Genomic DNA, 61,223 nt, shown 5'->3' with positions numbered 1-61,223 from the left:
CAAAGTAACGGGACCCCCAAGTAAATGGACCCCCAGAGTGAACTGGAACCCCCAAAATAAACCAGGACCCCCTGAGTAAATCAGGACCCCCAAAATAAACAGGACCACCCAAATAAACTGAGACCCCCAAACTAAATGGGGACCTTCAGAGCAAACCGGGACCCCCAAAGAGAACCAGGAGCCCAAGATAAACTGGGACCCTCAGAGTAAACTGGGACCCCAAAGAGAACCAGGACCCCAAAGTAAACAGGGACCCCCAAGTAAACTGGGACCTCCAAAGTAAACTGGGACCTCCAAAGTAAACTGGGACGCCCAAGTAAATAGACCCCCAAAGTGAACTGGGGCCCCCAAAGTAAACTGGAACCACCAAGTAAATAGACCCTCAAAGTGAACCAGGGCCCCCAAATGAACTGGCACCCCCAGAACAAACCATGCCCCACCTAACCCAGGACCCCCCCGTTGCGCCGCGCCCCCCAGGCGCCCCCCATTCCCCCCCCCGCTCACCGGTGCCGGGCTGGGGGGGCCCGAAGGCGAGCGCGTAGCGCAGCAAGAAGTGGTTGTTCCACACGTAGAGCTGGTTGTCGCGCGGGTTGTAGCCCACCGAGGCCACGTACTGGTAGGGGTTGGGGAAGGGCATGGCCAGCGCCTGCCCGCGGCTCAGCCGCGTGTCGAAGGCGTACACCACGGCGTTGCCGGCGCGCTCGCTGTCGTCCTCCAGGTAGACGCTGCGCAGCACGTAGAGCACCCCGCACGCCATGAACGCGTTGGAGGCCGCCCGCTTGTCGTAGCCCGTCTCCCACGTGCCCTCGAAGCGCAGCGTGTAGGGGTTGAGCTGGCTCACCACCAGCCGCCCGCCGTTGGCCTCGGTGGCGTAGATCACCCACAACCCGTCCTCATCCACCGCCAGGTCGATGTCGGTTTTGCCCCCCCAGCGATAGGGCGACGTGTCGTGGTAGTTGGCGGCGCCCACCACGGTCTCGCCGCTCTTGATGCGGGTGCGCAGGTCGTACTTGACCACGTTGCGCGTCCGCTCCTTGTTGTAGAAGACGGCGCCGTCGTAGACCACGAAGCCGGTGCCGTCGACGCGGTGGGGCAGGCGGTAGGTCGTGGTGTGGCGGCCGCTCTGGAAGTCGGGCCAGGAGGCGTACTCGGTGAGGGTGTCGGTGCGGTACGGCAGCCAGGGCAGCACGTAGAGCCGCTCCCCCGCCTGCAGCGGGTCCCGGCACCAAGCCCCGGCCTGATGCGCCGACTCGTGGCTGGAGGTGGCGGCGCCGATGCGCTGCAGCGTGCCCGGGCACACGAAGACTGCGGGGGGGGGGGAGAGGGGGAGAGAGCGGGGGAATGGGGGGGTAAAGGGGGGTGGAGGGGGGGGACGTGGGGTGGACATGGGGGTGGAGGAGGGGACGCGGGGATGGACGCGGGCATGGATATAGGGGTGGACGGGGGGACACAGAGATGGACAGAGGGATGGACATGGGGATGGACGCAGGGATGGATACAGGGTACAGTCAGGGAGACACAGAGAGACACGGGGATGAGGGAAACAGGGGTGGGCATAGGGATGGACACAGGGATGGACACAGGGATGGATGCAGGGATGGATGCAGGGATGGGTATAGGGTACAGTCAGGGAGACACAGGGAGACACGGGTATGAGGGACACAGGGATGGGCATAGGGATGGACACAGGGATGGATGCAGGGATGGGTATAGGGACAGGCAGGGGGACACAGGGATGAGGGACACAGGGATGGGCATAGGGATGGACACAGGGATGGACACAGGGATGGACACGGGCATGGATATAGGAGTGGACAGGGGGACACAGAGATGGACATGGGGATGGACATGGGGATGGACGCAGGGATGGATATAGGGTACAGTCAGGGAGACACAGAGATGGATATAGGGACGGGCAGGGGGACACAGGTATGAGGGACACAGGGATGGGCATAGGGATGGACACGGGGATGGACACAGGGATGGATACAGGGATGGGTATAGGGACAGGCAGGGGGACACAGGGATGAGGGACATAGGGATGGGCATAGGGATGGACACGGGGATGGACACAGGGATGGACACAGGCATGGACAGGAGGACACAGAGATGGACACAGGGATGGACACAGGGATGGACATAGGAATGGAGGTGGGACATGGGGACGGATATAGGGATGGAGAAGGGCGACAGAGTGATGGACATAGAGATGGGTGGAAGGACATGGGGATGAGGGACACGGGGATGGACACGGGGATGGGCGGGGGGACACAGAGATGGGCATAGGGAGGGGGTGGGACACGGGGGTGGGCACAGGGATGGGTGGGGGTCATAGGGACAGATATGGGGGACGGGACATGGGGATGAGTGGGGGAACAGGGAGACAGAGGGGACAGGGATGGACACGGGGACAGGGATGGACACAGGGGACAGGGATGGACACGGGGGTCAGGGATGGACACGGGGACAGGGATGGACACGGGAACAGGGATGGACACGGGGTCAGGGATGGACACGGGGGACAGGGATGGACACGGGGGTCAGGGATGGACACGGGAACAGGGATGGACACGGGGACAGGGATGGACACAGGGGACAGGGATGGACACGGGGGACAGGGATGGACACGGGGACAGGGATGGACACGGGGGTCAGGGATGGACACGGGAACAGGGATGGACACGGGGGTCAGGGATGGACACGGGGGTCAGGGATGGACACGGGCCGGCATGGGGACACGGGGACAGGGGGAGGGACATGGAGGGGACACGGGGGGGACACCGGGGGGGGACAGCGAGAAGCAGGAGAGAAAAGAGAAGCGGTTCATGAGCGGCCGGGGGGACCCAACCCTTGGGGGGGACATTGGGGACCCCGGGGGCGGGGAGGGAGACACGGGGGGGGGTCCCTTGTCCGGGGAGGGGGGACAGAGCGGGGGAGTCAAAGGGGGGGGGAACAGGGGAGATGGGGGGGGTCACCCCATCTGTGCCCCCCCGTGAACCCCCCTTTATTGGGAGCACCCTGCGGGGGGGGGCAGCTCTCCCTGGGGGGGGACCCTAAACTGGGGGGGCCCCAACCCCCCCCCAGGCCCACAGCCAGGGTTGGTCGAACGCAACAGAGACACGGGGGGGGGGGGGGAATGGGGGAGCCCCCCCTGGGGCTGGGGGGGGTTGGGGGGACCCCCCCAGTTTGGGGGTGCAGGGGGGGTCCCGCTGTCCGGCGCCGGCTGCAGAGAGGCTGGGGGAGAGAAACGGGGGGGTTAGAGCTGCGGGGAGAGAACGGGGGGACGGGGACGGGGGGGGACACACACGGGGACCCCCCCAGGGCAGAGACACCCCAAAACCAACCCCCCCCAATGGGGCGTCTCTGCGTGGGGGGGGGGACACGGCGGCCGGGCCAGGCTGGGCCCCCACTGACCTCAGTGGCCCCCCCAGTGCCCCCCCCATGGGTGTCCCCCCCCCACCTTGGGCTCCAGCCTGGCCCGGCCCCCCCCGCCCGGGGCGTGCGTTGCACACGCGTGTGCGAGGGGCCGGGAGAGCCCGAGCGTCGCACACGCGTGTGCGGGGAGGAGGGGAGGGGGAGCTGCGGGTGCACACGCGTGTGCGCGTTGGGGGGCTGCACACGGGAGCACGTGGGCACACGGGAGCTCGGGGCGTGCACACGCGTGTGCATGTGGCTGCGCGCGTCCGGGCGCGGGTAGGTTCGGGCCATGCCCGTGTGTTTGCACACACGTGTGTCCATGCATGGGCACACGTGTCGTCTGTGTGTGCACACGTGTTGCGGGCGCGTATTTGCCTGGTTGGGCGCTTGTGCATGAGTCGCATTTGCACGTACACGTGTGATTGTGCACACCTGTGGACGCGTGTTCCTGCGGTGCCAACGTGCTTATGCGTGTGCACGAGCCCACGCACCCCTGTGCTCCCGTGTGCACGTGTGCTGCTGGCGCGTGCACGCTCACATGTGGGGCTTCGCCTCCCACATGCGTGTCCTTGCACGGGTGCGTGTGCGCACACACGCGTGTGCTGCTGCACACATGTGGCCTCTGCGCATCCCCGTGTGCTCGCCCACGTGTGCCCCGTCGCACACGCGTGTGCACGGCGCAGCGGCGGCTGCGGGTACACGGGGGCCGCCCATGTGACACGCGTGTGCACGAGGGCCCTGCACACACGGGGAACACACGAGGACCCACGTGAACACGGGGACCCCCACGTGCATTCACCAGGGCTCCGAATGCAGCGGGCTCGCACGAGGACTCGTGCGTGCACGAGGGCACACGCGTGTGCACGAGGGCCGGAACACATGGGGAGCCGCGCGTGCACCGGGACACGCGTGCACCGGGACACGCGTGCACGAGCCCTCGTGAGCGCGCGAGCCCCCGCTCGCGGCAGCCCCCGTCCCGCCGCGGGGGGGTGTTCAGGGGGGTCCCGGGGGGGTGGGGGTCCCGGGGGGGGGCACTCACAGGCTCGGGGGGGCCCCGCGGGGGGGGGGCGGCGGGAGCTGCGGGAGGAGGAGGAGGAGAGAGACGAAGGTCGCGGCTCCGGCACCTGTGGGAAGAAGCCGCGGCCCCGCAGCGCCCCCAGCGCCCCCCGCGCCACCCGCAGGGAGCGCCGCTGAGCGCCCCCCCCCCGCAGCGCCCCGCAGCGGCCCGAGAGGGAACTACAGTGACCCCCGGCCCCGCGCCCAGCCCCACGGACCCCGGGTGACCCCGGCCCCACAGCTGACCCACAGCTGACCCCAACTGACCCACAAGTGACCCCAACTGACCCACAGCTGACCCACAGCTGACACCAACTGACCCATAGCTGACCCACAAGTGACCCACAGCTGACCCACAGCTGACCCACAGCTGACACCAACTGACCCATAGCTGACCCACAAGTGACCCACAGCTGACCCACAGCTGACCCACAGCTGACCCCAACTGACCCACAAGTGACCCCGACTGACCCACAGCTGACCCACAGCTGACCCCAACTGACCCACAAGTGACCCCGACTGACCCACAGCTGACCCACAAGTGACCCCAAGCGACCCACAGCTGACCCACAGCTGACCCATAGCTGACCCCAACTGACCCACAAGTGACCCCAACTGACCCACAGCTGACCCCAACTGACCCACAAGTGACCCCAACTGACCCACAGCTGACCCACAGCTGACCCCAACTGACCCACAAGTGACCTCAATTGACCCACAGCTGACCCCAACTGACCCACAAGTGACTCCAACTGACCCACAGCTGACCCACAGCTGACCCCAACTGACCCACAAGTGACTCCAACTGACCCACAGCTGACCCACAGCTGACCCCAACTGACCCACAAGTGAGCCCAATTGACCCCAACTGACCCCCAACTGACCCCCAACTGACCCACAGCTGCGCCCATCTGAGCCCAACTGACCCACAACTGAGCCTCAGCCCCACAACTGAGCCCAACTGGCCCCAATTGACCCCAACTGATCCCAATTGACCCAAATTGACCCCAACTGACCTCAACGGACCTCCTGCCCCCCAACTGCCCCCCAAGTGCCCCCCAAGTGCCATTGCTGACCCCCAAGCGCTCCAAGCTGCCCCCCCTCAAACAGCCCCGCCCCCCCAAAACTGCCCCAGGGCCCCCCCAGAGCTGCCCCTGGGCTCGGCCGGGGGGTTCAATGGGGGGGGATGGATTTTGGGGTGTTTCTGGGGGTCTCTATGGCTGGGGGGGGCTGTGACCCACCCCCTGTACTACAGCATTGGGGGGGCGGGGGGGGGTACTGGGGGGCCCCCATGGGTCCCTCCAGAGGACTTGGGGGTCCCATGGGGGGGGGGTTGAGGCACTTGGGGGGTCCTTGGGGACACTTTGGGGTCCCCCAAGGGAGCCTGAGGGGGGGTTGGGGGGGTCCCTGAGGGGAACATGGGGGTACCCGGGGGGGGCACCTTGGGGTGTCCATGGGGGGGGTCCCTCATGGGGGTCCCGGGGGGGTGGGGCTGGGGGTACCTGGGGGGGTCCCTGAGGGTCCTGGGGACCCCCAATGAGACACTTCGGGGGGGGGGCCCTGATCTAATTAGAACTAATGGGGGGGGGCAAGGAGGGGTTCGGGGGGGGGGAAGGGGGGGATGGGGGTCGTGGGGGTTGGGGGAGGTAGGACCATGGGGGGGGCACAGGGAGGCGGGGGGGGGTCAGGAGGGGTTGGGGGGTGCGGGGGGGGTTTGGGGGGGTTCTGAGGGGGGGGTTTAAGGGTTTGGGGGAGTCCAGGGAGGGTTGGGCGGTTCTGGGGTCATTTTTGGGGTGTTTTGGGTTGTTTTGGGGTGTTTTTTGGGGGTTTTGGGGGCGTTTTGGGGTGTTTTTGGGGGTTTTGGGGGTGTTTTGGGGTGTTTTGGGGTGTTTTTTGGGGGGTTTTTGGGGGTTTTGGGCTCCCAGCGAAGGGTCTCGTTACCTTTTTGTTCCACTTCTACTTTTAGCACCGGAGGAAAAGGCGGGAGAGAGCGGGGGGGGGGGCACGGGGGGGCACGGGGGGGTGGGGGGGTCGGGGGGTCACAGGGGTCACGGGGAGTCAGGGGGGTGGGGGGGTGGGGTCAATGGGGTGTCAAGGGGGGGTCACGGGGGGGTCACGGGGGGGTCACGGGGGGGGGGAGAGAGGAGACAAAGAGAAAAGAGATTAAACGGCTTCAGCCCGACCCCGCCTCGGGGGGGCCCCCCCGGGCCAATGGGGAGCCCCTGAGCCCCACAGGGGACATGGGGGGACATGGGGGGACACGGGGAAATGGGGGTGATGGGGGACATGGGGACATGGGGACATGGGGACACATGGGGGGACATGGGGGGACATGGGGGGACATGGGGTGATGGGGGGACACGTGTGGGGTGCGGGGATGGGCAGCCGGGGAAGGCGATTTGGGGGGCACACAATGGGGCGGAGCCATGGGCAGACGGACGGGGGGGGGCGGGGGGGACACACAGACACGGGGGGACACGTGGGGACATGGGGGGACCCCGCCCCCCCCCCCCCCCCGGAGGAAGAAGCGCAGAACACGGCGGGGGGGGCTCGGCCCCACGGCGCAGACCTGCAAAGGAAAGTGGTGCCCAACCCCCCCCAGCACAGCTGGGCATGTGCTTGGCGTGTGCCTGGTGTGTGCTTGGCATGTCCTTAGCATGTGTTTGGTGTGTGCTTGGCGTGTGCCTGGTGTGTGCTTGGCATGTCCTTAGCATGTGCTTGGTGTGTGCTTGGTGTGTGCCTGGTGTGTGCTTGGCGTGTCCTTAGCATGTGTTTGGTGTGTGCTTGGTGTATGCCTGGTGTGTGTTTTGCATGTGCTTGGCGTGTCCTTAGCATGTGCTTGGTGTGTGCCTGGTATGTGCTTGGTGTGTGCCAGATGTGTGCTTGACATGTCCTTAGCATGTGCTTGGAGTGTGCTTGGTGTGTGCTTGGCATGTCCTTAGCATGTGCTTGGTGTGTGCTTGGTGTATGCCTGGTGTGTTCTTAGAATGTGCTTGGCATGTACCTGATGTGTGCTTTTCATATCCTTAGCATGTGCTTGGTGTGTGCTTGGCATGTGCTTAGCATGTCCTTAGCATGTACAAACGCGTGCTTTGCATGTGCTGGCATGTGCTTAGCGAGGCCGGGCAGCGCAGGCAGGCCCCGGGCCGGGCCGAGCAGCGGCTCAGGGCGGCCTCGGGAGCGGGGCTGGGGGCGCTGGGTGAGGAGCAGCCCCCCAGGACCCGGCTGCAGCGAGAGCTGGAGCCCGGAACCCCCCGTGAGACCCCCCCGTGAGACCCCCCCTGTGGGACCCCCCTGTGAGACCCCCCTGTGAGACCACCCCGCGGGACCCCCCTGTGGGACCCCCCTGTGAGACCCCCCCGCAGCCCCCGCTGGGGTCCTCAATAAGGGGACATGGAGCTGCTGGAGCAGGAGGGGGCCGAGCAGGGGCTGGAGCCAGGCTGAGAGAGCCGGGGGGGGCACCTGGAGAAGAGAAGGCTCCTGAAGGAGAGACCTTAGAGCAGCTCCAGTGCCTAAAGGGGCTCCAGGAAAGCTGGAGAGCGGCTTTGGACAAGGGCCTGTAGGGACAGGCCAAGGGGAATGGCTTTAACCTGCCAGAGGGGAGACTGAGATGAGCTCTGAGGCAGAAGCTCTTCCCTGTGAGGGTGCCGAGGCGCTGGCACAGGGTGCCCGGAGCAGCTGTGGCTGCCCCATCCCTGCAGTGCTCACGGCCAGGCTGGACTCGGGGCTCGGGGCACCCGCTCTGAGGAGGGGTCCCTGCGCGGGGCCGGGGCCGGGGCCGGGGAGCTCCGAGGCCCCTCGGGGCGGTTCCGTGCTCACCGCGCGCCACCTGCGGGTGCTGAGGCCCATCCTTAGCGTGTCGTGGCACACCAGGCACGTGTTTGGCATGTACCAATGCACTGCAGACGTGTGCTTAGCGTGTGCAGACATGTGCTCAGCATGTCCAAGGCATGTGTATGCACTTAGCATGTACTTAACATGTCCTAATGCCCGTTGAAGCGCTCCCCAGGCATTTGTGTAGCGTGTGCTGTGTGCTTAGCATGTGCTGGCTTGCACCAGGAGTGTGCTTAGCATGTTCTTAGCATGTGCACAGCTGTGCATACCTTGTACCAGGTATGTGTTTAGCATGTGGAGAGTTGAAGAAGCTCACGCCAGCTTGGCCAAGGTGTGTATTTAGCATGTATGGTGTGTTTAGTATGCGCTTAGTGCACATAATGCACGCCAGGCATGTCCTTAGCATGTACAGGGTGTGCTTAGTGTGTGCTTTGAGGCTCGCTTGGCGCACCCCGCCTCACACCAGGCGTGTGTCTGGCATGTTGGGCTGTGCTTAGCGTGTGCTTAGCATGTGGGAGCGTGCCCAGCATGTGCTTAGCGTGTGCCGGGGGCTCCATCCTCCCCCCTCCGGCGACTCCTGCAAAGCAAAGGGGGGGTCAGGGGGGTCCCGCGACGGCGCCTGGGGAGAGACAAGGGGGGGCCTGGGGGGACCCCCCAAACTGAGGGGACACGGGGGGGCTGCACACGGGGGGCTGCGGCACCCCGGGGGGGGCACTAGGACCCTGCACCCCCCGCCCAGGGGGGTCTGTGGCTGCCCCCAAGGGATGAATGTGCCCCCCCCATCACACCCCACAACCCGCGAGAGGGGGCCCAGGGGTGGGTGCTGTGGGTCCTATGGGTGCTGTGGGTCCTATGGGTGCTATGGGTGCTGTGGGGCAGGACGCCGTGGGGCAGCACTCTCTATAGGGCACGCAGTCATACTGCACCTCCAGGTACTTGAGGTGCTATGGGTGCTATGGGTGCTGTGGGTGCTATGGGTGCTATGGGTGCTGTGGGTGCTATGGGTCCTGTGGGTGCTGTGGGGCAGGATGCAGTGAGGCAGCACTCACTATAGGGCACGCAGTTGTACTGCACCTCCGGGTACTTGAGGTGCTATGGGTGCTGTGGGTTCTGTGGGTGCTATGGGTGCTGTGGGTGCTGTGAGCGCTGTGGGTGCTGTGGGTGCTATGGGGCAGGACGCCATGGGGCAGCACTCACTATAGGGAACACAGTTGTACTGCATCTCCAGGTACTTGAGGTGCTATGGGTGCTGTGGCTGCTGTGGGTGCTGCGGGTGCTGTGGCTGCTGTGGGTGCTATGGGTGCTGCGGGTGCTGTGGGTGCTGTGGGTGCTGTGGGGCAGGACGCCGTGGGGCAGCACTCACTATAGGGCACGCAGTCGTACTGCACCTCCAGGTACTTGTAGGTCCCGGGACAGGGATCGGGAAACGCGTCGGAGCCGGCGACAACCACACATTGGGTCCGGTTGTTGCACCTGCAGGGACACGGGACGGGACACGGGACGTGAGACATCGGACACGGGACATGGGACATGGGACATGGGACACGGGACATGAGACACGGGACATGGGCCATGGGCCATGGGCCATGGGGCCACCCTGCGCAGCCGGGATGCGTGGACATGGGGATGTCCCTGCACTGTCCTCGTGTCTTTCTCATGCCCACATCCCCCCCCCCCCGTGTCCCCAGAGCCCCCCCATGGCCCCACGTCCTGTGTGTCCCCATCCCCATGTCCCCGTGCGCCCACGTGGGTGTCTCCATCCCTCTCCTTGTCCCTATGTCCCAAGTCCTCCTGCATGTCCCTGTCCCCTCACAGGTCAGTGTCCTCGTGTACCCAACCTCTTACACGTCCCCGTGCCCCGTGTCCCATGTCCTGTGTCCCATGTCCTGAGTCCCATATCCCATATCCCATGTCCCATGTCCCATATCCCCATGTCCCATATTCCATATCTCCATGTCCCATGTCCTGTGTCCCCATGTCCCACATCCCATGTCCCCATGTCCCATATCACCATGTCCCATGTCCCCATATCCCATGTCCCATATCCCCATATCCCATGTTCCATGTCCCAGGTCCCATGTCCTGTGCCCCATGCCCCCATATCCCATATCCCATGTCCCATGTCCCATATCCCATGTCTCATGTTCCATATCCCAAATCCTATATCCCATATCCCATGTCCCATACCTCATGTCCCCATGTCCCATGTCCCGTGTCCCCATATCCCATGTTCCATATCCTCATACTCCATGTTCCATGTCCCGTATCCCATGTCCCATGTCCCATATCCCATATCCCATATCCCCATATCCCATATCCCATATCCCAAATCCTATATCCCATATCCCATGTCCGATGTCCCATATCCCCACATCCCATATCCCATGTCCCATGTCCCTATGTCCCATGTCCCATGTCCCTATGTCCCATATCCCATGTCCCATGTCCCATATCCCATGTCCCATGTCCCCATATCCCATGTCCCATGTCCCCATATCCCATATCCCATGTCCCATGTCCCATATCCCATGTCACCATATCCCACATCCCATATCCCACGTCCCATGTCCCATATCCCATGTCCCCATATCCCATATCCCATGTCCCATATCCCACGTCCCCATATCCCATATCCCATGTCCCCATATCCCACGTCCCCATATCCCATATCCCATGCCCCCATATCCCATGTCCCATGTCCCCATATCCCATATCCCATGTCCCCATATCCCATGTCCCATGTCCCATGTCCCCATATCCCATATCCCATGTCCCATATCCCATATCCCATATCCCCATGTCCCATATCCCATGTCCCATGTCCCCATATCCCATATCCCATGTCCCCATATCCCATGTCCCATGTCCCCATATCCCATATCCCAAATCCTATATCCCATGTCCCATGTCCCATATCCCATGTCCCAAATCCCATGTCCCATGTCCCATATCCCATGTCCCCATGTCCCATATCCCATGTCCCATGTCCCCATATCCCATATCCCATATCCCAAATCCCATATCCCATATCCCACGTCCCATGTCCCATATCCCATATCCCAAATCCCACATCCCACATCCCATGTCCCACATCCCGCGCCGGCGGCACCTGAGGGCCATGATGTGCGTGGCCTCGCGCAGGTAGCACTGCACGTTCTCCATCTGGAAGGGGTCGGCGTCGCAGATCTTGTCGTCGGTGCGGCCGTAGTTGGCGCTGTCCACCAGCACCACGTCGCTGCCGGGGCAGCGCAGCTCCAGCGGGTACCCCTCGCACGCCAGCTCCCGGCGCGCCAGCCCGAACGGCAGCCCGGCCCGCGCCAGCCCTGCAACGGCACAGCGGGAGCGCCTGAGCGGGAATGCTGCTCCTGCCATGGGAGTGCAGCTCCTGCGGTGGGAACACTGCTCCTGCCATGGGAACGCGGCTCCTGCCATGGGAGTGCGGCTCCTGCAATGGGAATGTGGCTCCTGCGATGGGAATGAGGCTCCTGCAATGGGACAATGTGGGAATGCAGCTCCTGCAATGGGAATGAGGCTCCTGCAATGGGAATGTGGCTCCTGCGATGGGAATGTGGCTCCTGCCATGGGAGTGCGGCTCCTGCGGTGGGAACACTGCTCCTGTAATGGGAATGAGGCTCCTGCAATGGGAATGTGGCTCCTGCCATGGGAGTGCGGCTCCTGCGGTGGGAACACTGCTCCTGCAATGGGAATGAGGCTCCTGCAATGGGAATGTGGCTCCTGCGATGGGAATGAGGCTCCTGCCATGGGAGTGCGGCTCCTGCGGTGGGAACACTGCTCCTGCCATGGGAATGAGGCTCCTGCCATGGGAGTGCGGCTCCTGTGGTGGGAACACTGCTCCTGCCATGGGAGTGTGGCTCCTGCCATGGGAGTGTGGCTCCTGCAATGGGAATGAGGCTCCTGCCATGGGAGTGCAGCTCCTGTGGTGGGAACACTGCTCCTGCCATGGGAGTGCGGCTCCTGCAATGGGAATGTGGCTCCTGCGATGGGAATGAGGCTCCTGCCATGGGAGTGCGGCTCCTGCGGCGGGAACACTGCTCCTGCAATGGGAACACGGCTCCTGCCATGGGAGTGTGGCTCCTGCAATGGGAATGTGGCTCCTGCGATGGGAATGAGGCTCCTGCCATGGGAGTGCGGCTCCTGCGGTGGGAACACTGCTCCTGCCATGGGAATGAGGCTCCTGCAATGGGACAATGTGGGAATGCTGCTCCTGCAATGGGAGCGCGGCTCCTGCAATGGGACAACATGGGAATGCGGCTCCTGCGATGGGAATGCGGCTCCTGCAATGGGACAACGTGGGAATGCTGCTCCTGCGATGGGAATGCGGCTCCTGCAACGGGAATGTGGCTCCTGCAATGGGAATGAGGCTCCTGCAATGGGACAATGTGGGAATGCTGCTCCTGCGATGGGAATGCGGCTCCTGCAATGGGAACACTGCTCTGCAATGGGAATGTGGGTCCTGCAATGGGAATGAGGCTCCTGCAATGGGAACACTGCTCTGCAATGGGAATGTGGGTCCTGCAATGGGAATGAGGCTCCTGCAATGGGAACACTGCTCTGCAATGGGAATGTGGCTCCTGCAATGGGAATGAGGCTCCTGCAATGGGAACACTGCTCTGCAATGGGAGTGCAGCTCTTGAACGGGACAATGTGGAAATGCTGCTCCCGCAACAGGAATGCAGCTCCTGAATGGGAGAACATGGGAATGCTGCTCCTGCTACAGGAGAACATGGGAATGCGGCTCCTGAATGGGAGAACATGGGAATGCTGCTCCTGCAATGGGACAATGTGGGAATGCAGCTCCTGAACAGGACAACACGGGAATGCGGCTCCTGCAATGGGACAACATGGGAATGCTGCTCCTGAACGGGAACGCTGCTCCTGCAATGGGAGAAGATGGGAATGCTGCTCCCACAACTGGAATGCTGCTCCTGCAATGGGACAACATGGGAATGCAGCTCTCACAATGGGACAACATGGGAATACAGCTCCCGCAACAGGAGAACATGGGAATGCTGCTCCTGCAACAGAAATGTTGCTCCTGCAATAGAAGAACATGGGAATGCTGGTCCTGCAATGGGATCATGGGATAACATGGGAATGCTGGTCCTGCAATGGGATCATGGGATAACATGGGAACATGGGTCCTGCAATGGGATAACATGGGAATACTGGTCCTGAGATGGGATAAAAGGATAATGGGGGGGAGAGCTGAGCACACACAAGCCCTGGAATGGGGATGAGAACCCTGGAATGGGATAACGTGGGGTGAGAGCTCTGGAATGGGATAACGTGGGAGTGAGAGCCCTGGAACGGGATAACGTGGGGTGAGAGCCCTTCAATGGCATAACATGGGATAAGAGCCCTTCAATGGGATAACGCGGGGTGAGAGCCCTGGAATGGGATAACGTGGGTGTGAGAGCTCTGGAATGGGATAACGTGGGGTGAGAGCTCTGGAACGGGATAACGCGGGGTGAGAGCCCTTCAATGGGATAACGTGGGGTGAGAGCCCTGGAATGGGATAATGTGGGGTGAGAGCCCTGGAACGGGATAACGTGGGATGAGAGCTCTGGAATGGGATAACGTGGGGTGAGAGCCCTGGAATGGGATAACGTGGGATGAGAGCCCTGGAATGGGATAACGTGGGGATGAGAGCTCTGGAATGGGATAACGTGGGGTGAGAGCCCTGGAATGGGATAACGTGGGGTGAGAGCTCTGGAATGGGATAACGTGGGATGAGAGCCCTGGAACGGGATAACGTGGGATGAGAGCCCTGGAATGGGATAACGTGGGGATGAGAGCTCTGGAATGGGATAACGTGGGGTGAGAGCCCTGGAATGGGATAACGTGGGGTGAGAGCTCTGGAATGGGACAACGTGGGGTGAGAGCCCTGGAATGGGATAACGCGGGGTGAGAGCCCTGGAACGGGACAACGTGGGGTGAGACCCCTTCAATGGGATAACGCGGGGTGAGAGCCCTGGAACGGGATAACGTGGGATGAGAGCCCTGGAATGGGATAACGTGGGGATGAGAGCTCTGGAATGGGATAACGCGGGGTGAGAGCCCTGGAATGGGATAACGTGGGGTGAGAGCTCTGGAATGGGATAACGTGGGGTGAGAGCCCTGGGAGCAGGCACAGGGACCCCCAGTCCCTTCACCCCCCTCACACGAGCACCAGAGCCCCTTTGCACCAGCCCCTTTTCACGAGCCCCTTGCACCAGCCCCGCACGAGCCTCGTGCCTCCTCCCAGCCCCTCACCCGGGCCTCGCACCCCCCTGCTCCCCCCTCGCACCCACGTGCGCCCCTCGCACCAGCCCACGAGCCCCTTCGGCTGCCAGAAAGGCCTCGCACGCGCGTTGCACGAGGGTCGCACGAGGGTCGCACGCGCGTTGCACGAGCGCTCACCTTGCGTGGCCGAGGTGACGAGCACGGCGGTGACGAGGAGGCTGCGCAGGGCGGGGGGGGCCATGGCGAGCGCCGGGCGCTGGAGCCCCCCCACGGCCTCAGCGGGCACCGACCTATGGGGGGGGGGGTCCCTGTGATTAACGGGGGGGGACAGAACCACACCGGGACCCTCTGAAGCCCCCTTAAACCCCAGCTCCTGGGGGGGGGGAAAGGCGGTTCCAGCCCAAACCGCCCCCCCCCCCCAGGTACCGGGACCCCCCCCCAGTACCGAGACGCCCCCCCCCGGTACAAGACCCCCCAAATAGGCCCCCCCGGCGCCGGTTTCCCCCCGCCCCCCCCTCCACCCTCACCCCGTGCAGGGGATGGATGGAGCCGCGGTGCATTGTGGGAAACTCAGCCCCAGCCGGGCAGCTCCCATCCGGCGCGTTGCCAGGGAGACGGAGCCGCGGTGCATTGTGGGAAACTCACCCCCCCCCTTCCCATCCCTATTCCCATCCCGGGGGGGGGGGGATATGGACACCGGGCCCCGCACCGCCTTCCCAGCATGCCCTGCGCGCCGACATCCCCCCCCCCCCCATCGCGCCCCCCCCCCAAGGGGGAAACTGAGGCACGGGGGGGGGGAATGGGATGGGAGCAATTGGGGTCCCTCAAAATGGGGGGGGGAATTAGGGCATGGCGGGGCCCCCTCCAAGACGTACCCCCCCCCAATTTGCACCCCCTCCCACTGCACAGACGCCCCCCCCCCCCGTTTTCAGCCCCCTCCTTTGCACCGGCCCCAGCCCTATTCCTCGGCTCCCCCCAGTTACTGCTCAGGGCCCCCCCCAATTCCACGGGGACCCCCCCAATTCCACCCCCCATTGCACAACGTTCCCTATATCCACCCCCCCAATTCCACCCCCCCTAATTCCACATCCCCCCCCGGCTCCAAACCACCCCCAATTCCATCGCCCCCCAATGCCACAGCCCCCCCCCATAATCCCACAGGCTCCCCCCGCTTCCAAACCGCCCCTAATTCCACATCCCCTCCTATTCCACAGCGCCCCTTTTTACACGACCCCCCCCATTTCACACAGGGCCCCCCCATTGCGGGCCCCCCCCTCGGTAATGCACGACGCCCCCCCTCCCCGTTTGCTCGGAGCCCCCCCAGCTTTCACCCCTCCCCACGTTCCACAGGCGCGCCCCCCCTTTTCAACCCCCCCTCTTTGCACATCACCTCAACCGATTCACACGCTCCCCCCCCCCATTTTGCACAAGGGCCCCCCCTTTGCACGACGACCCCCCCCCCCCGTGCACGACGACCCCCCCCCCCCCCTTGTACGATCCCCCCCCGGTACCTGCGGGGTCGCTCGCGCCCGGGGGGGCAGCTCCATGCGGCGCGGGCGGGGCGGGGCGGCGCGAGACCCTCCCCCCCCCTTCCCCTCCCCCCCCCCCGTCCCGCCGGGCCCCGCCCCCACCCCCTCCGAGCTGTCAATCACCGCGGGGGTGGTGGGAAAAGGGGGGGGGGGGGGGGGCAATGGGGGGGGGTGAATCCGGAGTGGATCCGAAGCGGAACGGACCGGGGGGGAGGGGGGAAGGGGGTGGGTGTAAAACCTGGTGTGGGGAGGGAAAACACGGACTGGATCCAGGTGGGAATGGAGCGGGTGGAAACCCGGGGTGGATCCGGGTGGGAGCAGAGCGGGGGGCAAAGCCCGGACTGGATCCGGTACGGAACCGACTGAGGGGTAAAACCCGGACTGGATTCACCCCGGAACGGACCGGGGGTAGGGCGGGGGGGGCAAAACCAGGCTGGGGAGGGAAAACCCGAAGTGGATCCGGCCGGGAACGGACTAGACCGGGTTGGGGGGGAAACCCGGACTGGATCCTACCGGGTACGGATCGGGCCGAGTATGGAGCAAAACCCGGTCTGGATCTGGTCCGGAACCGACCGAGGGGTAAAACCCGGCCTGGATCCTGCGGGAACAGACGGGGATGGGCGGGTCGGAGGGGGGGCGGGGGGGGGGCAAAACCTGGTCTGGGAAAACCCGGAGTGGATCCAGCGGGGACCGGACTGGACCAGAGGGTAAAACCAAGCCTGGATCCGCCCTGGGTGGGGCTGAGGCTCATTAGCCCACCCCCGCTAATGAGTAATTAAGAGCAGCCCCTGCATCAGGAGCCCTGTAACAAGCACGAGCGCTAATTAGCATATGTTAATGAGCTGGGGGCTTTAGGCTGATGATTGGATGTTAATTGCGGGGGGAGGTGTGTACAGTTAATGGCGGGCCCGGCCGAGGCGTTAATTAAGGTTAATTATCGGTGCCGGGGGTGACACCCCCCCCCGCAAGCCCCGCCCCCCGCTGCCGGTCGCCCTTAAGCCCCGCCCCCGGCTCGCAACACCCCCGGCCCCGCCCCCCTCCGCGCGGCCCCGCCCCCTCCCCTGGCCCCGCCCACGGCCCCGCCCCAGGCCCCGCCCCCTCCGCAGCCCCCGGGTTCTATTTATATCCGGGCCCAGCCAATGAGCGGCGGGCGGGGGCGGGCCGAGCGCCGGAGGGACGGCTTCGCCGACCAATAGAGGGGCGGTGCCGCGGCGGCGGCCGGGCCCAATGGCAGCGGTGGGGGCGGGCGGTAAAGGGATGGAAAGACCAATAGGAGGGCGGCGGTTGAGCGGCTCGACCAATGAGCGGCGGGGGGCGGGGCGGGGCGGGCCGCCGGGAGCGGGCGGGCGGCCGGGCCGGGAGCGCGGAGCCGCCTGGGCCCGACATGGGCAACGCCGCCGCCGCCAAGAAGGGCGGGGAGCTGGAGAGCGGTGAGCGCCGGGCGCCGGGCGCCGCGCACGGGCGGGACACAACCGCGCCGGGGGCGGCCGGGACCGCGCTGGGGGCAGCGGGGAGAGCCGGGCCGGGGGGGCCCCGCGGCGCTGGAAGGAGCCGCTTGTCCCGTTCGGTCCCCCCCCCCCGCCCTGTTATGGTGGGAGCGTCCCCGGGGGCGGGGCTTGAGGGGAGGGGGCGGGGCTTGCGGGGTTGCTATGGGGACAGGAGGGGTGCCCCGGGGGCGGGGCTTGGGGAAGGGGCGGGGCTTGAGCGGGAGCGGCGCGGGGGGGGCGGGGGGGGCGCGGGGACACCGAGGGGGGGGGGGAGCGGGGCCGGGGGGGCGGGGGGGACCCAGCGTGGGTTTAGGGGACCTGGAGGGTATCGGGGGGTCTGGGGGGGGGTATTGGGGGGCTGAGGGGGGGTATCGGGGGTTTGGGGGGGTATCGGGGGTATTGGGGGGCTGAGGGCGGGTATCGGGGGGTCTGGGGGGTTATTGAAGGACCAGGGACACGTCAGGACCCTGGTTTGGGGGGGACGACGGGGTGCCCCCACCCTTCAGGGCCCCCCCATTAAATCCGGGGTGCTTGTGGGGGGGGTCCCCAAGTGTTTAAAGGGGTCCCCAAGTGGGGGATCCCCCAATTTTGGGGAGGGGGGGTGTGCTCCTGGACCCCTCCTGCTCCTCCGGCCCCTTGCCCCCTCCCTGCCTCCGTTTCCCCTGTTGAAAGGGGGGGCCCATCTTATTCCCCCCCATACTGGGCTGTCCTGGGCGGGGCGGGGGGGGCCGACCCCAGCGCGGCCACGTGTGTCCCAGGGGGCAAAGTCTGTCCCGTGTCCCCCCCCCCCCGGGGTCAGCGCTCCCGAGGCCGGGGCTGGCGATGGAGGACGGTGAGGGGGGGGCCGGGGGGGGCGGTTTGGGGGCGCTGGGAGGGGGTTTGGGGGCGCGGGAGGGGTTTGGGGGCACTGCGCTGACCCCCCATGTCCTGCCCCCCCCCCCAGTGAAGGAGTTCCTGGCTCGGGCCAAGGAGGATTTCATCAAGAAATGGGAGAACCCGGCGCAGGTCCGTGAGCCCCCCCCCAGCGCCCCCACGGGGAACGGAGCCCCTGGGGTGCACCTTGTCCCGTGGGGGGTCCCGCGCCCCCCCCCCGGCTCTCGGGGTGCCTTTGGGGGGTGCCGGTGCCAGCCGGGGGTGCCGTGTCCCGCCCGCAGAACACGGCGAGCCTGGAGCAGTTCGAGCGCATCCGCACGCTGGGCACCGGCTCCTTCGGGCGCGTCGTGCTCGTGCGGCACCGCGACAGCGGCCACCACTACGCCATGAAGATCCTGGACAAGCAGAAGGTGAGCGGGACACGCGGGGTGGCACCGGGGGGCGCGGGCGGCACTGCTGTCCCTATGGTGTCCCCAGGGTGTCCCCAGGGTGTCCGTAAACTGCCCCACGGTGTCCCCATGGTGTCCGCATGGTGTCCCCAAGCTGCCCCATGGTGTCCCCATGGTATCCCCATGGTGTCCCCATGGTGTCCCCAAGCTGTCCCCAAGCTGCCCCATGGTGTCCCCATGGTGTCGCCATGCCATCCCCATGGTGTCCCCAAGCTGCCCCACAGTGTCCCCACGGTGTCCCCATGGTGTCCCCATGGTGTCCCCAAGCTGCCCCACAGTGTCCCCACGGTGTCCCCATGGTGTCCCCATGGTGTCCCCAAGCTGCCCCACGGTGTCCCCACAGTGTCCCCATGCTGTCCCCAAGCTGCCCCACGGCGTCCCCACAGTGTCCCCATGCTGTCCCCAAGCTGCCCCATGGTGTCCCCACGGTGTCCCCATGCTGTCCCCAAGCTGCCCTACGGCGTCCCCACAGTGTCCCCATGCTGTCCCTATGGTGTCCCCAAGCTGCCCCATGGTGTCCCCATGGTGTCCCCAAGCTGTCCCCAAGCTGCCCCATGGTGTCCCCAAGCTGCCCCATGGTGTCCCCATGCTGTCCCCATGGTGTCGCCATGCCATCCCCATGGTGTCCCCAAGCTGCCCCATGCTGTCCCCATGCTGTCCCCATGGTGTCGCCATGCCATCCCCATGGTGTCCCCAAGCTGCCCCATGCTGTCCCCATGCTGTCCCCAAGCTGCCCCACAGCATCCCTCTGGTGTCCCCATGCTGTCCCCAAGCTGCCCCACACTGTCCCTGCGGTGTCCCCCTGGTGTCCCCCTGCTGTCCCCAGCCGCCCCGCGCTGCCCCCCGCGCAGGTGGTGAAGCTGAAGCAGATCGAGCACACGCTCAACGAGAAGCGGATCCTTCAGGCCGTCGCCTTCCCCTTCCTCGTGCGCCTCGAGTACTCCTTCAAGGTGGGCACCGGCCCCCCCCCCCGGCTCCTCATCGCCCCCCTGGGTGCCCCCTGGGTGTCCCCTGTCCCTTGGGTGGTCCCCAGAGTGTGCCCCCCCCCGGGGCTGTCCCCAAGGTGCCCCCCGCCCCCCCTGGACGTGCCCCGTGCCCCCCGGCAGGACAACTCCAACCTCTACATGGTGATGGAATACATCCCGGGGGGGGAGATGTTCTCCCACCTGCGCCGCATCGGCCGCTTCAGGTCAGCGGGGGGGGCCGGGGGGGGTCCGGGGGGGGTCATGGGGGGTTATGGGGGGGCCATGGGGGGGGCTTGGGGTCCCCGAGCGGGGTTTGAGGGGTCCCAGAAAGGTCTTGGAGCGGGTTGAGGGGTTCCTCAGGGGGGTCTCTGGGGGTTGGGGGGGCGCAGGGGGGGGTCAGTGGGTGTATGGGGGGGTCAGTGGGTGTATGGGGGGGTCAGTGGGTGCCGGGGGGTCAGTGGGTGGCAGGGGGTCAGTGGGTGTATGGGGGGGTCAGTGGGTGTATGGGGGGGTCAGTGGGTGCCGGGGGGTCAGTGGGTGTATGGGGGGGTCAGTAGGTGCCGGGGGGTCAGTGGGTGGCAGGGGGTCAGTGGGTGTATGGGGGGGTCAGTAGGTGCCGGGGGGTCAGTGGGTGCTGGGGGGCTCAGTGGGTGCCGGGGGGTCAGGGGGTGTCCGGGGTGCCCAGGAGGGTCAGGGCTGCCGTGGGGTTGTCAGTGGGTGTATGGGGGTGCTCGGGGGAGTCAGTGGTGCCAGGGTGCTCGGGGGGGTCAGGGATGTCTGGGGGGCTCAGGGGGTGTCAGTGGGTGTCAGTGGGTGTCAGTGGGTGCCGGGGGAGTCAGGGGGTGTCAGTGGGTGTCAGTGGGTGCTGTGGTGTCAGTGGGTGTCAGTGGGTGTCAGTGGGTGCCGGGGGGCTCAGTGGGGGTCACTGGGTGTCAGTGGGTGTCAGTGGGCGCTGTGGTGTCAGTGGGTGTCAGTGGGTGTCAGTGGGTGCTGTGGTGTCAGTGGGTGTCAGTGGGTGTCAGTGGGTGCCGGGGGGCTCAGTGGGGGTCACTGGGTGTCAGTGGGTGTCAGTGGGTGCTGTGGTGTCAGTGGGTGTCAGTGGGTGTCAGTGGGTGCCGGGGGGCTCAGTGGGGGTCACTGGGTGTCAGTGGGTGTCAGTGGGCGCTGTGGTGTCAGTGGGTGTCAGTGGGTGTCAGTGGGTGCTGTGGTGTCAGTGGGTGTCAGTGGGTGTCAGTGGGTGCTGTGGTGTCAGTGGGTGTCAGTGGGTGTCAGTGGGTGCCGGGGGGCTCAGTGGGGGTCACTGGGTGTCAGTGGGTGTCAGTGGGTGTCAGTGGGTGCTGTGGTGTCAGTGGGTGTCAGTGGGTGCTGGGGGGGTCAGTGGGTGTCAGTGGGTGTCAGTGGGTGCCGGGGGGGTCAGTGGGTGTCAGTGGGTGTCAGTGGGTGCCGGGGGGTCGGTGGTGCCGGGCCCTGACCCCCCCCCAGCGAGCCGCACGCCCGGTTCTACGCCGCCCAAATCGTGCTGACGTTCGAGTACCTGCACGCGCTCGACCTCATCTACCGCGACCTCAAACCCGAGAACCTGCTGCTCGACCGGCAGGGCTACATCGAGGTACCCCCACAGCGCCCCACAGCGCCCCACAGCGCCCCACAGCGCCCCATAGCACCCTATAAACACTGCACATCGACCGGCAGGGCTACATCGAGGTACCCCCACAGCGCCCCATAGCGCCCCACAGCGCCCCATAGCGCCCCATAGCACCCTATAAACACTGCACATCGACCGGCAGGGCTACATCGAGGTACCCCCACAGCGCCCCATAGCGCCCCACAGCGCCCCATAGCGCCCCATAGCACCCTATAAACACTGCACATCGACCGGCAGGGCTACATCGAGGTACACAGAGCCCCAGAGCACCCCATAGCACCCCATAGCACCCTATAGAGCCCTATAGAGCCCCATAGTGCCCCAGAGAGCCCTATAAACACTGCTCATCGACTGGCAGGGCTACATCAAGGTACCCCTATAGGTGCACATAGGGCCCCATAGAGCCAAACACAGCTCATTGACCAGCAGGGCTACCCCAAACCCCTATAGAGCCCTATAGAGCCTATAGAGCCTGGCTCTATAGCCAGACACAGCTCATCAAGCAGCAGAGCTACATCGAGGTACCCCAGACCCCCAGTGCACCCCCAGAGACCCCCAGTGCACCCCCAGGGACCTCCAGTGCACCCCCGGCTGTGCCGCACCCCCAAACACAGCTCATGGACCAACAGGGCTACATTGAGGCACCCCCAAATACACCCAAAATGCACCAAATACACTCCAAACACACTCCGAATACCCCCCAAATACTCCCCAGCCCCCCCCCCCAAGCCCCCAAATCCCCCCAAAACTCCTTTTTGCTCCCCCCAAACCCTCTTAATCCCCCCAAATACCTTCTTGGGCACCCCAAAACCCCCCCTAATCCAACCCAAACCCCTCCCGAATCCCCCCCAAAACCCCCTTTAGCTCTCCCCGATACCCTTTAATCCCCCCAAATACCCTCCAGGGCGCCCCAAAACCCCCCTAATCCCCCCCAACCCCCCCGGGCCCTGGCTCCCCCCCTGCAGGTGACGGACTTTGGCTTCGCCAAGCGGGTGAAGGGCAGGACCTGGACCCTCTGCGGCACCCCCGAGTACCTGGCCCCCGAGATCATCCTCAGCAAGGTAAAGGGGGGCTGGACCCCATCGGGGCCCCCCCTGCCAGGTTGGGGGGGGGTCACCCCGTGTGTGTGTGTGTCCCCCCGCAGGGGTACAACAAGGCTGTGGATTGGTGGGCTTTGGGGGTGCTCATCTATGAGATGGCCGCGGGGTACCCCCCGTTCTTCGCCGACCAGCCCATCCAGATCTATGAGAAGATCGTCTCGGGGAAGGTGAGAGGGGGCAAGGGGGGGGGGGGGCAATAGGTTGGGGGGGGCCTCAAGGGGTTTGGGGGTCCCCAATGGGGTGGGGGTGTCCGGGGGGGGGTCAAGGGATTTGGGGGTCCCCAATGGGGTGGGGGTGTCCGGGGGGGGGTCAAGGGATTTGGGGGTCCCCAAAGGTGAGGGGAGCTCCTTGGGGGGTCCTTGGGGAGTGGGGGGGTTCCCGGGGGGGAGTGGGCCTTGGGGGTCCCCGGAGTGTTGGTGGGGGTGTCTTGGGGTCCTTAGGGGGTGAGGAGAAGTTCTTAGGGGGGTCCCATGGGGGGCCTTAGGAGGGTCCATAGGGGGCCCATAGGGGGATCCATAGGGGGTCCTTAGAGGGTTCCATAGGGGGTCCATAGGGGAATCTGTAGGGGTCCATAGGGGTTTCATACGGGGCCCATAGGAGGTTCCATAGGGGGTTCCATAGGGGTTCCATAAGGGTTCCATAGGGGGCCCATAGGGGGTTCCACAGGGGTCCATAGGGGGTCCTTAGGAAGGTTCCGTAGGGGGCCCATAGGGGTTCCATAGGAGGTCCATAGGGGGTTCCATAGGGGGCCCGTAAGGGGTTCCACAGGGGTTCCATGGGGGTTCCATAAGGGTTCCGTAGGGGGCCCCTAGGGGGTTTCACAGGGGTTTCATAGAGGTTTCATAGGGGGTTCCATAGGGGTTCCATAAGGGGCCCATAGGGGCTTCCACAGGGGTTTCATAGGGGTTCCATAGGAGGCCCATAGGGGGTTCCACAGGGGTTCCATAGGGGTTCCATAGGGGTTCCATAAGGGGGCCCATAGGGGCTCCATATGGGTTCCACAGGGGTCCATAGGGGGTCCTTAGGAAGGTTTCATAGGAGTTCCATAGGGGTTCCATAGGGGCCCATAGAGGTTCCACAGGGGTTCCGTAGGGGCCCATAGGGGGTTCCATGAGGGCTCCATAGGGGCCCACGGGGGTTCCATAAGGGCTCCATAAGGGCTCCATAGGGGCCCATAGAGGTTCCACAGGGGTTCCGTAGGGGCCCATAGGGGGTTCCATGAGGGCTCCATAGGGGCCCACGGGGGTTCCATAAGGGCTCCATAAGGGCTCCATAGGGGCCCGTAGGGGTTCCAGAGGGGTTCCATAGGGGTTCCATGAGGGCTCCATGGGGGCCCATAGAGGTTCCAGAGGGGTTCCATGGGGGTTCCATAGGGGGTTCCATAGGGGCCCGTAGGGGTTCCATAGGGGCTCCATAGGGGGTTCCATGAGGGCTCCATAGGGGCCCATAGAGGTTCCACGGGGGTTCCATGGGGGCCGCCGGCGCCGCGGCCGCCCCCCAGCGCCCCCGTGCGGCCGCGCAGGTGCGGTTCCCGTCGCACTTCAGCGCGGAGCTGCGGGACCTGCTGCGGAACCTGCTGCAGGTGGATCTGACCAAGCGCTTCGGGAACCTGCGCAACGGCGTCGGCGACATCAAGGGCCACAAGTGGTTCTGCGCCACCGACTGGATCGCGCTCTACCAGCGCAAGGTGCTGCCGGGGGGGTCCCGCGGGGGTCTGCGGGGCCTGGGAGGGGACATGGGGGTCCTATGGGGATCTATGGGGCACTAGGAGGGGACATGGGGGTCCCGTGGGGATCTATGGGGCACTAGGAGGGGACATGGGGGTCCCGTGGGGATCTATGGGGCACTAGGAGGGGACATGGGGGTCCTATGGGGATCTATGGGGCACTAGGAGGGGACATGGGGGTCCCGTGGGGATCTGTGCGGGCCTAAGAGGGGACATGGGGGTTCTATTGGCATCTCTGGGGCCCTAAGAGGGGACATGGGGGTCCCATGGGGATCTATGGGGCACTAGGAGGGATGATGAGGGTTCTAGGAGGGGACATGGGGGTTCTAAGGGGATCAGTGTGGGTCTAAGAAGGGACACAGGTGCCCTATGGCAATCTATGGGGCACTAGGAGGGGACATGGGGGTTCTATGGGGATCTATGGAGCACTAGGAGGGGACATGGGGGTCCCGTGGGGATCTATGGGGCACTAGGAGGGATGATGAGGGTTCTAGGAGGGGACATGGGGGTCCCGGGGGGGGTCCCGGGGGGGTGCCCACACTGACCCCCCCCAGTCAATCACCTCCATGTGTCCATGGGGCTCCTCTGCCCATCACAGTGGGATGAACGGGGGCATCCTTGGACCAACACCCCCCATGACCCGTCCCTGGGGACCCCCGCGTTCAGGGCTGGGGTGTCTCTGTGGGGGGGTCCCCATCCCTGTACGTGCCCCCCCCGCAGGTGGAAGCCCCCTTCGTGCCCAAGTGCAAGGGCCCCGGGGACACGAGTAACTTCGACGAGTACGAGGAGGAGGAGATCCGCGTGTCCCTCACCGAGCGCTGCCCCAAGGAGTTCGCCGACTTCTAGGGACAAGGGGGTCCCCCAAACCGGGGGGGGGCCCCCCCAAACCCCATGGCGGGGGTTCCCCCCCCGCCATGGCCAATAACCCCCCCGTAAGGGGGGGCCAACAGCCTCGCACCGGTGAGCACTGGGACCCCTGCGCCCCCCCCGTGGGGTCATTTTGGGGATGTCCCCACCCCAATGGACATGGGGGGGGGGGCTTCATTTGTGTGTCCCCCCCTCCCTGGGGGGGATTTCAGGGCAGAGATTTGCCCCCCTGGGGTAGTTTGGGGATAGATTCCTCCTCCCCTCCCCGGGGTTGGATTTGCCCCCCCTCGGGGTAATATTGGGGTGCATTTGCCCCCCCATAATATAGGGGGGGATTTGCCCACTCCCGGGGTAATTAAGGACTAAATTTGCCCCCCCTGGGGGGGGTTCCGGGGGGTTTATTTCCCCCCTCTTTTACCCATGGGGGGGGGCTCGACCCCCTTCTTTTTGACGGGGGGGAGGCCAGGGTTCGACCCCCCCTTTTCCCCCCAGTTTTAACTGATTGTGGCGCTTTTAGCCCCAGAACGCATGGGGCGGGGGGGGGGGGGGGGTGTCACAGGATTAGGGGCTGCCTGGAAGGGAGGGGCATGAACTGGGGGGGTCCCCGCGCCCCCCCCGGGCTCCTTGTGAAGATCTTTGAGACAAACCCAATAAAGCTTTGTTTAAATCCCTGCCTCGAACGGGGGGGGCGGGAGCGGGGACCCCCATGGGAGGGGGGGGCCAAGGGTCCGGGGGGGGGTGGTGGTGGCTTGGAGGGGGCGTGGCGGGGAGGCGTGGCTTGCTGAGGGGGCGTGGCTGAGGGGAGCGTGGTTGTCCGGGGGGCGTGGTTTCACTCAGGGGGCGTGGCTTCGCTTAGGGGGCGTGGCTTGCCAATGGGGCGAGTCTTTACCCGGGGGCGTGGCCTTCCGGGGGGCGTGGCTCCGCGTCCGGCAGCTCCACCTTAAGGCGCGCGGCGGCGGCTCCGGCTCCTCCTTAAGGGCGCGCGCGGGCGGCGGCGGCCGGTGCGGGAGCGGTGCGGGGCGGGGGGGGGGGGAAGGAGGAGGAGGAGGAGGCGGAAGGGGACAGGGGGGGAGGGGGGGGCCTGAAGGAGGTCGTGGGGGGGTCCATGGCGGGGCCGCCGCCGCCTCCCCCGGGCCCGGAGGCCCCGCGTTACCAGGAGTGGATCCTGGACACGATCGACTCGTTGCGGTCGCGGAAGGCGCGGCCCGACCTGGAGCGGATCTGCCGCATGGTGCGGCGGCGGCACGGCCCCGAGCCCGAGCGCACCCGCGCCGAGCTGGAGAAGCTCATCCAGCAGCGCGCCGTGCTCCGCGTCAGCTACAAGGGCAGCATCTCCTACCGCAACGCCGCGCGCGTCCAGCCGCCGCGGAGACCCCCGCACACCCCCCCCCCGCCGCCGCCGCCGCCGCCGCCGCCGCTGCCGCCGCCGGCCCCGGCCGCCGCCGCCGCCGCGCCCCCCCCGCGCCGCTCCGAGCCCCCCGTCAGCCTCCGCGATGCCGCGCGGCTCCTCGGCGGCGACGGGCGCCTGACCCGCGGGCGGCTGCAGGGATCGGCCGTGCCCGTGGATGGGGCCGGGGGGGGCGGCGCGGGGCCCGGGGGCGCGGCGGGGGCCGGAGGCGGCGGGGGGCGGCTGGAGCGGACCCGACTCGCCACCATCGCCATGGCCCGCGCCGAGAGGGGCCGAGCGGCCGCCGGCAGGGCCCGGAAGGTGAGAGCGGGGCCGGGGGGGGGGGACCGGGGAGGGGTCAAGGGGGACCTGGGGGGGGTGGACACGGGCGACACCCTAAAGGGACCCCTGGGGGGGGGGTGACAGTGGGGCAGGCTGGGGAGGGGGTGGGTGCTGGGGAGGGTCCCCCAGGCCATGGGGGGGTGTTAAAGCGGATTAATAGGGGGGTCTATGGGGGGGTAGTTGGGGGGCACTTTGGGGGGTAATACCCGGGGGGGGGCACTGTAAAATGGGGGGGGTCCATCTTTTGGGGTGCCCCCCTTTATTCGCAGCCCCCCGAAGCATCATCAAGGGATGAGGAGGAGGAAGAGGAGGAGGAGGAGGAGGATGAGGACGGGACGGGCTCGGAGGCCTCGGAGGAAGGGGGCGCCCCCTCCGAGCGGCTGAATGGGGAGGGCCGGGGGGGGCCCCCCCTACGCCCCCCAGGGCAGCCCCCCCCTCCCGAGCGGCCCCCCCAGCCCAAGGCCTGTGCCCCGGGGGGGGGGGAGAGCGGCTGCCACCAGCTGGGACCCCTCAAGAAGGACGGGACCTTCGGGCAGCCCGACAGGGCAGGTGACCCCCCGGGGCACTTGGGGGGCGGTTATGGGGCGCTGAGGGGTGGTGATGGGATGCTGAGGGGCAGGTATGGGGCGCTGAGGGGCAGTTATGGGGCGCTGAGGGGTTGTGATGGGATGCTAAGGGGCAGGTATGGGGCGCTGAGGGGCAGTTATGGGGCGCTGAGGGGCAGATATGGGGCACTGAGGGGCAGTTATGGGGTGCTGAGGGGCGGTTATGGGGTGCTGAGGGGCGGTTATAGGGTGCTGAGGGGCAGGTATGGGGTGCTGAGGGGCAGTTATGGGGTGCTGAGGGGCGGTTATAGGGTGCTGAGGGGCAGGTATGGGGCACTGAGGGGCAGTTATGGGGTGCTGAGGGGCGGTTATAGGGTGCTGAGGGGCAGGTATGGGGCGCTGAGGGGCGGTTATGGGGCGCTGAGGGGCAGTTATGGGGTGCTGAGGGGCGGTTATAGGGTGCTGAGGGGCAGGTATGGGGCACTGAGGGGTGGTTATGGGGCGCTGAGGGGTGGTTATGGGATGCTGAGGGGCAGGTATGGGGCGCTGAGGGGCGGTTATAGGGTGCTGAGGGGCAGTTATGGGGTGCTGAGGAGCGGTTATAGGGTGCTGAGGGGCAGTTATGGGGTGCTGAGGGGCGGTTATAGGGTGCTGAGGGGCAGTTATGGGGTGCTGAGGAGCGGTTATAGGGTGCTGAGGGGCAGGTATGGGGCGCTGAGGGGCGGTTATGGGGCGCTGAGGGGTGGTTATGGGGTGCTGAGGGGCAGGTATGGGGTGCTGAGGGGCGGTTATAGGGTGCTGAGGGGCAGGTATGGGGTGCTGAGGGGCGGTTATAGGGTGCTGAGGGGCAGGTATGGGGCGCTGAGGAGCGGTTATGGGGCGCTGAGGGGCAGTTATGGGGCGCTGAGGGGTGGTTTTGGGGGTCCCCCCTGTGTCTCCCCAGTGTCCCCAGCGCTGGCGGGTGCTGAGCCCTCGGTGCCGCTGTCCCCCGGTCCCCAGGCGGCGGATGGGACCCCCCTGGGCTGCACGTGAGTGTCCCCCCCTGCCCCCCCCGTGCCCCCCCCGTGTCCCCGCGCTCAGGCCGTGTCCCCGCAGCGCCCCGCGCCGGGACAAGCTCTCGGATCCCGTGGATTGGTCCGTGCGGGACGTGGTCGATTATTTCACCGAGGCGGGATTCCCGGAGCAGGCGACGGCGTTCCAGGAGCAGGTGGGGGCCGGGACCCCCCCGTGTGCCCCCACCCATGGGTGCTCCCCCATCCCCATGGGTGCTCCCCCCATCCCCATGGGTGCTCCCCCATCCCCATGGGTGTCCCTAAGGCCATTGCCCCCTCCCAAATCCCTCCACATCCCCACCCATCCCTGTATCCCACCCCAGGCTGCCTCCCCCAAACCCACGGGAACCCCCTAGTGCCAGGCAGGGTCCCCCCACCCATGGGCGCTTCCCCCCCACCCATGGGTGCCCCTGTGGCCATTGTCTTCCCCCAGGGCCTCATCCTCACCCCATCACCCCAGGCTGGGTACTCCCACCTGCGGGTGCTCCCCCCATCCCCTTGGGTGTCCCTGGGGCCATTGCTTCCCACCCCTGTCCCTCACCCATGGGTGTCCTCCCCCCCCTCCATGGGTGCTCCCCCATCCCCATGGGTGTCCCCTCCCCCCATCCCTATGGGCGTCCCCCCCCATCCCTATGGGCGTCCCCCCCATCCCTATGGGCGCTTCCCCCCCCACCCATGGGTGCCCCTGTGGCCATTGTCTTCCCCCAGGGCCTCATCCCCACCCCTGTCCCCCATCCCCATGGGTGCTCCCCCATCCCCATGGGTGTCCCTGGGGCCATCGCTCCCCCCGCCCTTGGGTGCTCCCCACATGCCCATGGGTGTCCCATCCCCATGTGTGTCCCCTTCCCCCATCCCCATGTGTGCTCCCCCCATCCCAATGGGCGTCCCCCCCCATCCCCATGGGTGCTCCCCCCGCCCCCATGGTGCCCCCCCATCCCCATGGGCGCGTGCCCCCCCATCCCCATGGGTGTCCCATCTCCATGTGTGCTCCCCCCATCCCAATGGGCGTCCCCCCCATCCCCATGGGCGCTTCCCCCCCGCACCCGTGGGTGCCCCCCCATCCCCATGGTGCCCCCCCACCCCCATTGGTGCCCCCCCCGCACCAGTGGGTGCCCCCCATCCCCATGGGTGCCCCCCCACCCCACGGTGCCCCCCCATCCCCATGGGTGCTCCCCCCACCCCATGGGTGCCCCCCCCACCCCTGGGTGCCCCCCCGCACCCGTGGGTGTCCCCCACCCCCATGGGTGCCCCCCCACCCCACGGTGCCCCCCATCCCCATGGTGCCCCCCATCCCCATGGGTGCTCCCCCCATCCCCATGGTGCCCCCCCATCCCCATGGGTGCTCCCTCCCCCCCATGGTCCCCCCCCGCATGGTGCTCCCCCCCCCCATGGTGCCCCCCATCCCCATGGGTGCCCCCCCACCCCACGGTGCCCCCCCGCCCCACGGTGCCCCCACCCGCAGGAGATCGACGGGCGGTCGCTGCTGCTGATGCAGCGCTCGGACGTGCTCACGGGGCTCTCGATCCGCCTCGGGCCCGCGCTCAAGATCTACGAGCACCACGTGAAGCTGCTGCAGCGCAGCCACTTCCAGGAGCCGCCCGAGCCCCCCCCGGAGCCCTTCCCCGCCTGAGCGCCAGGGGGCGCCGCCGCCGGCCCCGCGCGAACAGACTTTGGGGGGTGGTTGGGGATAGAGCGGGGGCACCCCCCCCCCCCCACCTTGGGGGGCACCTCGGGGGGGGGCGTGGCCTGGGGGGCACCTCTCTTTTGGGGGGTCACCCCCCGTTTGGGGGGATCACGCTTTGAGGGGGTTGCCCCACTTTGGGGGGTCACCTCTCATTCAGGGGTTGCTCATTGGGGGGGTCACTCTCTTTGGGGGTCACTCTCTTTGGGGGTGCCTGTTTTGGGGGGGGTGACCCCTTTGGGGGGTCACTCCCTTTGGGGGTGCCTGTTTAGGGGGGTCACCCCTTTGGGGGGTCACTCTCTTTGGGGGTGCCTGTTTTGGGGGGGGTCACCCCTTTGGGGGGTCACTCCCTTTGGGGGTGCCTGTTTTGGGGGGGGTCACCCCTTTGGGGGGTCACTCCCTTTGGGGGTGCCTGTTTTGGGGGGGTCACCCCTTTGAGGGGGGGAGATTTTTAGCGTCGGGGGGGGTTTGGGGGGTGCCACCGGAGCCGTTTTAACCTGCCCCCCCCCTTTACCCAAAATGGGGTGCAAAACCCCCCCCCCCGACACCCCTTTACCGGGGGGGGGCTGCCCTTCCCCTCCCCCCCAAATCATGGTGTGTCCCCACCCCCCCCCGGCTTCTTTTGGGGTTTTTTAAATAAAAATGGTTAAAAAAAGCAGGTTTGGGGTGATGCCCCCCCCAGACTGGGGGTCCCCGATGTGGGTCAGGGTTTGGGGGGGTCCCCCCGCTGTGGGTCAGGGTTTGGGGGGGTCCCGATGTGGGTCAGGTCTGGGTTGGGGGGGGGATCCCCAATGTGGGTCCGGGTTTGGGGGGGGGGGGGGGTTTGGGGTCCTCCACGCCAGGGGGCGCCCTCCCTGCCAGTCCCGCGGCGGTCTCCGCGCCTGCGCGTTGCCGCTGCCGAAGGCGCGGCGGGCAGGACGGTGGCCGTGGCGGGTCAGGAAGCGGCGGGCGGCGTTGGCGGCGGCGCGGCGCATGCGCGGAGGCGTGTTTGCGCCGCTGGCTGCGGGGAAGATGGCGGCGTCCTCGCTGGAGCAGAAGCTGTCGCGGCTGGAGGCGAAGCTGAAGCAGGAGAACCGCGAGGCGCGGCGCCGCATCGACCTCAACCTCGACATCAGCCCCGCCCGCGCCCGGCCCAGTAAGGCCCCGCCGGGGAGCGGGACCGGGAGCGCCTCGGGGCGGGGGGGGAGGAACCGGAGCCGGGGCCCGGGCCCGGCGGGGGGGGGGGCAGGTCCCGGCTCGGTGCGGCCTCGGGGGGGAGGGTGCTGAGGGGCAGTTGGGGGGTGCTGGGGGGTGCTGGGGGGTAGCTGGGGGGCGCTGGGGGGCAGTTGGGGGGTGCTGGGGGCAGTTGGGGGGTGCTGGGGGGCAGTTGAGGGGTGCTGGGGTTAGCTGAGGGGTGGTGGGGGGCAGCTGGAGGCAGTTGGGGGGCGCTGGGAGGTGCTGGGTGCTGCTGGGGGGCAGTTGGGGGGCACGGGGGGAAGTTGGAGCGTTCTGGGGTTAGCTGAGGGGTGCTGGGGGGGCAGCTGGAGGCAGTTGGGGGGCACTGAGGGGCAGCTGGACGGCGCTGGGAGGTGCTGGGGGGCACTGGGGGGCAGTTAGGGGGGGCTGGGGGGCAGTTGGGGGGCGCTGGGGGGCAGTTGGGGGCGCTAGGCGGCAGTTAGGGGGTGCTGTGGGGCAGTTAGGGGGTGCTGTGGGGCAGTTGGCGGGCTCTGGGGGGCAGTTGGGGGGCGCTGGGGGGCAGTTCACACCCCATGGATGCAGTTGGGGGGCCGCCCCCCCGCAGGTAGGCCCTTTCCCCGGGGGCCCCCCCCCCCCCCCCCGGCGGAGCTTTCCCGACGTTTCCCAGCACTTTTTGGGAATTCCACCGGCATTTTCCAGGCCCGGGGGGGGGCAGCCCCCCCACACCCCTCCCCCCTCTTCCCCCCCCCTTTTCCCCTCCCCCCCCCCCCGTTTTAAGTTGCTCCCGTCATTCCCGCCGGGATTTATGGTGTTTTTCTTTCTTTTCCTTATTTTTTTCCCCTTTTTCCCCCATTTTTGTTGTTTTCTCCCCCCCCCCGCCCCCCCCCACCCCTTTGTCCCCCTCCCCCCCTCCAGTTATCGTCATCACCCTTAGCCCCGCTCCCGCTCCGTCCCAGCGAGCAGGTACCACCGTGCCCCCCCTCTAACACCCCCTCGGCCCCCCCGCTGACACCCCCTCTGTGTGCCCCCCCCCGCCTCGGGGACGCCTCCGTGTGGCCCTTTGCCCCCCCCCTCCCCCCCCCAAGGCACTTCGGGCCCCCCCAGCACATCCTCCCCCCCCCCCCGCCTCCGTTTCCCCACTCCATGGAGCCGCTTCTCCCCGCTCACCCCCCCCGTGCCCCCCCCATGTCCCTGTCGTGTGTCCCCCCCCCGCGGCTGCCCTGCCTGTCGCATGGATGCGCATGCAGCCACGGCCCCGCATGACATGCGCTGGGTTCTGGGGGGCACTGGGGGGGGGGTACAATTGAGGGGGGGGGGACGCACCCTTGGGGTGCTCCCCACAGCCCCATAGGGGAGTCGGGGGGCTGGGGGGGTGCTGGGAGGGGTGTGGGGCGCTGCCGGCTCTCTGTGCCCCCCCCCCGCGGTTTGGGGCGCTGACGGCTCTCTCTGCCCCCCCAGCCCTGCAGCTGCCCCTGGTCAGCGATGGGGGGGGCCGGGCCGGGCCCCCCGAGGGCCCCCAGCACCCGCCGCCCCCCTCCCGGCCCCGGCACATGCTGGGGCTGCCGCAGCCGCCCTTCCTGGTGCCGCGCAGCGTGGAGAGGTGAGATCCCCCCCGGGCCCCCCCCCGGCCCCACTCCGCCCCCCCGGGCCACCCCGGCCCCACAGCCCTCTCAGCCGCAGCCCATTGGCTGGGCAGGCAAAAGCCGGTGCCCTCATTGGCCCACTGAAGCCCTTAAGTTGCGGGGCTGGTGCACTGTGATTGGCTGAATGGATGGAGGACCGTGTGTTCTGATTGGCCAGAGGTCATGGGGATCGCATGCTCTGATTGGCCCAGCAGGAGATTTCTGTACGCTCATTGGCCAGCTGTGCAGAACCCCCCACATTGGGCAGGGATTTGTGTACACTCATTGGCCAGGCCCCTCCCTGTGCCCCGTTCTGATTGGCCAGAGGTCTGGGAGATCGCGTGCACTGATTGGTCAGATGCGCAGGAAGCTTTAAGTGCCTATTGGCCGGAGGTGCAGGAGGATCATGTGTGCTGCGGCTGCTGATTGGTCACACGCTCAGAGCTGCTCTTCGCTCATTGGCACGTCAGGCAGGGGTCTCCCCTCTGCTGATTGGCCACGTGACTGAGAGCACCATGGTGCTGATTGGCCAAAGGTCCAGCACCCAATCAGAGGGTGGGTGCTGATTGGTCAAGCAGGCAAGAGAGTTGTGTGCTCATTGGCCAGCTGTGCAGGAACCCTTGATTGCTGATTGGCCAGGCAGGCAGGAAGGGATCCCTAAATACTGATTGGCCAGACAGAGGTGATTCCCTGCTTGCTGATTGGCTAGGCAGAGGAGAGTTCCTTGATATGATTGGTTAGCTGACCAGAAGCATGTGGGTGCTGATTGGCCAAATAGACCTTGCGATCTGTTGATTTGCCACATGGGTTCGCTGTTTGCGTGCTGATTGGCCAGGCAGTGCCCTCCCCCGTGCTGATTGGCTGGGGGGGCCCTGTGCTGGTAGTGGGAGCATCTCACCCCCCATGTGCTGATTGGCCGGGTGGCCCCCTGCCCCGTGCTGATTGGCCAGGCTCCCCCTTTGCCCCATTCTGATTGGCCAGGCTCTCCCTTTGGCCCATTCTGATTGGCCAGGCTCTCCCTTTGCCCCATTCTGATTGGCCAGGCTCCCTCTTTGCCCCATTCTGATTGGCCAAGCTCCTCTTTTCTTCTCGCCAGCATCGAGATCGACCAGAAGCTGCAGGAGATCATGAAGCAGACGGGGTACCTCACCGTGGGGGGGCAGGTGAGCGGGGGGGGGACACAGGGGACATGGGGGGCACTGGGGGGGCCCTGACCCCCCCCATTTCCCCCCCCCCCCCAGCGCTACCAGGCGGAGATCAACGACCTGGAGAACCTGGGGGAGATCGGCAGCGGCACCTGCGGCCAGGTCTGGAAGATGCGCTTCCGCAAGACCGGCCACGTCATCGCCGTCAAGGTGGGGACCCCCCCTTGTCCCCCCCCCAGTGAGGGGGGGTCCCGGCCCTGACCCCCCTCCCCGGCCTCTGTTTTACAACAGCAAATGCGGCGCTCGGGGAACCGGGAGGAGAACAAGCGCATCCTGATGGACCTGGACGTGGTGCTCAAGAGCCACGACTGCCCCTACATCGTGCAGTGCTTCGGCACCTTCATCACCAACGTGAGCCCCCCCCGGGCCCGGCTCCGCCCGTGGGTGCCCCCCATGGAGGGGTCCCGCCGCCGTGGGTCCATCCCCACGTCCTGCCCTTCCTCCCCGCTCAGACCGACGTCTTCATCGCCATGGAGCTCATGGGCACCTGCGCCGAGAAGCTGAAGAAGCGCATCCAGGGCCCCATCCCCGAGCGCATCCTGGGCAAGATGACGGTGGCGGTGAGCGGGGGGGGCGTGGGGCGGGGGGGGGCGCACGGGGGGGTCCCCGCGGCTGCTGACGCCCTCCCCACAGATCGTGAAGGCCCTGTTCTACCTGAAGGAGAAGCACGGGGTGATCCACCGCGACGTGAAACCCTCCAACATCCTCCTGGACGAGCGGGGCCAGGTCAAACTCTGCGACTTCGGCATCAGCGGCCGCCTCGTGGACTCCAAAGCCAAGACCCGCAGCGCCGGCTGCGCCGCGTACATGGCCGTGAGCACCCATGGGTGCTGCGGGGCAGCGGGGGGCGCCAGGATTGCGGGCGCTGCTGGGGGGCTCCAGGGCTGTGGGTGCTGTGTCCCAGAGGTGGGGGCTGGGGGTTGCCCAGAGCTCGGGGTGCTGCCCCAGAGGTGGGTGCTGGGGGTTCCCTTTGGGTTGGGGGTCCGTTTGGGCTGGGGGTGCTGCCCCACAGGCGGGTGCTGTGGGTGCTGCCCCAGAGCCGAGTGCTGGGGGGGTCCCTTTGGGCTGGGGGTGCTGCCCCAGAGGTGGGTGCTGGGGGTTCCCTTTGGGTTGGGGGTCCGTTTGGGCTGGGGGTGCTGCCCCACAGGCGGGTGCTGTGGGTGCTGCCCCAGAGGTGGGTGCTGGGGGGGTCCCTTTGGGCTGGGGGTGCTGCCCCAGAGGTGGGTGCTGGGTGGGTCCCTTTGGGCTGGGGGTGCTGCCCCAGAGGTGGGTGCTGGGGGGGTCCCTTTGGCCTGGGCGTGCTGCCCTGGAGGCGGGTGCTGGGGGGGTCCCTTTGGGCTGGGGGTGCTGCCCAAGAGGTGGGTGCTGGGGGTTCCCTTTGGGCTGGGCTGCTGCCCCACAGGCAGGTGCTGTGGGTGCTGCCCCACAGCTGAGTGCTGGGGGGGTCCCTTTGGGTGGGGGGCGCTGCCTCACAGCTGAGTGCTGGGGGGGTCCCTTTGGGCTGGGGGTGCTGCCCCAGAGGTGGGTGCTGGGTGTCCCTTTGGTGGCCTCATCCTCTGTGTCATCCCCCCCAGCCCGAGCGCATCGACCCCCCCGACCCCACCAAACCCGACTACGACATTCGCGCCGACGTCTGGAGCCTCGGCATCTCCCTGGTGACGTGTCCTCCCGTACCCCCATGCCCCCCGTACCCCCCCGTGCCCCCCGTGCCCCCCCGTACCCCCGTGCCCGGTCCGACGCGCGTGTCGCGCAGGTGGAGCTGGCCACGGGGCAGTTCCCGTACCAGAACTGTAAGACGGATTTCGAGGTGCTGACCAAGGTGCTGCAGGAGGACCCCCCGCTGCTGCCCCCCGCCATGGGCTTCTCCGGCGACTTCCAGGCCTTCGTCAGGGACTGGTGGGTGACGGCCCCCCCCCGGGGGGACGCGTGGCCCAGGGGTGTCCCCGCGGTGTCCCCGCGGTGTCCCCGCGGTGTCCCTGCGGTGCTCACCCCCCCCCATCTCCCGCAGCCTCACCAAGGACCACAGGAAGAGACCAAAGTACAACAAGTTACTGGTGAGTCCCCGGGGGGCCCTGGCCCCATCCCTGGCCCCAGGCACGGCCACAGCAGTGTCCCTGTGTCCCCATCCCCGTGTCCCCATCTCCGTGTCCCATCCCCGTGTCCCATCCCCATATCCCCATCCTGTGTCCCCATCCCCGTGTCCCCATCCCGTGTCCCCATCCCTGTGTCCCATCCCCATATCCCCATCCTGTGTCCCCATCCCTGTGTCCCCGTCCCGTGTCCCCGTCCCGTGTCCCCATCCCCTGTCCCCAGCCCCATGTCCCAGCCCCATGTCCCCAGCCCCATATCCCCATCCCGTGTCCCCATCCCGTGTCCCCATGTCCCAGCCCCATGTCCCCAGCCCCATGCGTGTCTCTGTATCAGTGTGTGGCCTCCCTGTCCCCGTGCCTGTGGCCATGTCCCTGTGGACCCCTGTGTCCTGGTGCCCATCCCCATGTCCCTGTCCCCATCCATGTCTCCTTACTCTTGTGTCCCTGTGTCCGTGTCCTTCTGTCTCTGGTGCCCATCCTCGTGTCCCCGTGCCTGTGTCCTTGTCCTCAGCGCTGTGTCCTTGTGTCCACATCCCCCTGTCTGTGCCCGTGTTCCCTGTCCCCGTGTGCGTCCCCATTCCCCATGTCCCGGTGCCCTTGTCCCCGTGTCTCTGTATCTCCATGTCCTTGTCCCTATCCCTGTGTCCGTGCATGTCCCCAGTCCCTTGTCCTTATGTCTGCATGTCCTTGTCCCCATGTCCCCCATGTCCATGTCCCTGTGCTCACCTGTGTCCCCATTCCCAACCTGTGTCCTGATTCCGGATCCATCTCCCTGTGCCTATGTGTCCCCAGCCCCAGCCCCCTGTCCCCAAGCTGCTGTCCCCGTCCCCATGTCCCCAGCCCCATACCGCTGTCCCCAAGCCGCTGTCCCCAGCCCCATACCCCTGTCCCCATCCCCATGTCCCCAGCCCCATACCGCTGTCCCCAAGCTGCTGTCCCCAGCCCCATGCCCCCAGCCCCATGTCCCCAGCCCCATACCCCTGTTCCCAAGCCGCTGTTCTCAGGCCCATGTCCCCGTCCCCATCCCCATGTCCCCAGCCCCATGTCCCCGTCCCCAGCCCCACGTCCCCAGCCCCACGTCCCCAGCCCCACGTCCCCAGCCCCATGCCCCAGCCCCAAGCCGCTGTCCCCAGCCCCATGTCGCCAGCCCCATACCGCTATCCCCATGCCCCTGTCCTCAGCCCCATGTCCCCAGCCCCATGTCCCCAGCCCCATGTCCCCAGCCCCGTGTCCCCAGCCCCACGCCCCCAGCCCCACGTCCCCAGCCTCATGTCCCCAGCCCCATACCGCTAGCCCCATGCCCCTGTCCTCAGCCCCATGCCCCGTGTCCCCAGCCCCCTGTCCCCATCCCCAGCCCCATGTCCCCAGCCCCATGCCCCACGTCCCCAGCCCCACGTCCCCAGCCCCGTGTCCCCAGCCCCGTGTCCCCAGCCCCACGCCCCCAGCCCCCTGTCCCCATCCCCAGCCCCATGTCCCCAGCCCCATGCCCCGTGCCCCCAGCCCCGTGCCCCCAGCCCCGTGTCCCCAGCCCGGTGTCCCCAGCCCGGTGTCCCTCGGCTCCCCCGCAGGAGCACAGCTTCATCAAGCGCTACGAGACGCTGGAGGTGGACGTGGCCTCGTGGTTCAAGGACGTCATGGCCAGGACAGAGTCCCCCCGCACCGGCGGCGGCCTCGGCCAGCACCACCTCCCCTTCTTCACCAGGTAGCAGCGTGACACCCGTGACACCGTGTCTGTGCCACTGTGTCCCTGTCACCCGTGTCTGTGACACCCGTGACACCCGGCACCCGCCTCGGCGTGGGACACCCGTGGCATGGCGTGTCACAGCGTGTCCCGGCGTGTCCCACCGCATCCTGCTGCGTCCCAGCGTGTCTCCTGCGTGTCCCAGCACATCCCAGTGTCTCCTGGTGTGTCCCACCTGATGTCCCCACCCCTCTGATGATGCTGGGGCAGGGGGACACCCGTGTCCCCTCTGTGTACCCCCGACATGGCCGGTGCCTCAGTTTCCCCAGGGCTGCCACTGTCCCTGTGGCAGGGTCCCTGTGTGGGGACAGGGATGGGGCCAGGATGTGGCCGTGGGTCCCGGGGATGTGGCATCAGGACATGACACGAGGATGGGGCACGCTGGGATGTGACGTGCAGATGTGACACGGGGACATGGGACGTGGATGGGGCACATGGATGTGACACGGGGACATGGGACGTGGACATGGCACATGGATGTGACACAGGGACATGGGACGTGGATGGGGCACATGGATGTGACACAGGGACATGGGACGTGGACATGGCACGTGGATGTGACACGGGGACAGGGCTGGGGATGTGGCGCAGGGATGTGGCAGAAGGAGGTGACGGAGCAGAGGAAGAGGGATGGGGACGTGGGGGGGATGTGGCACGAAGGGCCAGCACGGGGACAGCACGGTGGCACAGGGACGTGGCACGGAGGGACAGGGATGTGGCACGGAGGTGTGACGCTGGCGCGTGGCATGGAGATGGCCCGAGGACACGGCACAGGGACATGGCACGGAGACCTGGGACAAGGGACAGCGTGGAGAGCCAGCGTGGGGATGTGACACGGAGGGACAATGTGGGGACAAGGCCGAGGAATGGCACGGAGATGGCACCAGGATGTGGCACGGGGACAGCACGGGGATGGCACCAGGATGCGACACTGGGACAACGTGGGGATGGCACCAGGATGCGGCACGGGGACAGCACAGGGATGTGACATGGGGACAACGTGGAAATGGCACCCGGATGTGATGGGAACACCACAGGGATGGCACCAGGATGCGACACGGGGACAGCACAGGGACGTGACATGGGGACAACGTGGAAATGGCACCCAGATGTGATGGGAACACCGCAGGGATGGCACCAGGATGTGACATGGGGACAACGTGGGGATGGCACCAGGATGTGACATGGGGACAACGTGGGGATGGCAGCAGGATGCGATGGGAACACCGCAGGGATGGCACCGGGATGTGACATGGGGACAACGTGGGGATGGCAGCAGGATGTGGTGGGGACAACGTGGGGATGGCAGCAGGATGCGATGGGAACACCGCAGGGATGGCACCAGGATGTGACATGGGGACAACGTGGGGATGGCAGCAGGATGCGATGGGAACACCGCAGGGATGGCACCAGGATGTGACATGGGGACAACGTGGGGATGGCAGCAGGATGCGATGGGAACACCGCAGGGATGGCACCAGGATGTGACATGGGGACATGGCTCTGGAGGATGACATGGAGAGGTGGCCTGGGGCCGCGCTGTGGGGCCGTGGCGATGGGACGTGCCGCGACAATCAGGGCTGGGGCCGGGGCACGAGGCCACCGCCGCGTCCCCCCCGGTGCCCGCGGGTGGCACCTCCCCCTCCGCAGCGTCCCCCGTAATTATTATTATTATTGTTATTATTATTAATATTATTATTATTATAAATGCGCATGTGGAACCCGAGCGGTGTCCGGCTCCGGGGGGGCATGGGGGGTGCCCGACACCGAGGGAGGATGGGGATGGGGACAGGAGGATGGGGGGTTATGGAGGAGGATGGGGGACACCCACCATGGGCACGGCACCCGAAGTGGGGTGCTGTGAGGGTCTGGGGGTTGCTAAGGGGGTGCTATGGGGGTGCTATAGGTATCTATGGGGGTCTATGGGATGCTATGGGCTGCTATAGAGTGCTATAGGAGGTCTATGGGGTGCTGTGTATGGGGCGCTGTGGGTCACTCACACTCCACTCAAAGCTGCCCCACGGTGACGGCTCTGGCTGCCCCCATCGCCACCAGCCCCATGGGACCCACAGCGCCCCACAGCACCTGTAAGGACCCATGGGGGACCCACAGCACGGTTGGGGTTAGGGTTAGGTGTAGGGGTTGGGGTTATGGATGGGTTAGGGGTACGTTTGGGGTTGAGTTCAGGGTTAGGGTGCAGGTAGGGCTGGGGCTGGGTTTATGGCTGGGGTTAGGGTTGGGCTCGGGGTAGGTTTGGGTGTAGGGGCAGGGATCAGGGTTAGATGGGGGTTGGGGGCAGGTTTGGGTGTTGGGGCAGGGATCAGGGTTAGATGGGGGTTGGGGGCAGGTTTGGGGCAGGTTTGGGGCAGGTTTGGGGCAGGTTTGGGTGTAGGGGCAGGGATCAGGGTTAGATGAGGGTTGGGGTCAGGTGTGGGGCAGGGTTGGGGTCAGGTGTGGGGCAGGGTCAGTGTTAGGGTTCCGTTTTGTTTAGGTTTGGAAAAGGGGATGGGTTAGGTCAGGGTAAGGGTTGGGTTTGGTTTTGGGTTAGGGGTGGGGTTAGGGTCAGATTGGGGTCAGGTGAGGGTCAGGTCAGGGTCAGGTCAGGGTTATTGGTAGGTGTTAGTATTAAGGGTAAAGTTACAATTGGGTTAAGGTTGGGGTTGGGGTCAGGCTTAGGGTTGGGTTAGGGTCAGGGGTCACAGTTAGTTTTGGGGTTAGGGTCAGGGGTCACAGTTAGTTTTGGGGTTAGGGTTGGGGTCACGGTTAGTTTTGGGGTTAGGGTCAGGGGTCAGGGTTAGTTTTGGGGTTAGGGTTGGGGTCACGGTTAGTTTTGGGGTTAGGGTCGGGGTCAGGGTTAGTTTTGGGGTTAGGGTTGGGGTCACAGTTAGTTTTGGGGTTAGGGTCAGGGGTCAGGGTTAGTTTTGGGTTTAGGGTTGGGGTCACGGTTAGTTTTGGGGTTAGGGTTGGGGTCACGGTTCGTTTTGGGGTTAGGGTCAGAGGTCAGGGTTAGTTTTGGGGTTAGGGTTGGGGTCACGGTTAGTTTTGGGGTTAGGGTTGGGGTCACGGTTAGTTTTAGGGTTAGGGTCAGAGGTCAGGGTTAGTTTTGGGATTAGGGTTGGGGTCAGGGTTAGTTTTGGGGTTAGGGTCAGGGGTCAGGGTTAGGAAGTGGGGGATGGGTTGGGGTTGGGTCAGGGTCAGGGGTTGCTCTTATGGCTACGATGAGGCTCAGGGTTGGGGTTGGGTTCGGGTCAGCTGTAGGGGTCAGGGTTAGGTCGGGGTCAGGGTTAGGTCAGGGTCAGGGGTCAGGGTCACAGTGTGGGGGATGGGTTGGGGTCAGGGTCAGTGCCCGGCAGTGGGGGATGGGAGCCGGGGCCTCCTGTGGGTGTTGATGGGCTCCCCCCTCCCCTCCCCCCCCAGAAACCCCTCCTGACCCCTCCCCCCCCATTCCCGTCCCTTCCCTCCTCCCCCCCCCCCCCGGACCCACTGGGGAGAACCGGGAATAACGGGGGGGGGGTGGCCTGAGGGGTGGTGGGATGGGCCATGTTAGTGATGATGTCATCGATGATGCCATCAGTGATGTCACCGATGATGTCAGCGCACCTTTATTGTCACCAAGTCAAACATCCCCATCGTTTGGGGCAGGGGCACTTATGGGGCTCGAGAGCGCTTTGGGGGCGCTTGGGTGGCTGGGGAGGGACTTGGGGGGCTGGGAGGCATCTATAGGGCGGGGGGGCTCACTTGGGGGTCACTTGTGGAGCTGGGCAGAGCTTGGGAGGCTGGAGAGCACTTGGGGGGGTCCGGCTGCTACTTATGGGGCTGGGGGGCACTTGTGGGGCCGGGGGGGGGGGGGAACGAAGACACTTGTGGGTCGGGAAGGCCCCTCCCCCCCCGCACCCCAATGGGCGGGGCCTCGGGGGGGCGGGGCCGGATCCGCCCGTTCCCACGGGGTGGGGGAGGGGCTCAGGAGGGGGCATCCCCCTCCCCCGGGGGCTCCTCCCCCCGCCCCTCCCCCTCCCCCGGCGGCTCCTCCCCCCGCCCCTCCCCCTCCCCCGGGGACTCCCCCCCCCGCCCCTCCCCCCCCCGCTCCAGCCGCTCCCGGTAGTTCCTCTTGAAGAAGCCGCACTAAGGGGGGGGGGGAGGGGTTAATCCGGGGGGAGGGGCCAAGGGAAGCCCCTCCCCCCCGCCCCCCCCCGTTGGCTCCGGGGTTACCTTGGCGAGGCCGAAGGCGATGAGGAGGAGGAGGAGCAGCCCCCCCACCCCTCCCCCCACGTACACGGGCCGGGGGTCGAGGTCCCGCAGCAGCTCCACCTCCGTGACCCCCTGCGTGGGGGGGGGAGGGGTGAGCGGGGGGAGGGGCTTCCCCTCCCCCCTCGCCCCTCCCCCCCTCGCCCCTCCCCCCCCCCGTCGTTACCTGCGCGCGGAGGAACTCGGGGGCGGCCTCGAAACGTGGGGGAGGGGCGAGCCAGAGGGCGGAGCAAAAGCGGGGCCGGGCGGGGCGCTGGGGGGGGAGGGGTCAGGGGGGTGGGGGAGGGACCCCCCCCCAGCCCCACACATCCCCCCCCCCCCCCACCATGTCCCAGCCCCACAAGTGGTACCTGGATGTCGGGGGGGGCGCTGAGGCTGGCGCGGAGGGAGAGCAGGAGCAGGCCCGAGTGGGGCAGCGGCACCGTGGGGCAGTGGAGGAGCAGCAGGTGGGGGGTGGAGCAGGTCTGGGGGGAGAGAGGGTGAGGCCCTGCCCCATAGCACCCTGATATGTGGGTCACCCACGGAACTCATCTATGGGGATCACTCCCACCCCGTAACGCCCCAAATATGGCTCCCTGTGCCCCACAGCATCCCAATGTGTGGGTCCCCCTGCTCCGTAGCATCCCTATATGTGGGTCACTTCATCCCAAAGCACCCCAATATGGATTCTCACACCCCAATATGGCTCCCTGTGCCCCATAGCATCCCAATGTGTGGGGTTCCTCTCAACCCATAGCCCCCCCGGCGTGTGAGTCACCCCATAGTACACCAATAGAGGAGTCACCCCCAGCCCCATAACAACACAATACAGGTCCTCCTGCCCCATAGCAACCCAATATGGGTCCCCGTGCCCCCCACCTCGGTGATGCTCTGCCGCAGCTCCTGCCCCACAGCGTCTTCCTCCTCCTGCCCCACAGCAACACAGGTACCACCTGGCTCCTATGAGGCGGGGGAAAAGTGTGGGGCAAGGCCTCCCCCAAACAACCCCTATAATTTGGGGAGGGGGGGTGGGTGCCTTGGGGCATGCCATGGGGCAGGGGCACCGCTCACCACTCGCACTTGTGGGTCAGACACCGTCACGCCATGGGGCAGCGTGAGGGGCAGGAGGACGAAGGGCGTCAGCAGCGGCCGGGGGCTGCCATGGGGCGGAGGCGCCAGGGTCTCCAGCTGTGTGGGGCAGAGCGGTGGGTCAGCACTATGGCACGGGAGGGGAATGTGGGGCAGAGGGGGGTGGTTGTGGGGCTCACCCTATAGCGATGCTGCAGTGTCTTGTTTTGGGGGTAGTGGGAAGTGAAGTTGAGGTAGGGGGTGGAGGCTTCGTCCCTGTGTGGGGCAGAGACATCAGTGGGGCCCCGGCGGGGCTGGGGGCAGTTTCTATGGGGCAGGAATGTGTGGGGCTCACCAGGTGACCACAAGATCGAGGGCGAAGCGGACGGGGACATCCCAAGAGGCCGCGTTGTCCCCCATGGTGCCGTGGGGCTCGTTGTCACTATGGGGCAGGGGGGACACACAGTGGAGTCACCTCTCCACAGAGCCCCATACCCACCCCCCGTCTCTCTGCCCCATAGATCCCACCTGCTGACAGCCGCGCTCAGCCCCACAGATTCCCCCCACGAGGCGTTGGGGTGGATGTGGAACATCAGCTCCACCATCACCTGATGCGGGGCAGGATTTGGGGTGTGTGTGTGGGGGGTGACTTATGGGGCACTGCCCCACACCTCACCCCACATCCTGCCCCATAACTCACCTCCCAACCAGCGCCTAGGACAGGGCGGCTGATGTTGCAGCTCAGGCCCCACGGTTGCCCCACAGTGTCCCAGCAGGTGCTGGACAGGAGAGCGCCGGCCTATGGGGAGATGTGGGGTAGGGATCTATGGGGCGCAATGCCCCACAAGAACCCCCGTGTGCCCCCATAACCCTTTATAGGGTCCCATGTGGGGTGCCCCACACTCACCCGTGTGGCCTGGGCCCGGCGGAAGGAGAGCCCCGCGGGGAGCTGCACTTGTAGGGCTGCCCCATAAGCGTCTTCGCCCGCGTTCCCCACAACCAAACGAACCCCAAATTCGGCTCCAGGGACACCCAGCAGGGCCGCGCCCCCCGGCAGCGCCCGGACCCCCAGGTCGGACTCGCACACCTCATCTGCCCCACAGTTCTTCTCAAAGGGGATCTATGGGGTGGAAAAGTGGGGCGGGGGGGGCTGGAGTTTAGGCTCCGCCCCCCCTTGCCTGGCTGGGACCCACATCCGAGCCCCACGGCAGAACCCCCGTACCTCAATCCAGGTGGTGGAGGTGTTGGGCCGCAACATGGGGCCCGGGGGGTCGCTATGGGGCAGGGAGATGGTGAGCAAGAGGCGGATGGGGGTCACGAAGTCCTCGATGCAGGGCTGGAAAATTTGGGTCAGAAATGTGGGGCACCCCATAAGGGGAGACACCCCCCCCCCCCCCATAGGGTGACCCCACCCCCAATAGGGCTGAGCTTCCATATGGGGTGACCCATAAGTGAGAAGGGTGCCCCCATGGGGTCAGCGTCCCCCTCCCCAGCTCTGCCCCATAAGTGGGGGGCAGCCTGCAACTACACCCCATAAGTGGGCACTAATCCCCCCCCAACCCACCCCTCCCCCCCGGTGTGGGTCCCGCCCCCACGCGGGTCCCCACCAGCAGTTTCAGCTCCTCCTCCTCGCAGGCCCCCCCCGCCGCGGGGCGGAGCCTCCCGGACCAGCCCCGCCCCCCCCCGGAAGTGGCCCCGCCCCCGCGCCCTCTGCGGCTCCGCCTCCAGCTGGAAGTTCACCGGGGTCACCAGGTCACCTGGAGGGCACGGGGTCAGGGTGAGGTCAGGGGTAAGGGGGGTCAAGGTGGGGTCAGGGTCAAGGTGAAGGTCAGGGGTATGAGGTCAAGGGGCGGGGTCAGGGTCAAGGTGGGGTCAGGGCCGGGTCAGAGCCGGGGTCAAAGAGAGATCGGGGGGGGTCAAGGTGAGGTCAGGGGTCAGGAACAAGGAGGGGTCAGGGGGCGGGGTCAGGGCAGGGTCAGGGAGGGTTCAGGGGTCGAGGTGGGGTCAGGGGTCAGGGCGGGGTCAGGGGTTGGGGTCGGGGTGGGGTCACGGGTCAGGGGTCGGGGCGGGATCAGGGGTCGGGGCAGGATCAGGGGTCAGGGCGGGGTCAGGGGTTGGGGTCAGGGGTCGGGGTCAGGGCGGGCGCACCCCCGCACAGCCGGACGCTGACGGAGGCTCCGGGGCCGCCGGAACAATCGACCCCCCGGGGCGGGATCTGCCGCGGGTCAAAGGTCACCTCGGGGCTGATGGACAGGACGGGGCGGGACCTGGGGGAGGGGCCGCGGGGGTGACGTCACCGGCCCTGGCCCCGCCCCTTTGACCCCCCCATGTCCTTGTCCCCAGCCCGAGGTGTCCCCCCCATCCCCCCCATCCCACATCCCCCATCCCCCACATGCCCCATCCCCCAATCCTCCATTCCCCCCATCCCCCATCCCCCCATCCCCCCCATCTCCCATCTCCCAATCCTCCATCCCCCCCATCCCCCGCCCCCCATCCCCCCCATCCCCCGTCCCCCACCCCCCATCCCCCCCATCTCCCATCCCCCAATCCTCCATCCCCCCATCCCCCGCCCCCCCATCCCCCCCATCCTCTGTCCCCCATCCCCCCATCCCCCCCATCTCCCATCCCCCAATCCTCCATCCCCCCCATCCCCCGCCCCCCATCCCGCCCATCCCCCATCCCCCCCATGCCCCATCCCCCGCCCCCCACCCCCCACCCCGTGTCCCCACCTGAGCACCACGACGTGTCCTCCCGTCCCCACCGCCAGGTCCCTCAGCCCGTCCCCGCTCAGGTCGGTGCCTCCGGCCAGCGCCTGCCCGAAGAACCGCAGCCCCGGGGCCACCTCCTGCCCCTCCAGCCGCTGGGGGGGGACAGGGACAGCCACAGCGTCACCCGGCGCCCCCCCAGGGCTCCCCCCGGCCCGTGCCCCCCTCACCCCACCTGGCTGTAGAGGCTCTGCAGGCCCCCGGGACGGCCGGAGAAGATGTAGACGGCGCCGCGCTCCTCATCCTCCATGGGGGCCCCCACGGCCGCCTCGGGCAGCTCATCCCCGTCCAGGTCACCCAGGATGCTCAGAGAGGCCCCAAAGCGACCCAAGGGGTGACCGGCAGCACCCCAAAGCTCCTCGGCCACCTGCAGAGCCTCCTGGGGGGACAAGGACATGGAGGGGGGGCGACATGGATAAGGACACCTTGGTCACCCCATGTCCTTGGCTTGAGGTCACCCTGGTCCTGAAATGGGGTCCCCATTTTGGAATGGGGTCCTCCTGGTCACCCCATGTGCTTGGATTGGGGGTCACCTTGGCAACCCCATCCCATGGTTGCAGTCATCGTGGTCACCCCATGTCCTTGGTTTGGGGTCTCCTTGGTCACCCCTGGTCACCTCCATCCCCTGCTCCTCAGCTTAGTGTCACCCCGTTCCCCCACCGCGTTGCCACGTTCTTGCCCCTCATGGTGTCCCCAAGCCGGGGTTGTGGTGCCCCCATGGGTTGGTGCCCCCATGGGTTGGTGCCCCCACCGTGGTGTCCCCTCACCTCCTGCCACCGGTAGAGCTGCACCCGTCCCCCACGGCGCCCATCGAAGTGGTTGGGGGCTCCCACCAGCAGCGCCACCGTCTCCCCGCCCTGCTCCAGGGCGCAGAGGGTGGCCCCAAAGTACGACCCCACCTGCAGATGAGCCCGACATCAGCACCAGGGTGTGGGGCGGGACGGGGACACCCTGACCCCCCGTTACCTGCTCCCCGGGCAGGGTCTGCAGCACCCGCCAGCTCCCAGCAGCCTCAGGGAGCACCTCGAAGAGGACGATGGCGCCGACATGGAGGTGTCGGGGGGCGCCCGCGGCCACCAGCGCCCGGCCGGGGACCCGCAGCCCAGTCACTGCATAGCCTGGGGGGAACCAGGTCAACTCAGGAACCAGTGTGGGTCCACAGAGGGCATCATCCATCAATCCACCCACCCATCATCCATCCACCCATCCATCATCCACCCACCCATCCATCCATCCATCCATCCACCCATCATCCACCCACCCATCATCCATCCACCCATCCATCATCCATTCATCCACCCATCATCCATCCACACACCAAACCATCATCCATCCATCCATCCATCCATCATCCACCCACCCATCATCCATCCATCCACCCACCCATCGATCATCCATCCATCCATCCATCCATCCATCCATCCGTCATCCACCCGCCCATCATCCATCATCCATCCATCCACCCATCATCCATCCACCCATCATCCATCCATCACCCATCCATCCATCACCCATCAATCCATCATCCATCCATCCATCCACCCACCCATCCGTCCACCCATCATCCATCTACCCATCAATCCATCATCCACCCATCATCCATCCACCCCCCCATCATCCACCACCCCTCATCCCTCCCGCCACTCCCCATGGCCTTACCCAGGTAGGTGTCCGTCACGTTCTCCTCCAGCGTGGGGCTGCCCACAAATGTCTCGTTCTTCGTGTCCTGCTCCAGCTCCACCAACCCCCCGGCCCAGTTATCAGCCCCCACGGCCCCGGTCACACGACGACCCTGGAGGGGGCGGGACCACATGAGGGGGCGGGGCCATTGACCCCCAAACCCAACCGTCATCCATCCATCATCCATCTTCCATCCATCCGTCCATCCATCACCCATCCATCCATCACCCATCCATCCGTCCATCCATCATCCATCCATCCATCCATCATCCATCCATCCATCATCCAACATCCATCCATCCACCCACCCATCCATTCATCCATCCATCCATCCATCATCCATCCATCCATCATCCATCCATCTATCATCCATCCATCATCCATCCATCCTCCATCCATCCATCATCCATCATCCATCATCCATCCATCCATCATCCATCATTCATCCATCATCCATCATCCATCATCCATCCATCCACCCATCATCCATCCATCCATCATCCATCATCCATCCATCCACCCATCATCCATCCATCCATCATCCATCATCCATCCATCATCCATCATCCATCCACCCATCATCCACCATCCATCCCTCCATCCAAACCCCCTCTTTGTGACCACCCCATGGCCCTGTCTTACATGGACCACAGCGATGCTCATCCCGCTGGAGCACAGCTCCAGGTGGAACCGGTTGTGGTCGCTGGTGCCTACAACAGGCAGGAACAGGCAGGGCCGGGGTGAGGAGCAGCGGGGACGGGGAGGGGCCCCCAGGGTTGGGGTCAGGGGGTTTGGGGTCACCTTCGATGTCATAGATCTTGGCCTGCAGGTCATGGAAGAGCCCCCGGAGCTTCTCGAAGCTGTCCAGGACCTTCACGAACTCGGTGCTGGGCCGGGAGGCGAACTGGCTCAGGTACAGGCGCGTGTCGGGGCTGTTGAAGTTGTTGCCCACCTGCGGCGGTGCAGCGGCGGGTCCAGGCGCTGCCGGGGGGCTCCAGCACCAGCAGCCAGGGACAGCTCCCTGAGGCTCCTCGGCCGCTTGTGGCCACGTGCAGGCAGAGGGTACAGGCAGAAGGTACAGGCAGCACAGGTACAGGCAGGGGCACAGGTACAGGTACGGGCACAGGCAGCTCAGGTACAGGCAGAGGGTACAGGCAGGGGCACGGGTACAGGTGCAGGTACAGGCAGCTCAGGTACAGGCAGAGGCAGAGGCAGCGCCGGGGGCTCACGCCGATGACGTAGCGGATGATGTCATTCTGCTCCGCCTCCCGCACGCTGCCCTGGTCCTCGTCGGTGGCGTCGCCGTCGGTGACAATGATCAAAACCCGCCGGGCCCCGGCGCGAGCCCCCCCCGCGGGGGTGAAGATCCGCCTCCTGCGGGGGCAGCGCGGGGCGGTGTGGGGCAGGTGTGGGGCACTATGGGGCAGATATGGGCTGCTATGGGGCAGGTGTGGGGCACTATGGGGCAGATATGGGCTGCTATGGGGCAGGTGTGGGGCACTATGGGGCAGATATGGGCTGCTATGGGGCAGGCGTGGGGCACTATGGGGCAGGTGTGGGCCACTATGAGGCAGGTGTGGGTCACTATGGGGCAGGTGTGGGTCACTATGGAGCAGATATGGGCCACTATGGGGCAGATATGGGCTGCTATGGGGCAGGTGTGGGTCACTATGGGGCAGATATGGGCTGCTATGGGGAAGGTGTGGGTCACTATGGGGCAAGCTTACATGATGAAGGCGATGGTGCTGAAGGTGTCGGTGGGGTGTGGGCAGTGTGGGTTGGTAGTGGCAGGTGTGGGTCACTGTGGGGCAGTGTGGGTCACTGTGGGTCGCTATGGGGCAGGCTTACGTGACGTAGGCGATGGCGCTGAAGGTGTCGGTGAGGTGACCGAGCTGGCGCAGGCCCCGCAGCAGCTCCCGGGGCCGGGGCCGAGCCGCGTAATCAGCCAACGTGAACTGGGGCTGCACCTCGGTGGAGAACTGCACTGCCCCGAACTGCCCCACGGCGTCAGTGTCTGCCCCACTGCAGAGCCCTCAGAGCCCCCAGGGACACTATAGACCCCACAGACACCTCATAGACCCCATAGACCCCATAGATCCCTATAGACTCCATAGACCCCATAGACACTATAAACCCCATAGACATCCCATAGACCCCCCCAGACACCCCATACACCCCCCTAGACACCTATAGACCCCATAGATCTCCATCAACAACCACATACCCCATACACCCCCATAGAACCCCTATAAAAAACATAGACCCCATTGACCCCATAGAGACCCACTGACCCCCATGGGCCCCTATTATAGACCTCCATAGCCCCCTCATAGGCTCCATAGCCCTCCAGGACCTCTCCATAGCCCCAGGACCCACGTGGATAGAGGTGTTCTCCAGCTTCTCCATCACATCCACCATGAAGTCCCGGATGGCACCGAACTGCTCCGGGCTCATGCTGTTGGAGCCATCAAAGAGGAAGACGAGATCCACCAGTCCCTGGAGGCAACCTGGAGGGGGGACACACCGTCAGGGGGGTGTCGAAAGGGTGAGGACAACGAATGGGCCACAGTGGGCAGCGTCGTGCCCCAGGGACCTCATGGACCAACCACCTCATGGACCAACCACCCCATGGACCAACCACCCCATGGACCAACCACCTCATGGACCAACCACCCCATGAACCAACCACCATGGTCCTCACGGGTCAACCACCGAGGTCTCCGTGGTGGGGGCTGGGTGGGGACCTGAGGCCTGTTGGGGTGCCTGTTGCGAGGGGTGTCCCTCACCCTGGTACCCGGGCGCCAGGAGCTGCCGGGGCCGGAGCTGCGGGTCCAGGCGCAGGCAGAGGCCGCTGCTCAGCACATTCCGGTCACACTCGCGGGTCAGGCCGGGGCCGCAGGCCTGGAGGGGGGGAATGGGGGGGACATGATGGGGGGGCATGGGGGGGCCTGGGGGAGGGGCCTCCGTCCCGTCCCCACCCTGGTCCCAGTGCCCAGGACTCACGATGGTGCCGTCACCGTCCCTGGCCAAGGCCATCCCCATGTGGGTCCGGGAGCTGTTCCCTGTGAAGGGCAATCCCCATCCCTTCCCATCCCCATCCCTTCCCACGCCACCCCTTCCCATCCCCTTCCCATCCCATCCCCTTCCCATCTCACCCCTTCCCACCCCACCCCTTCCCATCCCCACCCCTTCCCATCCCATCCCTTCCCATCCCCACCCCACCCCATCCCACCTCAATCCCACCCAAACCCCATGCCAGCCCCTCCACAAACCCCAGCCCGCCCAAACCCACCTCACCCCAATCCTGCCCTATCCCAATCCCGTCCAACTCTAATCCTCCTTATTACCAATCCCGCCCCAATTTGAATTCCATCCTATCCCCTACCCCAATTCCACTCCAATCCCAATCCCATCCCAGACTAATCCAAATCACGATCCTACCCAAGTCCACCCCAAAGCCCATATCCCACGCCAATCCCACCCTAATCCTACCCCAATCCCACCCCAATTCCAATCCCATCCCACTCAATCCCGATCCAAGCCCCACCCCAGCCCCACCCAATCCCATCCTATTCCCACCTGTATCCCGATCCCATCCCCATCCAGTAAAGCTCCAGTTACAATCGCACCCACCTTCCACCTCAGTCCTCGCCCATATCCTACCCCAATCCCAACCCACTTCCACCCCAACCTCAACCCCATTCCAGTCCAATCCCAGTCCCAATCCCAGCCTCATTGCACCCTCATCCCCATCTCAATCCCGCCCCGACCCCCATCGCCCTCCCGCCCCATTCCCGCCCCGTTCCCACCTTCCAGCTCCAGCTCCCGGCACTCCCCGCTCTCCACTTGGCACTGGAAGAGCCGCCCCCCGCCCCCCGCCTCCGCCGGGGCCCCCACCAGCAGCCTGCGGGGGGACGGGAAGGGACCCACATCTCAGTGGGACCCACATCCCGATGGGACCCACGTCTGTGACCCACATCCCAATGAGAGCCACATCCAGGACCCACATCCTGTGGGAACCCCGTCAGGACCCACGTCCCAATGAACGGGACCCACACATCCGGATCCACATTATGAGGAACCCACATGTCCAGGACACACATCCCATGGGACCCACACATCCAGGCCCACATTCCATGGGACCCACATGAATTCACCCCACATCCCACGGGACAAATGCGGCTGGGACTCACATCCAGTTCCAGGACCCAAATCCCACAGGACCCAAACATCCTGACCCATATCATGAAGGGAGCCAACCATCCAGCCCCACATCCCATGGGACCCAGAAATCCAGCCCCACATCTCCTACCGTGACCCACTGAGCTGCAGAACTTGATGCCCAAAGCTGTGGGCGCCGCTGTGGGTCAGGACACGATGTGGGGCTGGGTGGATGTTGAAGGCCCGGATGTGGGGCAGTGCTATGGGGCAGAGCAGGGGTGGAGGAGGAGCAGAGGACCTCACCCAGCCCCACGGCAGGACTGGGGCACCATTTCCTTCCACATAGCACCCAGAGGCACCTCACCCATAGCAGGCAGGGCCCCCATCCCTGCCCCATAGCAGGCCGGAGCCCCCATCCCTGCCCCATTGCAGGCTGGAGCCCCCCATCCCTGCCCCATAGCAGGCAGGGCCCCCATCCCTGCCCCATTGCAGGCAGGAGCCCCCCGTCCCTGCCCCATAGCAGGCAGGAGCCCCCATCCCTGCCCCATAGCAGGCAGGGCCCCCATCCCTGCCCCATAGCAGGCAGGAGCCCCCCGTCCCTGCCCCATAGCAGGCAGGAGCCCCCATCCCTGCTCCATAGCAGGCAGGGCCCCCATCCCTGCCCCATAGCAGGCAGGAGCCCCCCATCCCTGCCCCATAGCAGACAGGAGCCCCCCCATCCCTGCCCCATAGCAGGCTGGAGCCCCCCATCCCTGCCCCATTGCAGGCTGGAGCCCCCATCCCTGCCCCATAGCAGGCTGGAGCCCCCCCATCCCTGCCCCATAGCAGGCCGGAGCCCCCCATCCCTGCCCCATTGCAGGCTGGAGCCCCCATCCCTGCCCCATAGCAGGCAGGAGCCCCCCATCCCTGCCCCATAGCAGGCAAGAGCCCCTCCATCCCTGCCCCATAGCAGGCAGAAGCCCCCATCCCTGCCCCATAGCAGGCCGGAGCCCCCCATCCCTGCCCCATAGCAGGCAGGAGCCCCCATCCCTGCCCCATAGCAGGCCGGAGCCCCCATCCCTGCCCCATAGCAGGCCGGAGCCCCCCATCCCTGCCCCATAGCAGGCTGGAGCCCCCATCCCCGCCCCGGTACCGGCCGCCAGCGCCCCAATGAGGACCGTGACGAGGCCGCCCGCGGGCGCCATGTTGGAGCGAGGCCCCACGTGCTCCCTCCCTCCCCCCCCCGTTTCCTTCCTGCCCCTCCCCCCCCCCCGGGTGCTTCAGTGGGGGAAGGGCTGGGGCCAGGCTGGGTGCGGGGGGGGGGGGAGAAGGGATGGGATGGGAAGGGATGGGATGGGATGGGAAGGGATGGGATGGGATGGGATGGGAAGGGATGGGAAGGGATGGGATGGGAAGGGATGGGGATGGGATGGGATGGGAAGGGATGGGGATGGGATGGGAAGGGATGGGATGGGAAGGGATGGGAAGGGATGGGATGGGAAGGGATGGGATGGGATGGGATGGGAAGGGATGGGGATGGGATGGGATGGGATGGGGATGGGATGGGAAGGGATGGGATGGGAAGGGATGGGGATGGGATGGGAAGGGATGGGGATGGGATGGGATGGGATGAGATGGGAAGGGATGGGAAGGGATGGGAGGGGATGGGATGGGATGGGTTGGGATGGGATGGGAAGGGAAGGGATGGGATGGGAAGGGATGGGATGGATGGGATGGGATGGGAAGGGATGGGGATGGGATGGGAAGGGATGGGATGGGAAGGGATGGGATGGGATGAGATGGGAAGGGATGGGAAGGGATGGGAGGGGATGGGGATGGGATGGGATGGGAAGGGATGGGAAGGGATGGGATGGGATGGGAAGGGATGGGAAGGGATGGGATGGGATGGGATGGGACGGGATGGGATGGGAAGGGATGGGAAGGGATGGGGATGGGATGGGATGGGAAGGGATGGGAAGGGATGGGAAGGGAAGGGATGGGAAGGGATGGGATGGGATGGGATGGGAAGGGATGGGATGGGATGGGAAGGGATGGGGTTGGGATGGGATGGGAAGGGATGGGATGGGAAGGGAAGGGATGGGAAGGGATGGGATGGGAAGGGATGGGAAGGGATGGGATGGGATGGGAAGGGATGGGGTTGGGATGGGATGGGATGGGACGGGATGGGATGGGAAGGGAAGGGATGGGAAGGGATGGGATGGGATGGGAAGGGATGGGATGGGAAGGGATGGGATGGGATGGGACGGGATGGGATGGGAAGGGAAGGGATGGGAAGGGATGGGATGGGATGGGAAGGGATGGGAAGGGATGGGATGGGAAGGGATGGGATGGGATGGGACGGGATGGGATGGGAAGGGAAGGGATGGGAAGGGATGGGATGGGAAGGGATGGGAAGGGATGGGATGGGATGGGATGGGATGAGATGGGAAGGGATGGGAAGGGATGGGAGGGGATGGGATGGGATGGGTTGGGATGGGATGGGAAGGGAAGGGATGGGATGGGAAGGGATGGGATGGGATGGGATGGGATGGGAAGGGATGGGGATGGGATGGGAAGGGATGGGATGGGAAGGGATGGGATGGGATGAGATGGGAAGGGATGGGAAGGGATGGGAGGGGATGGGAAGGGATGGGATGGGAAGGGATGGGAAGGGATGGGATGGGATGGGAAGGGATGGGAAGGGATGGGATGGGATGGGATGGGACGGGATGGGATGGGAAGGGATGGGAAGGGATGGGGATGGGATGGGATGGGAAGGGATGGGAAGGGATGGGAAGGGAAGGGATGGGAAGGGATGGGATGGGATGGGATGGGAAGGGATGGGATGGGATGGGAAGGGATGGGATGGGAAGGGATGGGAAGGGATGGGACCGATTGTGCCAAGATTTGGGATGTGAAAGGCTGTTGCCAGGGTTGTTCCTGGGGCTGTGCCGGGGTTTGACGATGGGCTCATGGTGGTTGCAGCAGCAGCGAGTTGGGAAGAGCCGTGCCCGGGCTCCAACCCTGACCTTGACCCTGACCCTGACCCTAACCCTGACCCTAACCCTGACCCTGACCCTGACCCTGACCCTGACCCTGACCCTGACCCTGACCCCAACCCCAACCCCAACCCCTCCAACCCCAGTGACGGTCCCTGCGGCCGCTGCAGCTCCGGTGGCAGACGCTGCAGGTCAAACAGTCGCGAGATGATTTTTCCGATCTCTCCGGCCCCACACGTGGATCAGGCCCCACCTCAGCTGTTAAGAGAAGGCGCCCCACTGCTCCAGAGAGGAGATACAGGAGGTGAGCGCCACGGGCCGCCCTATGGGTGGGATCACGGAGGAGACACGAGAAAGTGGGATGGAAAAACCTGCCTCAGCCCTGGAGGAACGGGTGCGTGAACTGGAGAACAAGGGCCAAGGATGATCCAGTCTCTGGTGAGCAGCTTCCCAGAGAGAGCAGAAGAGCTGGTTTTACTCCTGTGGTAAGGAATTCTAATCCCTTTCTACAAGACTTAAGTGGACAATCACTATTAGAGGGGCCCTGCCTCCAGCAGGTGAAGGAGAGGGATAATCAGGTTTACTGGACTGTGTGGATCAGATGGCCTGGCACATCAGTCCCACAGAAGTAGAAGGCTCTAGTAGATACCGGTGCACAGTGTACTCTGATGCCATCAAGGTATCAAGGGGTGAAACCCATTTATATTTCTGGAGTGACAGGAGGATCCCAAGCATTAACTATGCTGGAAGCTGAAATCAGCCTGACTGGGAGGAAGTGGCAAAAGCACCCCATTGTAACTGGTCCAGGGGCTCCATGCATCCTTGGCATAGACTATCTCAGGAGAGGGTATTTCAAAGACCCAAAAGGGTATAGATGGGCTTTTGGTATCGCTGCCTTGGAGACAGAGGAAATTAAGCAGCTGTCCACCTTACCCGGTCTCTCAGAGGATCCTTCTGTTGTGGGGTTGCTGAAGGTCGAAGAACAACAAGTGCCAATTGCGACCACAACAGTGCACCGGCGGCAATATCGCACCAACCGAGACTCCTTGATTCCCATCCATAAGCTGATCCGTAGACTGGAGAGCCAAGGAGTGATCAGCAGGACCCGCTCACCCTTTAATAGCCCCATATGGCCAGTGCAAAAGTCTAATAGAGAGTGGAGACTAACAGTAGACTATCGTGGCCTGAACGAAGTCACACCACCATTGAGTGCTGCCGTACCGGACATGTTAGAACTTCAGTATGAACTGGAGTCAAAGGCAGCCAAGTGGTATGCCACAATTGATATTGCCAATGCATTTTTCTCAATCCCTTTGGCAGCAGAATGCAGGCCACAGTTTGCTTTCACTTGGAGGGACGTCCAGTACACTTGGAACCGACTGCCCCAGGGGTGGAAACACAGCCCTACCATCTGCCATGGATTGATCCAGACTGCACTGGAACAGGGGCAAGCTCCAGAACACCTGCAATACATTGATGACATCATCGTGTGGGGTGATACAGCGAAAGAAGATTTTGAGAAAGGGAGAAAGATAATCCAAATCCTGCTGAAGGCCAGTTTTGCCATAAAACGGAATAAGGTCAAGGGACCTGCACAGGAGATTCAATTTTTGGGAATAAAATGGCAAGATGGACGTCGCCAGATCCCACAGACGTGATCAACAAGATAACAGCAATGTCTCCACCAACTAACAAGAAAGAAACACAAGCTTTCTTAGGTGTTGTGGGGTTCTGGAGAATGCACATCCCAAATTACAGTCTGATTGTAAGCCCTCTCTACCACGTGACCCGGAAGAAGAATGATTTCAAATGGGGCCCTGAGCAACAACAAGCCTTTGAACAAATTAAACGGGAGATAGCTCATGCCCTTGGGCCAGTCCAGACCAGGCAATATGTGACAAATATGCTCTATACCGCAGCCGGGGAGAATGGTCCTACCTGGAGCCTCTGGCAGAAAGCTCCAGGGGAGACTCGAGGTCGACCCCTTGGCTTTTGGAGTCGGGGATATAAAGGATCCGAGGCCAGCTATGCTCGAAAAAGAGATACTGGCAGCCTATGAAGGGGTTCGAGCTGCCTCAGAAGTGATCGGAACTGAAGCGCAGCTCCTCCTGGCACCCCGGTTGCCTGTGCTGGGCTGGATGTTCAAAGGCAGGGTCTCCTCTACACATCATGCAACTGATGCTACATGGAGCAAGTGGGCCGCACTAATTACACAACGAGCTCGAATAGGAAATCCCAGTCGTCCAGGAATTCTAGAAGTCATCATGGACTGGCCAGAGGGCAAAGATTTTGGGATGTCACCAGAAGAGGAGGTGACGCGTGCTGAAGAGGCCCCACCATATAATGAACTGTCAGAGAGTGAAAAGCAATATGCATTGTTTACTGATGGGTCCTGCCGTATTGTGGGAAAGCATCGGAGATGGAAGGCAGCTGTGTGGAGTCCCCTGCAACAAGTTGCAGAAACTGCTGAAGGAGAGGGTGAATCGAGTCAGTTTGCAGAGGTGAAAGCCATCCAGCTGGCCTTGGACATTGCTGAACGAGAAAAGTGGCCAGTACTTTATCTCTATACTGACTCATGGATGGTGGCAAGTGCCGTGTGGGGGTGGTTGCAGCAATGGAAGCAGAGCAACTGGCAACGCAGAAGTAAACCCATCTGGGCTGCTACATTGTGGCAAGATATCGCTGCTCGGGTGCAGAACCTGGTGGTGAAGGTACGCCACGTAGATGCTCATGTACCCAAGAGTCGGGCCACTGAGGAACACCAGAATAACCAGCAAGTGGATAAAGCTGCTAAGATTAAAGTGGCTCAGATGGACTTGGATTGGCAACATAAGGGTGAATTATTTTTAGCCCGGTGGGCCCATGACACCTCAGGCCATCAAGGCAGAGATGCAACATATAGATGGGCTCGTGATCGAGGGGTGGACTTAACGATGGACACTATTGCCCAGGTTATTCACGAATGTGAAACATGTGCTGCAATTAAGCAAGCCAAACGATTAAAGACTCTCTGGTGTGGAGGACGATGGCTGAAGTACAAGTATGGGGAGGCCTGGCAGATTGACTATATCACACTCCCACCAACCCACCAAGGCAAGCGCCATGTGCTTACCATGGTGGAAGCAACCACTGGCTGGCTGGAAACATACGCTGTGTCCCACGCCACTGCCCGGAACACTATCCTGGGCCTTGAGAAACAAGTCTTGTGGCGACACGGCACCCCAGAGAGAATTGAGTCAGACAATGGGACTCATTTCCGGAACAACCTCATAGACACTTGGGCCAAAGAGCATGGCATTGAGTGGGTATATCACATCCCCTACCATGCACCAGCCTCTGGGCAAATCGAACGGTACAATGGGCTGTTAAAAACTACCCTGAGAGCAATGGGTGGTGGGACTTTCAAACACTGGGATACACATTTACCAAAAGCCACCTGGTTGGTCAACAGTAGGGGATCTGCCAACAGGGCTGGCGCAGCCCAATCAGAACTTTTACGTACCGTAGAGGGGGATAAAGTTCCTGTGGTGCACATAAACACTTTGTTGGGGAAGACAGTCTGGGTTATTCCTGCTTCAGGTAAAGGCAAACCCACTCATGGGGTTGCTTTTGCTCAGGAACCTGGATATACTTGGTGGGTAATGTGGGAAGATGGGGAAGTCCGATGTGTACCTCAAGGGGGTTTAATTTTGGGGGAAAACAGCCAATTAACTCAATTGTGTGCTGTTCCCTGTTATATATCACTTCTATAGCCCACCACTTAGAAGACCATCTACACCGCTCTGGGTTTTGAAAATAAGACGTGCTGTCACGACCATCAGCTGCAATCAAAGTTGGGGGAAAAGCCTGCAGCGGCAGAACTGTCCTCAGGTCACCATCGACTGACCCTGACATCACCCCAAATAGAAAGAAATTTGACGAAAACAGATGAGCTCAGCAGTAACCAGATGAGTTCAACAGTGTCATCAGCAGGCGACAACCCAACACCACACACCGTCCCTCCTGCCCTGAGAGACTGTTACAAGAGATGGAGCCCGACATCATGGACCAGATGAATTCGGCAACTTTATAGGGATTGGTCCATGGACTAAGGAATGATGTGTCTGTGTGTGGGGGTATATATATGAGACACAAAGCTATGGGCTTGAAAAATGTGGGAACAGAGCATGATGTTACTTGTATGGAAGAAGGGGTGGATATTGTCCTGGGTTCAGCTATAACAATTACTTTCTCCTTCTTAGTAGCTGGTGCAGTGCTGTGTTTTCAACTTTGAGAACAACGCTGATAACACCAATTTTAAGTTGCTGGACAAACATAAACACAATTAAGGTGTTGACCAAAGCATTAATCAGACTTCTGAAAGAAGGGGCAAGTTTCTAACTCTGTGCAGCTCCAAGCAGAAACCAGAGAGTTGAGAGGATCTGAATGACCTAAGAGCAAGTGGAGGAGGAAACCTGAGAGCAATGGGAAGGGCACATGCCCAGATAGTCTGATGGAAAGATGTCCTTAGACATGGCCATTTCATCAGGAGAGGTGGAAGCACCTTAATGCTGAGGAAGAGAGAGTGATGGTAATACAAACACAGGGGAAGATCAAGATTTCTTCTTCTGCCGTTAGTGCACTTCCTGGAACTTCCCATTCTGTCGTGGTGGGAAAACATTGGCATTTCTTAAAAGTCTTCAAGTGATTGGGCTGATGGAAATGTGCTTGTATATTCGTAGTAGACTTCAATTTCCATATCCATTCTGACAGGCCTCCAGGCATTGAAACAAGATCATTTGTGTCCTGCACAGAGCTACGTGCCCCCAAAACACTCCCTGCCCAGGACTCCTCAGTCCTCGCACAGAGCGAGTCACACTGAGGTGTCGACCTCTCTTCACTGGTTCAGGTGCTGGTTTCGATGGTCACCTACAGCACTGGAAGATTCAGTCTCCCTCAACATCTGCTCTGCTCACGTCAGTAATAGGGACCAACACCAGCAAATGGAATCACAGAATCTAGTTCCAACCCCTGCCCCGGGCAGGGACACCTTCCACTGGAGCAGGTTGCTCCAAGCCCCTGTGTCCAACCTGGCCTTGAACACTGCCAGGGATGGGGCAGCCACAGCTTCTCTGGGCACCGTGTGCCAGCGCCTCAGCACCCTCACTGACAACTTCTTCATGTCTGATAAAAATCACCCCTCTTTCAGCTTAAAGACATTCCCCCTTGTCCTGTCACTGCACACTATGTAAAAAGCCCCTTTCCAGATTTCTTATAGGCCCTGTTTAGGTATGGGATGACTGCTAAGGTGCCTCATCATAACCTCCTCATTTTAGGTTTATAAGAGAACAGAGATGGGAAGGGACCCCAGGAGGCCCAACCTGTCAGGAACAGGGTCAGAGCAAAAGACTCAAGGCTTGATTCAGTCCGAGTTGGAAAACCCCAAGGCCAGAGACTGCACAGCCTCTCTGGGTGACTTGATGCAGCACTTGCCTGAGCCTATGGGAACAAGGTTTCCTTATGTCCTGTTTCAGCTTCTCCCTTTGCCTTTTGTCATCACACCAGGCATCATGGTGAGGAGCCGAACTCTGTGTTCTTGATGACATCCTCATTGGTACTTGCAGGCTGTGATGATGTCTCCATCAGCCTTCCCTTCTCCGGGCTGGACAAGCCCAGCTCCCCCAGCCTCTCCCCACAGGCAATATGCTCCAGTCTCCCCCTCTCCTGAGGGCCCATTGCTGAACCCACTCCTGCTTGCCAATAGCATTCCTGAATTGGGGATCTGAAACCTGGATGGAGTCCCCTGCTCTCCTCCCCAGGACACCCTGAGAGCTCTGCAGCCCCCCCATGCCATCCCATCTCCCCACAGCAGCACAATGGCCCTGGCCCTTGGGCTCCTCAAGAGCTCTTCCTGCTCCAGGCACAGAGCAGCCATCCCAGAGCTGGGGCAGCCAGAAAGCTGATTTCATTCCCCTTCATTCCTGCCATGTGAGGATGTATCACAGAGAAGAAGTTGCTGCAGGATCATTTATTTTGCTTAAATATAATGAGAAAACCTTATTGACACAAAAGTCTATGGGTCAGACAAGGCTGTGTGACACTGAGGTAGGAGGGGAAGAAAACTGACATTTCTATGAAGACAACATCATCACAAGTGCAAAACAATTGTCAAGCAGGAAAGACAGACGTGGCCTGTCATGACCTACGCTACGATATCCAGGGATGGGGAGATGAGAGTGGGGGCTTCAGGTAGGCAAATGCTGCCATGTTGAGAAACATGGAGAGCAAGGCCAAGTGAGGGAGGCACGTGGAAAAGGCTTTGTGGTGTCCCTGCTC

General features: G+C 64.5%; 6 protein-coding genes across 9 annotated transcripts; 3 read left to right on the top strand and 3 right to left on the bottom strand.

The window, feature by feature from the left end:
• Positions 1-504: 504 nt before the first annotated feature.
• LOC115603008 (adhesion G protein-coupled receptor L1-like) lies at positions 505-15,134 on the bottom strand (the record flags this gene model as incomplete). The annotated part of the gene is made up of 6 exons (XM_030474517.1): positions 15,078-15,134; positions 14,728-14,840; positions 11,417-11,630; positions 9,671-9,780; positions 6,415-6,432; positions 505-1,305 (listed from the first exon to the last, which is right to left on the bottom strand). Coding segments are annotated over exons 2-6 (1,207 nt in total), but the record flags the coding sequence as incomplete, so codon positions are not given.
• A 2,261-nt stretch (positions 15,135-17,395) lies between these two features.
• LOC115603010 (cAMP-dependent protein kinase catalytic subunit alpha-like) lies at positions 17,396-25,858 on the top strand. Of its 2 annotated transcripts, none has more exons than XM_030474519.1 (10): positions 17,396-17,509; positions 18,510-18,571; positions 18,721-18,849; positions 19,740-19,838; positions 19,995-20,077; positions 21,336-21,462; positions 22,464-22,559; positions 22,643-22,765; positions 24,121-24,285; positions 25,045-25,858. In XM_030474519.1, exons 1-10 carry the CDS (start codon positions 17,464-17,466, stop codon positions 25,168-25,170), a joined length of 1,056 nt encoding a protein of 351 aa, XP_030330379.1. In that variant the 5' UTR covers positions 17,396-17,463; the 3' UTR covers positions 25,171-25,858. The 2 variants fall into 2 exon arrangements, with proteins under 2 accessions (XP_030330379.1, XP_030330380.1); XM_030474520.1 differs by lacking the exon at positions 17,396-17,509 and adding an exon at positions 18,303-18,398.
• A 415-nt stretch (positions 25,859-26,273) lies between these two features.
• Positions 26,274-30,853, top strand: SAMD1 (sterile alpha motif domain containing 1). Its single transcript, XM_030474518.1, has 5 exons — positions 26,274-26,899; positions 27,190-27,469; positions 28,409-28,493; positions 28,561-28,672; positions 29,980-30,853. Exons 1-5 carry the CDS (start codon positions 26,297-26,299, stop codon positions 30,145-30,147), a joined length of 1,248 nt encoding a protein of 415 aa, XP_030330378.1. The 5' UTR covers positions 26,274-26,296; the 3' UTR covers positions 30,148-30,853.
• Positions 30,854-31,190: 337 nt separating this feature from the next.
• Positions 31,191-39,758, top strand: MAP2K7 (mitogen-activated protein kinase kinase 7). Of its 3 annotated transcripts, none has more exons than XM_030474522.1 (12): positions 31,191-31,333; positions 32,290-32,337; positions 32,833-32,974; positions 34,093-34,159; positions 34,238-34,351; positions 34,433-34,552; positions 34,654-34,761; positions 34,862-35,014; positions 35,776-35,856; positions 35,955-36,097; positions 36,210-36,255; positions 37,860-39,758. In XM_030474522.1, exons 1-12 carry the CDS (start codon positions 31,210-31,212, stop codon positions 37,995-37,997), a joined length of 1,284 nt encoding a protein of 427 aa, XP_030330382.1. In that variant the 5' UTR covers positions 31,191-31,209; the 3' UTR covers positions 37,998-39,758. The 3 variants fall into 3 exon arrangements, with proteins under 3 accessions (XP_030330382.1, XP_030330381.1, XP_030330383.1); XM_030474521.1 differs by having other exon boundaries at positions 34,835-35,014; XM_030474523.1 differs by lacking the exon at positions 32,290-32,337 and having other exon boundaries at positions 34,835-35,014.
• LOC115603012 (proline-rich protein 4-like) lies at positions 38,219-39,752 on the bottom strand. The gene is made up of 2 exons (XM_030474524.1): positions 39,265-39,752; positions 38,219-39,231 (listed from the first exon to the last, which is right to left on the bottom strand). Exons 1-2 carry the CDS (start codon positions 39,453-39,455, stop codon positions 38,289-38,291), a joined length of 1,134 nt encoding a protein of 377 aa, XP_030330384.1. The 5' UTR covers positions 39,456-39,752; the 3' UTR covers positions 38,219-38,288.
• A 1,522-nt stretch (positions 39,759-41,280) lies between the features above and the next one.
• LOC115603007 (integrin alpha-L-like) lies at positions 41,281-53,126 on the bottom strand. Its single transcript, XM_030474515.1, has 29 exons — positions 53,063-53,126; positions 52,082-52,190; positions 51,579-51,673; positions 50,773-50,831; positions 50,556-50,670; positions 50,146-50,276; positions 49,618-49,763; positions 48,999-49,143; positions 48,571-48,721; positions 48,412-48,479; positions 47,749-47,881; positions 47,056-47,207; positions 46,857-46,988; positions 46,265-46,468; positions 46,054-46,184; positions 45,561-45,591; positions 44,547-44,660; positions 44,232-44,444; positions 44,025-44,123; positions 43,853-43,932; positions 43,680-43,766; positions 43,525-43,600; positions 43,328-43,444; positions 43,136-43,216; positions 42,628-42,741; positions 42,444-42,530; positions 42,242-42,352; positions 42,102-42,154; positions 41,281-41,284 (listed from the first exon to the last, which is right to left on the bottom strand). The coding sequence occupies exons 1-29, from the start codon at positions 53,112-53,114 to the stop codon at positions 41,281-41,283; spliced, it is 3,090 nt and encodes a 1,029-aa protein (XP_030330375.1). The 5' UTR covers positions 53,115-53,126.
• Between the last annotated feature and the right edge of the window lie 8,097 nt (positions 53,127-61,223).

Source organism: Strigops habroptila, unplaced genomic scaffold (genome assembly GCF_004027225.2).
Source record: "Strigops habroptila isolate Jane unplaced genomic scaffold, bStrHab1.2.pri NW_022045601.1_ctg1, whole genome shotgun sequence".
NCBI lineage: Eukaryota > Metazoa > Chordata > Aves > Psittaciformes > Psittacidae > Strigops > Strigops habroptila.
Note: the sequence above shows the minus strand (reverse complement) of the source record. Positions and strands in the feature narration are given on the sequence as shown.

Excerpts from the sequence above, each read along its gene's own strand:
- LOC115603007 (XM_030474515.1), bottom strand. The coding sequence starts at position 53,114 with ATGGCGCCCGCGGGCGGCCTCGTCACGGTCCTCATTGGGGCGCTGGCG. Across the intron at positions 50,277-50,555 it reads CCTGGCGCCCGGGTACCAGG|GTTGCCTCCAGGGACTGGTG; the intron begins GTGAGGGACACC and ends TCCCCCCTCCAG. Across the intron at positions 48,480-48,570 it reads CAAGATCTATGACATCGAAG|GCACCAGCGACCACAACCGG; the intron begins GTGACCCCAAAC and ends TGCCTGTTGTAG.
- SAMD1 (XM_030474518.1), top strand. The coding sequence starts at position 26,297 with ATGGCGGGGCCGCCGCCGCCTCCCCCGGGCCCGGAGGCCCCGCGTTAC. Across the intron at positions 27,470-28,408 it reads CGGGCAGCCCGACAGGGCAG|TGTCCCCAGCGCTGGCGGGT; the intron begins GTGACCCCCCGG and ends GTGTCTCCCCAG. Across the intron at positions 28,494-28,560 it reads GGGACCCCCCTGGGCTGCAC|CGCCCCGCGCCGGGACAAGC; the intron begins GTGAGTGTCCCC and ends GTGTCCCCGCAG.
- LOC115603010 (XM_030474519.1), top strand. The coding sequence starts at position 17,464 with ATGGGCAACGCCGCCGCCGCCAAGAAGGGCGGGGAGCTGGAGAGCG. Across the intron at positions 19,839-19,994 it reads GCCTCGAGTACTCCTTCAAG|GACAACTCCAACCTCTACAT; the intron begins GTGGGCACCGGC and ends GCCCCCCGGCAG. Across the intron at positions 21,463-22,463 it reads ACCGGCAGGGCTACATCGAG|GTGACGGACTTTGGCTTCGC; the intron begins GTACCCCCACAG and ends CCCCCCCTGCAG.
- MAP2K7 (XM_030474521.1), top strand. The coding sequence starts at position 31,210 with ATGGCGGCGTCCTCGCTGGAGCAGAAGCTGTCGCGGCTGGAGGCGAAG. Across the intron at positions 32,975-34,092 it reads GTGCCGCGCAGCGTGGAGAG|CATCGAGATCGACCAGAAGC; the intron begins GTGAGATCCCCC and ends TCTTCTCGCCAG. Across the intron at positions 34,762-34,834 it reads TGGGCAAGATGACGGTGGCG|ATCGTGAAGGCCCTGTTCTA; the intron begins GTGAGCGGGGGG and ends CCCTCCCCACAG.
- LOC115603012 (XM_030474524.1), bottom strand. The coding sequence starts at position 39,455 with ATGTCACATCCTGGTGCCATCCCTGCGGTGTTCCCATCGCATCCTGCT. Across the intron at positions 39,232-39,264 it reads GTCACATCCCGGTGCCATCC|CCACGTTGTCCCCATGTCAC; the intron begins CTGCGGTGTTCC and ends CTGCTGCCATCC.